The sequence below is a fragment of the Chenopodium quinoa genome, unplaced genomic scaffold (assembly GCF_001683475.1).
Source record: "Chenopodium quinoa cultivar QQ74 unplaced genomic scaffold, ASM168347v1, whole genome shotgun sequence".
NCBI classification, from domain to species: domain Eukaryota; kingdom Viridiplantae; phylum Streptophyta; class Magnoliopsida; order Caryophyllales; family Amaranthaceae; genus Chenopodium; species Chenopodium quinoa.
The window spans coordinates 5,645,735-5,717,823 of record NW_018743405.1 but is presented as its reverse complement, the minus strand read 5'-3'; the positions used below and the strand labels follow the sequence as shown (position 1 = coordinate 5,717,823).

General features: G+C 38.5%; 5 protein-coding genes across 6 annotated transcripts; all 5 read left to right on the top strand.

The window, feature by feature from the left end:
* The first annotated feature begins 14,384 nt into the window (after positions 1-14,384).
* LOC110739013 lies at positions 14,385-23,675 on the top strand. 2 transcript variants are annotated; one of them, XM_021919466.1, is made up of 5 exons: positions 14,385-14,514; positions 14,945-15,274; positions 17,816-17,849; positions 23,288-23,324; positions 23,549-23,675. In XM_021919466.1, exons 2-5 carry the CDS (start codon positions 14,970-14,972, stop codon positions 23,611-23,613), a joined length of 441 nt encoding a protein of 146 aa, XP_021775158.1. In that variant the 5' UTR covers positions 14,385-14,514; positions 14,945-14,969; the 3' UTR covers positions 23,614-23,675. The 2 variants fall into 2 exon arrangements, with proteins under 2 accessions (XP_021775158.1, XP_021775159.1); XM_021919467.1 differs by lacking the exons at positions 23,288-23,324; positions 23,549-23,675 and adding an exon at positions 20,107-20,470.
* Positions 23,676-23,693: 18 nt separating this feature from the next.
* Positions 23,694-30,190, top strand: LOC110739012. Its single transcript, XM_021919465.1, has 7 exons — positions 23,694-23,909; positions 23,994-24,042; positions 24,151-24,276; positions 26,055-26,156; positions 26,295-26,386; positions 26,460-26,613; positions 29,610-30,190. The coding sequence occupies exons 1-7, from the start codon at positions 23,740-23,742 to the stop codon at positions 29,874-29,876; spliced, it is 960 nt and encodes a 319-aa protein (XP_021775157.1). The 5' UTR covers positions 23,694-23,739; the 3' UTR covers positions 29,877-30,190.
* Positions 30,191-48,014: 17,824 nt separating this feature from the next.
* Positions 48,015-51,630, top strand: LOC110739010 (zinc finger MYM-type protein 1-like). The gene is made up of 2 exons (XM_021919464.1): positions 48,015-48,642; positions 48,991-51,630. The coding sequence occupies exon 2, from the start codon at positions 49,774-49,776 to the stop codon at positions 50,968-50,970; it is 1,197 nt and encodes a 398-aa protein (XP_021775156.1). The 5' UTR covers positions 48,015-48,642; positions 48,991-49,773; the 3' UTR covers positions 50,971-51,630.
* On the top strand, positions 51,041-51,505 carry LOC110738954. Its single transcript, XM_021919399.1, has one exon. It carries the CDS (start codon positions 51,041-51,043, stop codon positions 51,503-51,505), a length of 465 nt encoding a protein of 154 aa, XP_021775091.1.
* Positions 51,631-52,339: 709 nt separating the features above from the next.
* LOC110738952 lies at positions 52,340-52,840 on the top strand. Its single transcript, XM_021919398.1, has one exon. It carries the CDS (start codon positions 52,340-52,342, stop codon positions 52,838-52,840), a length of 501 nt encoding a protein of 166 aa, XP_021775090.1.
* Positions 52,841-72,089: the final 19,249 nt, after the last annotated feature.

Sequence of the window (72,089 nt, the reverse complement as noted above, 5' to 3'; positions counted from 1 at the left end):
TTCCTTCCCTTTGGACGCCACCGTACTTTAGTGTATGATCACAGTGGGGTTCAAGTTTGGGGTAATGCTTGAAATATTCCCTACAAGAAGCAATTGCTCGCTTGTGCTTGCTAGTTCGTGTGTGGTTAGTAGTCTTCTGATACAACATGCACCGGTCTAAAAGTGACTTTCCAATATCTTGATCATGAGCCTGTATATTGTTAACTTCAATTGCATAAATAGGCAAGATATGTGTTACTATAACCAAAATACCATGCTTCTTAAATTTAGCACTAAAAATATGCAGAATTCAAGACAACAAACAATAGGCAGGATTGAAAATTTAGAGTGCAATAAAAGTATTAGCTTATATTGCTATAGTTTTTCTAGTCATATTGTTTATACAAGATACATAAATCATGCTTACTATTATTTTTTCCAACTGACTCGCTAAGCACTTGATTGTCAGCATTCCCTTTACTGATAAGTCCTGGCCGAATGTTTACAGGATCTTGTTGTGAATTTCTAGCCAAATCTGTGTCATGAGGCTCTCTGTGTGATAAAAATGAATAGCCAAATGAAAAACAGCATCAACAAAATAATTGAATAAATAAGCAATGTGCATCTGTGATCACAACAACAAATAAGCACCTTATTGAAACAAGTGTCTGAGAAAAAGCTTGTAAACCTTGTAAACGCTTGCTCGTTCTAGTTTTTGGAGGATCTTTCTTAGCAGTTAAGAAGCGATCTGAAATACAATGTAAAGACTTTCTACTTTAAAAAAAAAAACTTTGTTCTTTGTGGTGTTGCTTAATTGCTAAGTTGTTGTAAGTATGTAACTAACAATTAGTAGTAGAAATAGATAGCGAATTTACTCATGGTAGCAATATAAATTCAGTGAACCCCAACAAATGAGATCTGTTGTTTAGTTGGCAGGTAAGATGAATCTAATGGCAGCGATGAACCTAATTACACCTATGATTGGGAAAAAAAAACACATTGATCAAAGTATCCATTTATTTGGACTAAAACCAGTAGCTGCGTAAAGCAGTTTAGGTATGCATAAAATCTACTGGCAAAGAAACATTAAATTAAAACATTGTGGTTATCCCAAAAACAAACATTCTGCTAATGTAAAACACGGGAAGAGAAGTGTATTTCATTAATCAAGTACCAAAAGATGGAATACATCATAGTTCGGAAAAGCAGTACATCACTTCTTGCTAATTACATGTTCACATAGTGTAGTTTTAGCTAACTTAGAACATAAGTACAGATAAGTGGCGATACACCATAACTCTAAAACCTCAAACAAACAAAGCAAACAAAACACTTAAAACTGCAAAGCTAGGGCTCTATGTGAAATGCGCATGAACACATTGGAAAGACCATCCGTAATGAGTCAAAAACATAGGATTTTTTTCACGTAGGAAATTTGAGGAATATCCTTCACAACTAGAACCGAAATAATGCTGCAAAAAACTAGAAAATTTTTACGAACACAGAAATCTGTTGAGGCATGTAGGAACTGGCGTCTAGAAAACAGAGCATGTCGCCGAAGATATGGCTCTGTCGCCAAGCGATAATTCTATCACCAGGCGACAGTCCTTGTTGGCTGGCGCTGCGTTCTTCCAATATCGAGCCAGAAATATGAGTTCTAATTTCGATCAGTTCTAGCACTATTGGCTCGATTCTACTTCCTGATTGAGTTTTTCTCACTTTTCTGAAACCCATATGTGTTCTACATATGGACATAACCCTCTGGGAATTCATGCTCTATCTACCTGATTGAACGCTCTGAGAAACAAAGGGTACATCCGAGAATGTTGAATTCACCAAACCATGGAAGTCGAGTTTAACTCGCGGGGTCCCATCTACTCGCGCCAACCCTTCCAAAGGTAAGGCTTCCGCGCGGTGCATCCGGAATCATAACCATGGACCCTATTTGACTATCTCATCATATCCTGAACTTTAGAGAACTAGAGCCATGGTTAGGTTGCAAACTCATTGCATCATTTGTGACTACTTGACTACTTGTACATCTCTTACTTTTACGTACTTATTATGTGACTAAACTAACCGTTTGGTTTGACTTGTGTTTGTAAATAAGTCTTAATAAACTAACCAATGACTAAAGGGCTTTTCTTAATTAATTTATTAATTAATTTGAGCTAAAAAATATACCTTAAATCGAGTCATAGTTCCTTTAAGTCAACCCGGATTTTTATTCCCGTATGCTGCACAAGTGTCAACTTGTTTTGGTCATAGCCGGAGTTATAGGAAGAACTACGAGTCTTATAAATTATGGATCTGTATCCCCGAGTTTGATCTTTAATTTGGCGTTGGTTTCTTCCCAATCAAAGTCACAGATAAAAAGTTATGACTAAAATACCACAGCCTGTCCAGTTTAATGCATATACATGAATTCTTAACTTAGTCTTTGCTTGAGTGTAGTCACATAGTCTAGACACGTGGTCATGACACGAGTCTTAACATGTCACCTACACTCACTAGTGTTAGCACACACTTTGTATATGTCACCATGGCCATGTCTTAGGTTTATGCATGAGTCGGTTTTTTCCGTCATTTGAGTTGGGGGTACTTTCTATTCGTATATTTTTCATATCTCTCCATCTACATCATCTTTCCATTCTCTACATGCTTTCTCCATATCACAATATTCATTCCTCCAACCTCCTTCCATCTATGGCATGTTTAATAGAGTTTGAACCAAATAATTAACAGTGAATATCCCTAATTTCCCTTTCAACAGTACTTGGTCAAGGAGAGAATGGCGATTAATCAAGGACAACACCTTCGTTCAAGTTCAACTTTTTGATAATCCGATTCGTAAAAAGAGAAAATCTAAGAAGACAATGGCAAGTCAAGAAGAAGTCAATGAGCTTAAGAAGCAAATGGCAGACGTGGCTGAGGTGTTGAGGACTTTAACCCTCCAAATCAATGACCCTGTGAAGCAACAACAAATTGCTCACAAGGGGGTCTCAGTGGATAAGGAGCTTCTTTTGCAGAAATTCAATGCCACTGACATCCCTAAGTTTAAGCCAACTGACAATCCTTACATTCATTTAAGGTTCTTTGAAACTGTAATGAACATTAAAGGGATTGATAAGAATATTTTTCACTCTTTATTCTCGCTATCTCTTGAAACCATTTGTCAACATTAGTTCTTCTCCCTTGATAAAGAGAAGACCTCTACCTGTGATGGAATAAACAATGCTTTCATTGATAGATATAAGTATAATATTCAATTGAAACTGACCATAGACAACTTGAGATGCTAAAACAAAAAGAAAATGAAGGGTTCACCTTCTTCTTCAACAAGTGGAGGGAAACTTCCACTAACATGATCGAAGTCCCTACTGAAAAAGAATCCGTGAGGACGTTCAACAAAAATTTGCAAGAAAAGTATTCAAAGCACTTAAAATATCAACACAACTTGAATACTTTCAAGGTCGTCTATGACATAGGCATCGAGATCGAAGATGACCTCTCAAAGCAAAAAGCTACTAACAATAGTAACCACAATGGCTGGAAAGGAAAGAAGAACGACAATCCTTCTTCTTCCGAAAACACCCACTCTAGTAACAATGTTAGTACCTTTGATCTCAGTGAAGTTTTACCCATGGATAACCAAGGATCTAAGAAGAAACTAAGGAAAGACTTCACCCCCATTGGGATGAGCTATGATATTGCCTTCGATCGACTCCATACTAAGGGACTCATTACTTCCATTGGACCTATTCAAGATCCCGCACCTGAAAAGAGATTGCCTAGTTGGAATTCAGATGCACATTGCAAATACCATCAAGACAGGGATCATACTACTGAGAGCTATTGGAAGCTAAAAAAGGCTATCCAACATTTGATCGATAATAACAAGCTTCCCATACCTCCAACTAGCAAGAAGAGCGAGTGATGATAAAGCAAATGACACAAGACAAGAGGCAAGCTTCAACGACGAGATTTCATGACCTCCTTTTTTCTATTTCTTTTATTTATCCCTTCCTCAATAAGTCTAGAATAGACACCTTTTTTATTCCCCTAGATTTATTTTGTAGGATCATTCTTTCTTTTCCTATAATAAAATGAGCATTTATTTTCTTGCATATGATCATTTCATTACATCGCATTAAAAAAATAAAAATAAAATAAAAATAAAAAAATCATTGTCGAACTAAGCACAAGGTATACCAATGATTTGAGGCACCCCTTGTAGCCACATCATATCACCTTTCACCCTTCAAATATGCAATCCTCTTTTGATAAACCACTTTGAGCCTTGTGTAACGATAGACCTTTCTTTCTTCAACCCACAACTACCTAACCTTGGGATGGGATAGTGTGCAACTTATGCAATTTTTGTAAAAAAAAAAAAGCTTAAGTGATTTCAAAAGATCAAAATAAATAAAAAAAAAGCAATAATAAAAGTGTACAAAAGGGCAAGTGTTCCAATGTCTTTGATACGAAAATATCTTTGATATGAACACGTCTCAGATTGCGTCTCTTATCGAGTGCTCGGTACCGTGCCTGAGAAACATGATTGCCCACACTTATAAAAAAAATGCAAAAGCAAAAAAAAAAAAAAAAAAAAAGAGCAAAAAAAAAAAAAAAAAAAAAGAGCTCAAAAGTGAGAAAACTCAAGCATAAAAATATAAAGATTCAAAATCAAGGTTGCACACCTTGGGGGATAATCTAGGGTCTTGAACCTTTATCTCTTTCTTCTTCAACCTTTAGCCTAACCACGTTACAACCCTTCAAAAGACCTTTTTGAGGTATACACACTTGTGCGAGGCTCAGCTAGAGCTACGTTCGGCCTGATTCCTAACGGATAGTAGGCAACCTCACATCGAGGTGCGGCCGTAATTAAAATGCATTCAAGTTTACGTTCATAATTGATCATATCTAGGAATTTCCAATGCTCATCCCTTTTCATTTAGAGCTAGACTTGGGGGCTTGATCCCTACATCATTAGCCTACCCAGCCTAAGAGTCACTACCATTTGACTCTTTTCAATATAATTTTTTCCACACACTTAGCCCTTGCGACTTAACTTTAGTATCACTATCACACACATCACAGATACATGACCAAATATACTTCCCTTAGGAACCCTTTGACATGAAATCTTAACACAACGCTGAAGCATGACTTGTCATATCATCAACAACCATCATTGCATTTTCATCAAAGATAGCCTAGGATGAATTAATCCTTGCATCTTGAGAGATAGTATCAAATGACATTTGACTAAGCTCATTCGACATGCATCCTCAAACACTTTGATTCTTTTTTCGTGTCCTTCTTTTTTGGTAGAAAGTCGGTACCCTCCATAAAATGACGAAAATTTTTTGCTTTTTCGCATTTTGAGTCTAGCACATCACAAACAACGCACACACGGGTCATGAGTCACACGTGTCAATTCACCTTGGGTTAACCTCAAGTCAGTAAGTCACAATGAGTCAACCTCAAGTTAGTCAATCACCTTAGGTCAACCTTAAGAGTAAAAACACTAAGCCATAGGTCAACCCTAAGATAATTAAAGAGATGAGAAAAGTCCTATAGTAAAAAATATAAATGCAGGTGCATCCCAAAAAGGAAGAACATTCTCGGATTTTTTCAAAAAAACCGCGAATATGACCGTATGAGACTCTTCCAAGATGAGAAGAGTTACATAGATCAGTAAGTTAGAGATTAAGAGCTTTAATTTACAAAAGATTTGAGCGGATTTGGTTGAAAGGAAACGACCAAGTTCAAATTTTGGAGCGAAACTGAGCAACGAACAGCAGCAGCAAGAGCAAAATAAGGAAGACCCGACTCCAGCGCCAAACGACAAGGGTGTCGCCTGGCGACAACATCTGTTGCCTGGCGACAGAAGAAAAGCGCGGCGCCAGATAGTTCCAGCAAGCGTTGGTGCGGCGACACAATGCGTGGCCCCATATTAGATTATGCGAACCTAGTGCAGCAATTTCCGGGTTCCTTGGTACGCTAGTTAGCCCCTATAAGCAATTTGACATGATTAAGTAGTCGACTTGATTACAATCGCAATAAGTGATCGACCTGACAAAAGATCGTCTCATAGAGCTTAAAGCGCCTAAGCGTTGGCTCATCGCAGGCACCGACGTAATGGTTCACAAAAAGCAAAAGCACTAACGTACTGGCACAGCAGCAATTTCAGCAAGTATCTACAACAGCAAAATTCAAGCAGCATTAAGGATCAACAAGCGTTGGTCTTCGGTAGTTTCCTTTGGAATATTATCGTAGCAATTGAGGATGACTTCAAGTGAAGTTATCTTCGACAGCATTCGCTAAGATTGTGGAGGTTGTCACTAAGATTTGAGAAGATAGCACGAGATGGGCGGTCTTTGACAGCATTCGCTAAGATTGTTGAGGTTGTCACCAAAGATTTGAGAAGATAGCACGAGATGGACGGTCTTCGACAACAGTCGCTAAGATTGTGGAGGTTGTCACCAAGATTTGAGAAGATAGCACGAGATGGGTGGTCTTCTAAAACATTCTCTAAGATTGTGGAGGTTGTCACCAAGATTTAAGAAGATAGCACAAGATGGGCGGTCTTCGACAACATTCACTAGGATTGTAGAGGTTGTCACCGAGATTTGAGAAGATAGCAAGAAATGTGCGGTCTTCGACGACGTTCGCTAAGATTGTGGAGGTTGTCGCCAAGATTTGAGAAGAGTTGTTCGTGATGAGGCGGTCTTCGACGACTTTTGCTATGATTGGGAAGGTTGTCACTATGATTCAAGAAAAAGGCTCGAGATGTAGCAGCATTGATCGACGGCGTTCCCTAGCTTGTGGAGGGTTGTCACAAACAACTGGAGGAGATTTTAAGAGAAGTTATCTTCGATAGCATTCCCTAGCTTATGGAAGGTTGTCACAACAGCAAATGCAACACAATCGGTTACCCTTAGAGACGTGTGCTCGACGGTGCAAGTTACGCATTTCTAACTCTTTTATCTGTTCTAACTAACGCTATTTTGCAGGTATCGGTATTACAAGAATGATTTACGATCGTAGACGTTCTGGATCATTCTCCGTCCCTATCGCTACTTTGACTTTTGTTTTCAAAACTTGCGTTTCTCCAAACTTAGTCAAAGTGGGGGATTCTGTAGACACCCAAATGTGTCTCCCCAAAACCAAACCCAGTGATAAATACCTTTCATGTCATTTGATTATCAAACATAGAGAAAGTGTGAAAATTCTAGTAATGAGGATGTTTTTATTAAAATATCTTTTCTTTCTGTTTTTGAAAATATTTCTTTTCTTATCCTATTTATGAAAAACGTGCATTCCAGTTTAGTTAGGTCCATGATATAGGTCCAATAATAATGTAGTTGGATAGGGCTTGAAAAGACCTTTCCAACAATATATTATAAGCCCAATTCCGGTGAATAATGAGGAAGTTATGGCCAAAATACTAAACTGGGTCCGGTTTGGTTCTTGCATACGGCCCAAAGATCTAGAGGAGGGCCTATTATTAATTATCATTCCTAAAGCTATTAGGATTGATTATAGTTTTCTAGAATACTCTAGAAGGTTCTTTTGAATCCTAATGGAGTTAGGATTGATAATTATGTTTCAAATAGTATGAAATTGAATAAAACTACTCCTTTTGAGAATCCTTGTTTTGTACGAGATGGAATATATTCAGATTTTATTTTTGTGCCTCATAATCTTTATCCAATCTTATATGGTTGGATAGATCTTGAAATTATCTTTCCAAAGATATATTATAGTATTAAATCTGAGCTACAACGAAAAGATATGAATGGAATATGAAACTCTATCCAAAATTGACACCTTTCCACTATTTTGGTCATATCTTTTTATCTACAAAAGATTTCAATCTAATTCTAAGTTTGTTGGAAATTAGACTTCAAGATCTTTCCAACCACATATTATATGCTTTATTTGGACTTTTGGATAAAAAGATATGATAAATACAAAATCCGCAAAAACTGTCTTGCAGCGCCGGACGACTAGCCTGTCGCGCGGCGACAAACACTGTCGCTCAGGGGCAATTGCGGCGACATCGTCGTGTTTTATTCTTCTTAAAAATCTGATTCTTTTTTATCATGTTCCGGCTTATTTTCGTTATAAATAGCCTCCTTAACATATGTTTTGAATTACAAACTCTCATCAAGAAATTCTTGATACTCTCTCTCTCTCTTTTTTCTAAACCAACTTTTCAGAAACAAAATTCCGCATTCACAAGATCTAGATACACCTAGCATAATTCGAAGTTGCCTTCGCCCTAGACGTGAAAGGTTTGATATTTCTGAGGGTTTGGTCCCAAATCTCTATTTCAATAATTTAATTTAATTCTTTAATTTTATATTTTCCTTGAAGTTACTAACGCTTGTATTTTGTTATTAGAAAGAGGTACGAGTCATCCAAGTAAGTAATTTAATTGTTTAATTGATATTATGATATAGAAATCATGTTTAGGTTGTTATTTTGATTCCTAGTATCATGATAGGATGTTTTTCTTAGTATGATGTTTAGGATGACAACAATAAGTTCCTTATATCAATTATGATTTCTATAATGTTTCTTATTTTTTTTCCTAATATTCATCTTAGTATCATGTTAGGGACAAAGCTTTGATCTTTATTGTTTAGTGACATGAAAGGATTTGTTAATAATCTTGTTAGTATCATGCCTAGGATCTTACTAGTAATATTATTATGCTTTAACATGATTATGATAATTATTATTTTATTAGTATTATTATGTTGCTTGATATTTATATTGTTATTGCTTGATCACACCTTTTATGCATGTTTAAAGGGAATTGGTATTTGTAATCACGCTTAATAAGATAATTTATAATCTTTTTTAGGGTTAATATGATTATAATTCAAGTGATCGCCAATAATAGATTTGTTTGTGCATTAATATTCAACCAACATAAATTAAACAGGGTTAGAGTTGACCTATTGATTGCATGTTAGTCAGAAAGTGCACATGAATACGAGAAGAATAAAGTAGAGGCCTATTATTAGGGCAGGTTCTTTCTGTTTTAGATTGTATTTGTACCTTCATCCCCGAACTTCCAGTTTTGGTTCCAGACCTATTGGAGTTAACAATATCATGGATCGTTAAGGGGTGTAACCTTCACCCTATGAACGGTTTACACGTTCCTAAAACTTATTGGAAACTCTTTTGCTCTAGCTTCCTTCCCTTTGGACGCCACCGTACTTTAGTGTATGATCACAGTGGGGTTCAAGTTTGGGGTAATGCTTGAAATATTCCCTACAAGAAGCAATTGCTCGCTTGCGCTTGCTAGTTCGTGTGTGGTTAGTAGTCTTCTGATACAACATGCACCGGTCTAAAAGTGACTTTCCAATATCTTGATCATGAGCCTGTATATTGTTAACTTCAATTGCATAAATAGGCAAGATATGTGTTACTATAACCAAAATACCATGCTTCTTAAATTTAGCACTAAAAATATGCAGAATTCAAGACAACAAACAATAGGCAGGATTGAAAATTTAGAGTGCAATAAAAGTATTAGCTTATATTGCTATAGTTTTTCTAGTCATATTGTTTATACAAGATACATAAATCATGCTTACTATTATTTTTTCCAACTGACTCGCTAAGCACTTGATTGTCAGCATTCCCTTTACTGATAAGTCCTGGCCGAATGTTTACAGGATCTTGTTGTGAATTTCTAGCCAAATCTGTGTCATGAGGCTCTCTGTGTGATAAAAATGAATAGCCAAATGAAAAACAGCATCAACAAAATAATTGAATAAATAAGCAATGTGCATCTGTGATCACAACAACAAATAAGCACCTTATTGAAACAAGTGTCTGAGAAAAAGCTTGTAAACCTTGTAAACGCTTGCTCGTTCTAGTTTTTGGAGGATCTTTCTTAGCAGTTAAGAAGCGATCTGAAATACAATGTAAAGACTTTCTACTTTAAAAAAAAAAAACTTTGTTCTTTGTGGTGTTGCTTAATTGCTAAGTTGTTGTAAGTATGTAACTAACAATTAGTAGTAGAAATAGATAGCGAATTTACTCATGGTAGCAATATAAATTCAGTGAACCCCAACAAATGAGATCTGTTGTTTAGTTGGCAGGTAAGATGAATCTAATGGCAGCGATGAACCTAATTACACCTATGATTGGGAAAAAAAACACATTGATCAAAGTATCCATTTATTTGGACTAAAACCAGTAGCTGCGTAAAGCAGTTTAGGTATGCATAAAATCTACTGGCAAAGAAACATTAAATTAAAACATTGTGGTTATCCCAAAAACAAACATTCTGCTAATGTAAAACACGGGAAGAGAAGTGTATTTCATTAATCAAGTACCAAAAGATGGAATACATCATAGTTCGGAAAAGCAGTACATCACTTCTTGCTAATTACATGTTCACATAGTGTAGTTTTAGCTAACTTAGAACATAAGTACAGATAAGTGGCGATACACCATAACTCTAAAACCTCAAACAAACAAAGCAAACAAAACACTTAAAACTGCAAAGCTAGGGCTCTATGTGAAATGCGCATGCACACAATTCAAACTTCCTATATTTGAAAAAGCTGTCCAGCTCACCTGAGACTGCTGAGGGCTGACCACTATAGCGAGCACTGAAAGATAGCCTAGCTCTTGGCTTGTGAGGTGGAGGTGAAGGAAGAGTAGGTGTTGGGATCCTATGGACAACAGACTTAGGCGTAACACAGCCTTCCTCAACTAAAAAAGGAGCTAAGTGAAAAGCACCCTGAATCCCGAGCACACGCTCCTCAGCAGCTAAGTAGCTCTCTCTAGCCAAAGAACACTTTATGCCAACATAATTCCCATTCCCATAGTTCAGATCAACTATGTCAAGATTGTATGCAGTGCGTAGGAAATCAACATCCTTCCTAACTGCATCTTGTTTAGTTGCTTTAGAGTCAGCACGCACAATACTTAATAAGCACTCCACTCCAGTAGCAATTAAAGATTTGTAAATTGTCACCCATGATACAAATTTTCCAGGGCCAACATTAAAGGTATCAACTTCTGAAATACGCACTTTGGTCTCCGAAGATAGAGTGTGCAAAACATCCATGTAATCAATGCAAACATATTTCTTGCGACGCTTGTGATCAGGCACAGTTGGCCACTTAACTGGGACTTGCCTTGCTCCTCTTTCCATTTCTTCTAGCTTAATATGCTTCATCTGATACAGAAACTCAGAGCGCTCAAGTCTTTTGATTTTCTTAGAAGTGAACTCTTCAGCTTGAATACTGAATTCCATTCGAAGAGAACGAACAGCGTTCTCAGCAGCCTTTTCACGAGATTCCGTAACTGTTGCAGCTGGACCACCCTCATACACAGAAGGACCCAAGCCTGGATCAGTTTCCATGACAACCTTCACTGTATTCTTTCTCACATCCACCAAATAGTAAGTTGGCACAGGAAGTTTCAGGTATTCAGCAACCTGCTGGAGGAGACGGGAAAAAGAAATAGAAACTTTACGAGTTTTATGCCCACCCACTTGTGTGCACATCCATGACATGAGAAAGGTATGGATGCAATAAATTTTGAACCTAGACATCTAACAACCTTAGCTACGTGTATGAAAATCCTAACATATTTCACAAAGAGGGAATACTTCTAAACACAAACCATAATCACATAAACAAATAAGCGATTCATAAAGGCATCTAAGAACATAATATTATATTAATATAGTAGCATGTATTTCATTTTAAAAACAAAATCAGCTATCTTATATATATTAACCTAATAATAATCTATTAAAGACATACAACATAATCCAGCAAAGAAGAACAACAAACAATTTTGGCAGAACATAGAATGACTCTACCTAGCTAGCTACACATGTGGCATACAATTATAAAATTATGACAGATGTAACAAGCAACTACTGCAACAACCAAATCCACACAAGAAATTTAGCTAGCTTATTTAAACAGGGAAAACTGTGTGCAATGAACATAGCAAATAGCATGAAAAATCAACTAAACCAACACATGAGCCAAACCAAATGAACATAGCGAGCCTTCAGATACACTTACATCTGGAACTTCATCTGCAACCATTGCAAGCTCATAACTCTGCACGATAGAAGGTGAAACCCCCAAAAAAAAAATCAGCATTTGACCAGACAAACAAGCATTCCATTACTTTGACACTGCTATGCTCTAAGAACCTAAAACAACTAATTTAAACATAAGCACAACCAATGTAACCAAACATAGAATTAACAATATTGCTTAACAAACCCATGTTAGCTTATCAAAGGTCGGATATCAAATTTTGAGTCCACAAACTTATTATTAGTAAAGCAAAGCAAAGTTAATTAGGCAATAAATATCCCAATATGATCATTACAAAGGCAGTACATTTGTAAGTCAGGAATTGCAAGTCCAGCAATTGTAACCACAAAGCTAGGGCAGCATAGCAAGTCAATGAACTGTTCTTCAATATACATAATTTAAGACCAGTATTCCCAAGCAAGTTATTAAATGTTTTGGTTTGCATAGTGAGAAATTTCATATTGTTATGTTATTGACTAATACCAGTGAAATCTACATTACAATCTGCTTTACCTCTAATGTAACCTCCACGGACTTTGATTTGTATGTTGCATATGAAAAAACCCAAATAAACACCCTTGTATTTATTAGGCTACAAAGCAGTAGAAGACAAAACCAGCAAAAGTAAGCTAAACTAAAACACAGCAGGCAATTGAGTACACCAAGTAAATCTTACAAAACAGTAAGCATGCGCCGGCTATAATGACAACCTTACAGAGTTCATTATCACTAAACAAGCAGCCAAGCCCACTTCACAAAAACACACAATATTTTAAAAAAAGAGTAATCGTCTTACCCATTTGAAACAAAGACAGACCGGTGTGTAATGCATTGTCTCAGCATCAAAACCCAAGTCATTTGCCCATCCAAGATCCATCGGTCCAAAGAATGATCTGTTGAAAAAAGACTAAAACTTGAATCAAAGCTATTCATACAAAGTAATTAGCTGAACAAATACATAATGTTATAACAAAAGGCACAACTTTCCAAGATCAAAAAATAATCAATCATCACTTGGAATCTCCATCCCTTTTAAAACTAATGACCTTGCTAAACAGTGAACAATCATATTATTACTTGCTACTTTACTAACTGACACATGCAAAGTAACACCTACTAACGCTATTAATGAATGCTATGGTAATTAGGCGGTAATTAAGTTTAAAATTGATGATTAATAAAAAATTAAACAAAATTAACAATTAATTAAATTGAAAATGAACGGCTAAGAAGCTGCTCAAGTACCAATTAGCCCGGACTCCATGTATCCGCGAGTGCTAGAATCGCGCTCACAATAAGCTCCCAATTATACTCAGCAAGTCAGCTACAAATTAATCAAGGAATAAGTTCCAAATCAGTTCAGCAATTTCTGAGCAAACATCAATCGCCAATACGCAGATCTACGTCGTGTATCTGGAAAGAGCAGAATTGCGGTCAGAAGGAAGCTCCAAATAAAATTTAGGTATTTCGCAAAATAATTAATCGAAGATTGACTCCAACTCATCTCAGCAATCACGCCTAAAATAAAATCAAGCTTGATCTCCATTGCCAAACTCAGCAAGAAGAGAAGTGACTCCAACACGTGGTAAATCAAAGCTACGTGGAAAATACCGAGGGACCACATAAGCCCCCACATGCACAATTGTATAAGGGTATTTCGGAAATCACATTATTGATAAAGAAAAGCTAGATAAAATCCAGGAACAATTTGGGTAGTGCAATAAAAAAACCACATGGCATTGCACATGCACAATTTTTGAGGGCAATTCGGGAAGCACACTATTTATAAGGAAATGCAAGTTCAAATATAGGGGCAATATGGACAACACACTGTTCATAAGGAGTTATAGAAAAATGTTACTTGGTGCTTTTATAGGTTTAGGGATAAGGTGGTCTAAATTGACTTTAAGGTGATTGAAATTGAGTCAGGTCAATAGCCAGGTTGAGTTTGAAATGAATTAGGAACTGGTCAAGTTAAATTCGGGTCAGTTTAGCAATAAATCAGGTTGAATTTAGGTCGGGTCAGTAACATGTCGGGTTAAATTAGGATTTTGACGGGTTAAAACAGGTTTGGGTCAATCTCAATTCAGGTCGAGTTCGGTTCAGGTAAACAATTTACAGGTTATATTCCGGTTGGATCATCTCCAGGCCTGATCATGTTCAGGTTCGAGTCTCACTTACTCGGGTTAACATGAGTCTAGGGTTGATTTTCATGTCATATCGGATTTGAATCACCATTTTTCTGGGTTCAAACGGGTCGGTTTATAATCAGGTTCGGGGAAACTTTTCGTGTCCGGTCAACTTTTGATAGCTCAGTGCTCCGCTTTCTCCCGCTCTTTCTCTTTCTCTTTCCCAGTTTCTTATTGAAGCACACTCCACGTTCTCCATTGAGTCGCGACTTCTGATATTTCTATCCTCCATAGAAGTTGCTTCTCAGGTAAGGTGTTTCTTTTTGTAATAATCGAATATTATTTTTTCACAATTTTGGGTTCGTCGTTTAATTTAGTTCTCATTATACTCCATTTAGGGTTCTTCTTAAGTCGATTATTGAACTGTTAGTTATAATAACAAGGTTATGAAAGTTCATAACGAGTGATTTTGTTGCTAGATAAGAAAATTATTTGATTTTTCGAGCCTAATTCGATAATTGAATCAAATTTGCCTTAAATATTAGGATACAAATTATGAAATTGGACCTATTATCCTAAAAATTATGTGATTTTTCCAGCTTAATTTGATGATTGAATCAAACTTGTCTTCAATTTTATGATGGAATTATAAAATTCGACCTTTTTCTCCCTAAATATATGTGATTTTTTGAGCTTAATTTGATAATTAAATCAGATTTGGTTGCTAATGTGTTGCAGAATCCTTTAGTATTAGACTGAAATTATGAAGTTGGATCATTTCTCTCTGGTCCAGGGCGATCGCCCCTCCTGCCCTGGCTGGGACGGAACTGTTAGTGCATTTCGACATCGAACAACATCGGATGTGCCTGGTGATATTTTACAAGATCCCTTGATGGGCTCTAGCAGTGCAAATGTGCAAGCCACTGAAGTTAAGCATGAGGTGTTTAACGAGTTTGATGATGCTCTTGATAATGTTATGTTGAAAGGACGGCGAAAGATGTTCTATGAGTTTGATGATGCTCTTGACAATGTTACGTTGAAAGAACGACGCAAACTGCTACGATCAAGGTACTACTTTCGTTCTACTATTATCTTGTGTTGATTAATGAGTTTGTTTTGCTGGGAGTTTGTGATGTTTTCCAATCCTTGGGACCTTACAATGCTCTATTGCTTAGTTAAACCATTACCATTTTATTCGTGGTTTGTCAAATCACTAGGTATTACTTGACCAATGCTTTGTTAATGAATAAATGAATCGACATTATATAGTTAAACTCTTCAAAAATCATTCATCAGATGTTTGTGACCATTATACATGCATTGAAAAGTGGCCTCTAAGAAAATGAGTGATTTTTTATCTAACCAGTTATAAAATTGTTAGTAAGTAAGGAAGTGCACCACAGTTAGTTCTTCTCTTTGATCACTGTAAATCTTACAAAATTTATTGCCGCAACTTTTTAATGGGGATAGTAAAAATAGATTTTAAAAGACTGGTCTGCCAACATCCTTCTAAACATCGGTAGCCTGACCATTTTTATCTTTAAAGTTGATCTACTAGAAAATAACGCAGCCACTTGAAAGGTAAAATTACATGGATATCCAAGTGCTGAAGGTATAGCCTAATTGCCATCCTAATCATTGTTTAGCACATTGCTCTTGATAATGTGGTGCCAAAGGAATACAACTATCCTATGCTCATTTGTAGTATCTGAAAATTTGAAAATGTCTTAAAATTCATTATTCAGGTTGTGCATGATTATGTGGAAAGGGGAAACAAATTGTGCGCATTGTTTTTATGATTTATGCAATAAATTACATCTTGTAAAATGTAAATGACCGAATAATAATCTTTTGTCACTCAAACCAGGATAATAGGCTTAAAAGACGGGATACTCAACGGAGATTTTGCATCTCTTTCTTTTTGTCTTGTGGCTAGGATCAACGGATCTTATATTTTTTTTATTTGTATTTTTAATTTTTGGAAGTGCCTTAACATGGTTTGAATATATCTCATCATATAAAGTCTTATCAACTTACTATTTTGCGCTGTTAATTGTGTGTTATCCTAAAAAAAACGCCTGCTATATATCATTCTGTTAGGATAACAGCACTAATTTTCCATCATTCAAGTTGTTATGCATAGTGATAATCATAATTTCACATGTTATTGCCATTTCAACATACTGATGTTAGGAATGTATTTATACTTGGTATACAACTTTAGCTTAACCGTTAGTTCGTTACTACGCTCACAGCCACAATCATGATTTATATGTGCTGTTATTTAACGACTATTACTCAGGATCATTTTAGATCTTAGAATGTGAATGCAAGAAAAGAAATGGGGTGAAGGAATGGTAGCCCCTAGTTTTTGCAACCTAGTTTGATAATTACAGAAATTCAAAAAATGATCTTGTATTAGTGGTGGTTGTGTTATATGTCATTAAAGAAGCTTTTTCTTAAATTTTTGCTTAAAAAACTTAATTAACTATAGATTGATCCAAAATTGGCTTTCGTTTTTGTTCGAATAGCTAAATTATTATTCTATATATTGTATTCGTGTTGAATTTAAACAATTGTGAATGATTTCACTCAAAAATCTAAGCCAAAATATTTACCTATATTGATTTATTTGATGAATAATTTTGATACCTTAAAAGAAGTTTAATTTGATTGAAATTATGCACCCAAAAATCGATTTTGTAAAATTCGAGCTAGTAATTTTTCCCAAATATATTCGAAACTGTTCAAAAAAAAAAAAAAAAAAACTGGTTTTAAGACCGCAATTTTTGACAAGTGGCGTTGCAAGCGTGGTGCGTCTGCTGTGTTGGGATAGAGAAAGAGGGGCTGTTATTGTTAGTTGAAGGGGAAGAGAGTTGATGATGATCGAGGCGTTTAAGGTTAGCTTAACCATGGTTGATAAAAAATAGACCCAATTAGGCATCTTAATGCCATTAAACTAATTATACAGTGGCTTGGTCTAGTCTGAGCCTTTTGTGATAAAGTCTCAAATAATATGTCAAGCTTGGTCTCTGGTGTGTAATGACTTTTGAGTCTTTTAATTAGCTTTGAATATGAAAAAATAGCCTAAATATGATTCCTCATCACCTGACCATGGGTCGTTAGCCTTCTAGATTCTTCATTGCTAATGTTAAAACATTTTGTTTCTTCTTTTCACTGCTCCATTTATTTTTTTGTGTTTCTCATTTGTTATACATTGAATGCTTTAAACTGCTAGATGTAAATGACAAATTTTTTACCTGCTGACATTTCAAATGAAAAGTGCAAGAGTGTGGCATTTATATTGCTTGGCCACCATGGTGGAGGATAGTCTTAGGTGACATCTTTGATGCTGATCACAGATTGAAATGATTAGGCTTTTTGAAGTATACATTCTAACAAGTACTGCTAATATAATAAACAATCAATTAGGCTATACACCATTTAAATTCCCTACAAAAACCTAGCTCTGAATCACTAGTCCATGGAAGTTCATATTCCTAAGGCTATAACCAAAGTCTGTAAGTGCTTATTTCATTGTCTTTGCTTTACATGGTCAATGTGTATGCTAAATTGCTAAAAAATCCAATTTCTGTAAATTTATGACAGGAAAGTCATGCAGTCTTCCACATCAAATATGGAGGTAATTGTTTTATGATTCTTGATTCACGGCATTTTGTTCCTTGTTTAAAACTCTTTTTAAAGTATGGTGTCTCAAACTTTGTTAGTTGGTATTGAAAACTGCTATTGAAGAAAGCCTTTTAGCTTGCTATTGAAAAATGCTAAATGGTGTTGTCTCTGTGCTATTCTGTGAATGATATACAATATTTGTACTCTGCTATTCTTGTATAATATGTTATATTTATACTTTGCTATGTTTGATTGGTGTGTAATATCTGTAGATATGTACTCTATAGCTGTTAGATATTTGCCTTCTTTTGTAGAAGTAACACTAATTTTGGCACATGACAATTTATGGTGATACTCTAGAAAAGCATTGATCTTATGTAGATGTAAATAGTTGTGACTATTTTCGGACCTTGATGTCCTGTGAAGATCATCGTAATATAGCTTATACATCCTCCGTTTCTCAATTGATGCATCATAAAGAAATGACTCAAACCAATAAGGAGAGAGAGTGGAGTAATTTACATGTTTACCTATGGTATGTAAAGTAAAAGTGGAGAGTTTACTCCCCACTTATTTGGATTACAAGCCGAGGACAAGATTGTCATTTCACATATAAAACCTTATTAAAAAGAGAAGTGATGCATCTATTGCAAAACATCCCAAAAAGGAAGATATATCAATTGAGAAACGGAGGAAGTATTTAAATTAATGAAAGATGGCTTTATAAGTTTCTTGATATTAGTGTATTAAGCAAGTCATTATAGAGCCAAATGACACAATTGTTTAGGATTAAAAATGTAGTACGGTTGAAAGCCTAAGATTAACAATTTCTCAGCAAAACACATATTGTGCAGTTCATACGCATTGTATTTACTGTCAGATTTATGAGATTTTTGTCATTATGCGAACATTATATGGATTATAATCTTCATCGTTGGATGCTATTTAGATCCTTCACCCGTGAGTGCCCGAAAGCACATACTATTTGGAGTAAAAGAACATACAATACATACTGCATAGTAAATAGTCATGCTTTTATTAAATAACTCCTTTTAATGATTTATTCTCTTCGATCGTTCAAAAGGATGAATTATGTTGGTCTTATGTTGCCAACCTAGTTTCTCTTTACTTTTAACAAATAAAAATAAATAAACATGTCTCATCCCCATTCAATTATTCATAAAAACAATGGATTTATTAAGGATACAATATTCAATAAAAGAACAGTTTGGAAAAAAAGAACATATAGGCATAATAAAAAAAAGACAGGAGTGCATAACAAACATTATGCGCTTGGGACATGTAATCTAACATTTGATCATTGGACGTCCACTCTTTATGTCTTGTGAAAGTATTTAGTCATTCAAGTTTAATTGTTGTTGCCCTTGATATGTTTGTGACAATTTATTTTCAAGCCAAATTAGTTACTTTAGAGTTGGTTATGTGCCTAAGAGTGAAATATTCATGTAGCACTTGTTAATTATCCTTAAATGAAATCAATTATGCCTATAGCTTCATTTTAAGGTTTGTACAAAGCTTGGTTATATGAAATTGTGCAATACCGAGTTCTGTATACTTTCCTAAATTAAGTTTTATGGCTTCTGTATCTATATGATTGTTACACTTATTATAACAACAAAGACTAAGTAAGGAGATATAGTTTTTGAAAGTAGGTTGTGGTATAGTATGTCTAATCATAAGTAAGAGTGTGTTGTTAGGTGAGTTTTTGTAAGAAAAAGTAACAAAGAGAGTTAATTGAGAGTCCCACCACCCGACAACTTAGATGAAAGAATATCCGAACTCATATGTTATGCGCTAAGAAAAATTAATATCATAACTGATCTTTCAAGAAACAATTGCAGGTTTTTTTTTTTTTTTTTTTTTTTTTTTTTTTTTTTTTTTTTGTAAAAAAAAATTTAAATAGTGTTACTTTGTGACTCCAAATCTAAATAGAAAAAAAATTAGCATCGTTCTTAGCAATAAAAAAACCAAAAATGAATTTGTTGCTAAGTGGGTTGTTGTGGAGTTTGTATTGGGTTGTTGTGTAATGCTAGCCTAACTCTTAAATTTAACTCAAGCTCCCACGTTGGATACTTAATACTCATGCATGAGGCCTATTTGTGTGAGAGGAATGTTGTCATTTCTATTTTTTTTTTTAATTGTTTTTTTATTTAGTCAAATTAACCGAATCTTTGATTCATGTCTATAAGGTGTGACTAAGTTTTACTTTGACTGTTGTAGACTTATTGAAACTTTTCTTTTTCATCCAGGGCGGAAGCCATACTTCTTTTATTCAATCAATTGTCTTGTAATGCTATATTTTCTCTTTGTGGATTGTTCTTTATGACGATTCATGTTAGTTGACCTTGTTGTTGTTGTGATGATCATACATCCTTTTAAGGCTAAAAATTTATCTATATTAAGGTAAAATATGAAAAAAATGATTTCCAATCATGTATGTATCGCCAAAAATTGATTAGGTATAATCTCTTGTTTGAGACAACAAAGGAAAGAATACTAGGGGTAAGCTTGTGGAAATCTTATCATAGTATTGAGCCTTGCTAAGCAAGCCTTTCATATTGGAGGCTTCACCTTTGAGATCTCACTTTTCGTTCTCGACTAATGCGTTATTTGGGAAAGATATTTTTTAAAGAACTTTTTGTTGAGGCCTATAAAAGGTTTGACCAAATAAGAAGCTAATTTGAGTGGTTGGTAAAAAACATTGGTCTCAAAAAGCTCTGTTTTGAAAAGGCTCAAATCAATTAGCTTATTGAACATTTAACAATTTAGCTATAACATACATACATTGAAACAATTAATTAGTAATAATTATTTACCAAACACTTTTACACAACCAACCATTTAAAACCAATTAGTCAAAACCAAGTAATATAATCAACTATTCAAATCATTAATACAACACAACCACACCAACTAATTACCAAACATGGCCTAAGATTGGATTAAAGTAAGAACCTGTATATACTAAAATGTTATGAGGAAGGACTAGAAGAATTTTGAAATTCAGCGAAAGGGCATGCTTTTTACATGTTACATTACCAATAACATTTATCACATCCTTACCCTTTAATCTTGGTGTCTCCTTAAATGGAAGCTCCATCACAAGTTATTTTAATCTTTAGTACAATTTTGAGTTTTCTATGTGTAATTAAAAGATGAATGAGACAAAAAAATTTAGGGGTGGTTGAGTGGTTCCCTATCTAGATCCCAGAAGTGAATCTTGTTCCTATTTCCTAATGTATGATGTTTATCCCCGACCAAGGCAAAGCTAAACTAGGTGTGAACCACCATGGAGCATCCAACAGTTCTTTCAAATACTGTAGATCTTTAAACTCAGTGACAAATGGAATTATGTTTGGAAGTATATATAAGTTCACGTCCCATAACAGAAAAAAAAAAAAGGATTTCGGACACTAAATTGTCAAATCTAGGCTTTTTTCTTAGCCATGTCAACTACAGCAGTCAAAAGCTTACAAGACCCAAAAAAATATCTTATTTCCTACAGCAAGAACAAGAAAATCAAATAACCTATTTATATAAAAAGACAATGCCTAAAGATTCAACTAATGAACTAAAGTAGCCCAATATTTAAACCTTACAATTTGGAACCTATGTATAGACCCAACCCGAAACACCTAAAATGAACCAAATGAAAATAAAATAATAAAATTTTATTTGTAAAGCTGCTACTTGAAGAGTACGGGTAAAACCAAGAGAGTTGCTAAATAAAGCTGATATAAGTCATATAGAGTTTCATAATACATAGCTGTGAAAATTGTCGTAAGGAGTTCAAATTCTTATCATTACAACACTTTTACTAATGATTAGGTAAGAAATTATCCTAATTAATTGAATGATTGAAATGAATTCACATTTTTTTCACTTAGCAGTTAGTTCAACTACCAAATCTTTCTAATTAGGGCGTGTTGGCATCACCTTAATTGTAATGTCTGATATACTTTAATTATTTCCAGCAGCTAGTTGCACTTTTATATAAACAAAGATTTCATATTATATATATTTGACCATCAATATGATGATTGTGTAGAGAATGTATTAAATGTTCAGAAAGCTCATAAATAGAACAATTAGCCACCTGCCCACCATACCATATCATCTTCAATAATCCAGAGAGATAAGTATACATATTAGTCTCCCGCAAAGCATGCTTCAGTTTAACCTTGACCCTGATAGTTAGCTGCAATACAATCCAGAGAACTTATGTCTCGTGTCCACATCTTGTACTAACGTAATCTAATAGGCTCCTTTTATTTGCTTTTTAATTTAACTAAGTGCATCTGTTGAATTAGGAAAAAATGTGTTTCTTCCCTTTTGAACAAAATCATGAACAACAAACATTTCCTTGAATAATCTTGCTGGGACTTGCATCTATTGTGCAGAGGGCAATGTCATGGCCCAAGATATAGAACAGTGTTATCAAGTATATGAGGGTGGCTCTCATGTTCTTTTTGTATAACTGGTCAATTATAACTTCCCACTCTCACCATGTTCCCTACGTTTTCGGAGGCATGTACTAGTTGTGCAACTATTGATGGGTATGGATGCATAGTTGGCTACTTGGCTTCACGCAAGTGTCCATTCTCTTGCATAACCACCCACTAAGGCACTAACCCTCCTACTTTCTAGTAAGCACATCTCATTGGTGTAACTGCTTGGGATGCAGCGTTAACCTTAGGTTAATAAACCAGAGGTCACACCACTATGTACCATGCTTCTATTTTATAGGAGCCATGATCCCCTTGTGCATAACTGCACTTCATATTTAGAGGAGTGGGGAAACATTGGTGGTTATCATAACTGCCCACAATCCCACTACCTGCCCCTCTTAAATTCAAGGAAAAATCGCTTGCACCATATCCACTAAGGGCCTTGTGGTTATTGTTACTTGGCAACTACCGCCCTTCCTGAGGCTATGGTAACTGTCTAAACTACCCCATGATCCCCATAATGAGGTATTCGAGGTAACTGCCCATGTAGCCCACGACCTTGGGTACCATGTCAACCACTAGGCAGTTACTTATCAAGGTAACTACCTCCCATGATCTCCACTAAAACGGTTATCATGGATATTGCTGCTCACAAGCCTTGCACATGCACCCTCACCATGTTTAGCATTATCGGATTTTACTAAGTTATGCCGTGAGGCCTGGGGCTCACTTGAGTCCTAGCCGATGTCCACCCAAGACATTCCCTTATGTGCCAAGGTCCCCTGGCCATCCTTACTTCCAAGACTATGCCACCCATGGTTGGTCGTCGACTTTTGAGCACTCGCCCCCTATAATGATTTATTCAGATCGTTGTTTAATTGTTAAGATTTGCAGTGCATGTCGTTACTATATGCAATTTGAAGTCATTTTTAGATCTGCTGACATTGTATATTTTCTGGACTCTATACACTTTTTTTTTCAGGAGAAGAATTATCAAGGGCTGTCCAACTTATCCAAAGGTGTGTTGCAAATTGCACAAAGTGATTCTGCTTGGGATGCACCGATTGGTAGAGATGTATCTCTTGGAGTAAATGATAGTGATAATTTGTCATCAGAATATGCAACTGATGGAACATCCTATACAGCTAAAATCTGTTCACTAACTTCATCTGGATCTGCTGCAGTATCAATAAATTCCAGATCATTCCCTTTATTTACAGAATGTAAATTTTTTGGTACCCAGGAAACTGCTATGATGGATGCTTGTGCCTTCGCAGTTGTACCACCGCTTGCAAAAGTCAAGGATGAGCCTCTTGATATAAACGGGTTATGCTATGAAGGAGGAATATCACAAAGAACTCTTGCATCGGTCAGACTTTAACTGTGAAAAATGAGCCAGGGTTTTCTGACATTCTTGTGGATGAGTTACACCACATGCCGCTTGTAGATCGTGTCAAGTTGCTTTCATGTGGAATACCGAGCACGAGTATGCCTGGAAACCCTAAGGAAGATGAGGTCTCAGCTATGGATTTTGGTAATGATGTCTTAGAATCTGTCAAACCAGTTAGTATCAGTCGGCCTAGGAAGAAGAGAAGAACTGTAACGTAATATTTTGATGCAGCCTAGTTTCTGTTGTACATAGTATCTTATGTATAGTTGGTTTCTTATATACTTAAATTGCTGTTCAGTGATTCAGTTGAAACTGCATTGGAAGAAGATGCTCCTGGTCTTTTGAAGGTAGTAAATGCAATTATCCAATTACCAGATTTCTCTGCATCACAGAGCTACACATGAACCATGGACAAAGGTTAAGAATAAATTTTAATACTACTTTTAAATTGCTAGGTTTTGCTTGACAAAGGAGTATCAGCTGAAGAAATTAAGCTGTATGGGGAAGAAGATACTGATGATATTCTTGATGATTCTCTCAATTTAGATGGCTTTGCTGAGCTTGAAGCTGTAATATCACAGGTTATTAATTTTATTTATCAATGCATTGATATCTATGTGCTTTCTCTTAAAGCTATTGCATACAGATGCTCCCTTTTGTGAGGGTATAGCTCATAGTGTGCAATATATTCAGCACACTGCTGCCAAGTTATTGATTAAGTAGAACTCTCTCTCTCTCTCTCTCTCATTTTTGTTTATGCTTATATGGTTGAGTCTTGGAGAAGCTTGGAGTTGAATTGCGCTCTCTCTCTCTCTCTCTATTTATTTATTTATTTATTTATTTATTTATTTGTGTTTATGCTTATATATTTAGGTCTTGAAGCAGCTTGTAATTGAAATTAAAGTGACTAGCAGTTTAAGGCTGATTTGGTATAATTGTGATAGTGCAGCTGCTAGTATTACATTGTATTACTTTTACCAGTACTCCAATTGTTTATGACCTGCCTGTTAATTTTTTTTTTTATTTTTTTTATTTTTTTTATTTTTTTTAACAAATAAACGTGTCTAAGTTTTGTTCCAGTCTGCATAATGGTCGTTATCCTGCTATTTGTGGTTGGTATGCCACACATTTGCTTAGAAAGTATGATATGATACATGGATGCAACTTCACATGGGTGTATGCTTTTATTTTGGCCCAATCTAAAATAGGATACAGAAGGGTTAACAGACCCAATGTTGGACATTCTTCTCAGCAGTAAAGTGTTCATTTTTAGAAGCAACATAACCTGGCCATATTTTTAAGTCACTGTAGCCTATAGAGAGAGAGAGAGAGAGAGAGAGAGAGAGAGAGGTTTATTTCAAAAATACTTTCATTCTGTAAATATTCAGTATTTGAGTTTATTAGACTTTGAGTTTATTGGACTTTGAAGTTGTTTCCATTTATTGGAAATATGAACTATTTCCTTGTTACCAAAGTTCAGATATGAGCATAGTGTCCAAAATTGTATAACGTGCTATTGCTGTGATTCTGTATATTCCCTTCTGATCTTTGTGTTGGTTTGTTTACCCACTTTCTTTTAGAATTTAACTACTAAGCCGGTTTGTTTCATGCCTTTCATGTTAATCTAGCTCCTTTTATTTTAAAGTATTCTCCCTCTACATTTTGTCCAATTGAGGACTATCTATGCTGTCTGCAATTGAGCTTTTCTTGAATTATTTTTTACTTAATAATATCTGTAAGCTGCTGCTTTTCTGTGATATGGTGTATACCATTAAAGTTACCTTCAATATTCATGCTCCATGCAACTAGTTTTGAATACATGTGGCTAATGGTGTGACTGTCAATTTCCTTGTGATCATAATCCTTAGATTTTGATTGTGGCTGCTACATAATATGAAGTAAAAGATAACTGGATAAGGTTTTAATTTGTTGACCATGTCTCAGTATCCCTGACTTGAAATTTATCGATGTGATGCTCGTATCTTTGTCTCTGTATCCCTGAAAGGCAATTTTTAAGGGCGGCCTGAAAAGGCAAATAGGGCAATTTTTAAGGGACAGAGGAGGGAGTAATGGAGTATTATTCTGTTGGTCATTTTTCTTGAAAAACCTCTGACTTTTAAATCCTATTAAAAAATTGGGAATATTAAGAAAAAATATCTTGCCTTTAATTGGACATGCCTCCTGCGTCAATATCCTAAATTTGTTGACCATGTTTCAGTATCCCTGACTTGAATTTTTTATTTATAAGACTCTTGTGTCTTAGCTCGAGTCTGATATTTGTATTTTAGACTGAGCTTCATATGATGAAGGCCCTAAGGTATTGATATTCTTTTGTTTCTGTTTGGTATCTTTAATGCAGCTGTTTTCACATCGTCAAACTTTTCTCAAGTATCCTCTTTTACGCACAAAGGGTGAGAAAATTAGCTACTGTTTGTCTTGTCTCCTCTCACTTGTGGAGCAGGTAAGTTACTAGTACTGTAATGACTTGGAAAATGTTGAAATTCTATAATTCAAATCTTGATTGTTTAAATGGTTTGAGCTGATACTTGTAACTTACTACTCACCTGTTATTGTTCTTGGTTATTGAGCTGCATTGCAGACAAAATATATGCGAAATAGGAAGTGGCCTGTTGAATGGGGTTGGTGTCGAGACCTTCAGTCTTTTTTATTTGTCTTCCAAAGACATAACAGGTGTAAATTGCTGGCAGTTAATTGTTTCAGTATCTTGTGTATTATGTTTATTTAAAGAAGTTGTTGAATGCAGAATTGTACTGGAGCGTCCTGAATATGGCTATGCGACATACTTCTTTGAGCTGCTGAATTCTGTTCCTGTGGCATGGCAGGTCAAGCGTTTGGTGACTGCGATGAGGCTTACAGGCTGTGGCCGGATCACCCTAATAGAGGATAGACCATTAGTGGTAATCTACTTTGACTATAACTTGGCGCTAAGTAGAATATGGTCATCCTGTATAAATGTAGTTATGTAGGCATGAAAGGTGCATCACTGCATCTCCTTGTGAATAACGTTAAACAGGGAACATTTTTTGTTTGTTTGTACATTTTGGGTAATTATTGAATAGTACCATAAATATGCTAGGATAGATCATCATTACTGAAATGATGGAGTCAAGAGTGCATCCTTTCCTTTGCCTTTGTTGCTTATATGATGTGTAAATGGGTTATCATGAATCATAGTACATTGGTAGCACCACTTTTATAACAAAAAGATGCTCGTACTTTGACCATAAACAATGTGGGAAGGACCAAATTTTAGTGTCAAGTATCTATATATGGAGTCCTATGTCTTGGATATATCCTTGGGTGATGCTTTGTCCATGATTTACCTTGCTTGGACTTAATTTAAGGAATGATCTTGACTTCTTGAGAGGAATAGCTATATTGGTTAAGTTGTTCAAATGTCTCTAGGAAATTGGGTGGCAGAAGAAGGGCTATCTTCCAAAAGGAAGGTGTTTTACAATATGACACATATTTGGACTTGTGATTGCACAGTGCTTTGTATCCCCTTTAAGTTTCTAGTGGTACTTGAAAGGTCAGATTATAAGAGACTTTTTGTGGTCAAGAGTAAGGGGGTTTACAGAGGTTACCTTGTGTTGAGCATGTGTGTGCTAGTTGAAGGAAAGAGTAAGATTAAGTTTTGGTGTGGTCTGATCTGACATAATATGATTTGAACATACAGGAGCACATAAGCTATTCCGAGGAATGGTTCGGGGGGAGGTCACTAGGGACTGTTTTATAATTTTGTGTCAATTGGTTAGAGGGAGCCATTATTAAAATAAATTGCATTAATTCTAAAATGCAGGTTCCAAAGTTTCATATGCATAGAATCTAACACAGGCACTTGATGTACGATGAAGAGTTGGATTAACATAGAATAAAAGGTACAAATGGTGATTTTTTTTAGGTGGAGTATTCTTGGCTAAAGGAATGGTTCGGAGGAATGTCCCCTTGGGACTTTTTACTGCCCTTTTGTTGCACTCTATCTCATGTTACACACCGAATTCCTTTCTCTTGCTGGGAATGGGGCATATTTGACCTGGGAATATACATAGGTGGAATTTTCATGGATGGGAGCTGGGGCAGGATGAATTCTTTTTACTGCCACCTACACAATTTTCTTGGCCTTTATTTTGGTTTTTATGTGAAAGGCTAAAGTGGATTAAAGACTTAAAGCATTTTGTGAATACTTAGGAGAATCTCTATGTTTCATAGCCAAACTAGTTTTATCTCCTCACATGTTACTTGTGTTAGATTGACTTGTACTTTCCTTTTTTGTTCTTTGGGATTAGATGGCTGCCCAATTTGTTGTCATCCTTGTTTATGAGTTGGGAAAAAAAAAAAAAAAGCTTATTGAACACTTTGTTTTAAACGAGTAAATGGGGAGACAGGGAGGGAAGGAAAGGGATGGGAATGAACTCCCTTGTTTGGTAAGGATGGTTTTAATAAACATCATGCCTCCAATATTAGAGAGATTTTTAGAGGGAATTTTCTTCCCCTTCCTTACTTTTCTACGTTGATATCCAAACAAAGTGTAAAGGGATTGCTATTTTTAGACTAAAAAACAAGTTAATTTGGTTTTTATAATTCTCTTTTTTTTTAGTCAATTAATCAATTCAGGTAAGGAAATTTGTAGGGCTACTTGCACATAAATGTCTTAAAGAAATGTTGTTTACGAACTATATTTGGTAAGGCAGCTCTTATCAAAAAGTTGATATATAAAAGGTACTCCCTCCGTCCTTTAATGATCTTCCCGTTTTCCTTTGTAGGCGTCCCAAATTGTTGTTCCCATTTCATAGTTTCTCATTTTCGGACACTTAAATACCAAATTATCCTCATTTTGTTTTTCTTCACTCATGTACCTATAGTACCCTTACATTTCCTCTAAATTGCCTCCACCCATATGCATGTACTTTATTCTTTTTTCATGTACTTATTATGTGACCCACTCACATTTCTTGTACTTTTTAATCTTTTTAATGTATTTTATGTATTATCTCCTCCTATACTCCTATTTCTTGATTCCCGTAAAATTTAGCAAACGGGAACAAAGATCATTTAGGGATGGAAGGAGTAGGTGATAAAATTTTCTTTCAGTAATGCTAATTCTTGTATTGCATATTCTGTCCATGGATTCCTTTTACCATAGCCGTACTAGACTTTCTTCAGCCTCTGCCCGAGCTGGACCTTATTTTTTTGCTTCGACTTGTTGTTCCTACTTTACTTCTTTTTGCCTTTTGATTCTCGTAAATATATGCTTAGGTTGCCTATGATTATTTTTTATTTTTGTCTTTTTGTCTGATTATTTTTGTTTTTGATATCCTATTTTTTTTTTTTTTTCAATGTGAGTCTGAAGATACCTAATTTGGAATTAGTGTTTGTGTTTGCTCTTACACAAACACATCTTTGTGACAATTTGAATACATGTTGCTAGAGCTCATCAGGTCCAGCTCTGCTCAATAGGTCTGACCATGTTTTTTGGGGTGACTTGGTATCAATTGGTCTTTTAGAACATTTTAAACTCAGGTTCATTATGGCATAGTCTAATGTCCTTAGTCTGATGTTATAGGCCTTTTTGAGTGCAACCCAGCCCATGATAACTATAGTTGCTTGTTGCATTTTGTTTACTGGTCTTCTTGACTCTGCTTTCTCCTGGTTTGTGTTTGTTAAATATCAGTTCTCTTCATTCAATCTCATATTTAGTTTAGGTGAAAGCATGATCTCTAGTAAAGGTGACAAGCGACAAGTGTCCAGGGTCGTACATACTAGTTTTCTTCAATTGTCTAATAAATTTTGGGGTTCTTTAATTACCTATTTGCCTTAGTGTTTAGGATGTCTTAATAAGTTCTGATGCTTTTAAAATATTGTCACTTTTCTCCTGTGCATGATCTGGTCAAAGGTTGGAGAAGACTTGAGCGAAGGGGAAGCACAAGTATTGGCTGAATATGGGTGGACTCCAAATACCGGTTTGGGAACAATGCTGAATTATTGTGATAGAGTGGTTCATGATCGGAAGCAAGAGTTGGATAGCTCAGAGTGGAGGATGAAGATAGGAAGGCAGCTTATGAATGGATATAATGGCGGGAATATCGTGGCCAAGAATCTTCCGAAAAGGCTTATGGAATATCAAGATTTACAGGACGTGCAAGTGAAGCTGGAAGAGTGAACTGTTTGGATTTGTACTAGTTCTCACCACCAATACTCCTTTCCCAGCTTTGTATTTTGGACTGATGAAGTTTGGGCTGGACCGATATTGGCTTTTGTTGTAATATATAAGGCTTTAAGCCAGTAATATAAGTTAGTGTTCTGTGTTAAAAAACATATTCTTGTACAGGTAGTATTAAGCTTGAGGAGAAAAGCCTCTATAGAAATAGGGGATAATGAATACATAAAGAGGGGTCATAATGCCCTATAGTTCTACTTTAGGGTGTGTTCTATTCACTTGATTTTTAGAACTTATCTGATCTTATCTGAACTTATTAGCCCTTATTAGAACTTATTTTAATTATAAATTAAATTTGATAGCCCTAATTAACCCTTATCACGACTTATCTGAAGTTATTTTTCTTGAACTTATCTTATCTGAAGTTATTAATTTTTATCTGAACTTATTAACCTTGAAATAAGTGGAAATAAGGTGAACAGAACAGGGCTTTAGGGCCTGTTCTCATTCGCTGAACTGAGCTGAACTGAATTAAACTTATTAGAGCTGAATTGAACTGACGTAAACTAATTAGAGTTCAGCTGAATATTTTATAAGAGAAGGAAATTAGAAAATGAACTGAACTGAATTTATTAGAAGTGAATTGAAAATAATCGTATCAGAACAGGGCCTTAGGTAAGAATAATGTACAATGATGTTGTAGCTGTGAATAACATGTTTAGATTATAATTTTATCTAAATTATTTTTCGGATGAAGTCTTTTTGTTTTTTTGAAAAATTTGTCCAATTAAGTTAACCTTCGCGCAGTTTGAACAAAATAAGTCAACTTTTTTTTGGTATAATCTTTAATCAGGTCTAATGACAGGTAACTTGTCCAATAAGTTACCTTTTTTTGTGTAAAAAAAAATGTTACGTTTTTATTTTATTTAATTTTTTATTATTTTTTGATAAGATTCTATTAACAAAAAATTACATAATTATAAACATAAAAATTTTCTAGAAAACTATGAAGTATAATAGCAAAACACTGATATTAACACAACATACAAAACCACAACACAAATAATTATTATTGTAGTTTATAAAAATAAAATAACAAGACAACTTACACAACAATATAATCACAAATTAAATAAGATAAAAAAAAACCTTAATAAAAATATTCTACTCACATGCATTATCTTCTTCAATAAAGTCATAGAGCAATAAAAAGTTCATTTTCATTCTGTTGTGCACTTGTGCTTAGCGTTAGATCACAAACCAGAAATTTAAAAGTTAAAACTTAAAATGCAAAAATCATCAAACACCTCTTAAATTGATTGAATCACAAAATAAGATAAACCACGTCAATAAATTATATAACATTTCATAAAATCAACCAAAATAACAACACATTAACATATAAAAAATTAAAAAATAACAATCAACAAAAGAAATAGAAAAGAAGCAGAGGACAGATGAGAAAAGTAAAATAAAAAATGGGTTTTTTTTTTATATATATATATATTATAACCCTCTAACTTTCTGTTTTTACTATGTTCAACTAGGCAAACAAAAGGAAGGGTTCGATGAATTCACTATACAAGTAGATGGGGTCTGGGACAAAAATACCATGAGGGCTGGTATTGGGTGGGCGAATGTTGGTAGGGAGCTTTTAAATTTTTTTGTGGGGGGTGGAAAGTATGGAGCTGCTTCTTCAACTCTCCATTGTGAAGCATGGGCGTGCATCGAAGCTCTTCTATGGGCCAAGGCAAAGGAAAAGCAAGGGGTTCTCATTCTAACTGTCTCGATAATGCTCTTGAATAATCTCCAAGATGAAAATGGGAAAGAAGTTTCGATTGCGTGGACGATAAAGGAGATTAAGGAGATAGGAGCTACCTTAGACAAGTGCACAATAATTAAGGCCCATAAAGATCAAGTTCAAAAGGCACACGACATTGCTAGACAATGTCGTATGACTCTTTCTAATTTCTTGGTAGATTAGTTGTTTTTGTTTTTTTATTTTTTTATTTTTTTATTTTTTTGTGTGTGTGTGTTTGCCTTTGCTATTGTTCAAAAAAAAAAAAAAACCTTCCGTTTTCTACGATATGCCCCCTTCTTTTTAACAAATCCACACTATAACCCCATAATACATTTAATTTTTATATGGTAACCTTGTTGTTATCCCGCCGTTAACAAATTCCGTTACTGGGGCCCACTCTCCAAATAATAATATTTTTGTATCGATTTGCGTGTGAAAAATCAATCTGTTAAAGATTTTGGGGTCATTAAGGATCCATTTCTAAAGACCAACCACTACAGACACAATAATTTTGCAAAAGTAATATGTTACAACGTTGCAACTAATTTATCAAATTTCAAACATAACCACATGTAAGTAATAAATAGGCATATAAGCTTATGCAATTTTTACCAAACATAATAAATACATTATACATTGCCCTTGCAAGAAGCATATCATGAAAACACTAGAAAAACAAGGATTATAATAAATTTCAATTCTAGTGTAGGTTTTATTTAAATGCACCATCAGAATGTTGAATGGTATAAGAAAAATCTTGAAGATGGAACTTACATCTAAAAGCTTCAAGGGTATTGAAACCGGTACACCAAAAAATCGGATTTTTAACTTTTTATTATTTGACCGTCTTGACTTTGACCGAGTAAAAAGGGTCTCAGAATTAGAAAAAGGTTTTTAGGCTGAACTAGTCGAGATATAAAAGGAATTGCTAATATCACTTAGAGGCCCAATAAACAAATGCTGGTTTAGGAGGCAAGTGGATGTTTTTTAATTTTTGAAGAAGTGTTGGAGCTAAGAGACGTAATTGCACAACAGTTATGGGAGTCAGCCATAACCGCTCCATTTCATCTGTAAATAGAAGTTCAAGGATCAAAGGAAGACATCAGCAAATCAATCAATAACAAGCATGTCGTTTCTTTTAAGCTTTCTTCTTAGCTTTTGTAGTTTCCCTTGGCGTAGTAGCCAAGCGACAGAATTAACCTCAAATTAGAGCAAAAATTAGGGATTTGGTGAGCAAAAATTGAGTAGACGAGAGATAGAGAGAGCCAAAGGGAGTTTTTGGCAGTAGTCCATCTTCATCAACCACAGACACTAATTCCATCAACCGAAGATAGCAACTTCATCACAAACGTCATAGCCGAACTATACTTGAGGAAAAATCAATTTGGGCGAGTGTTGGTGAAAACGGAGATGACGATTTTGAAGAGTGACTTATTCGACGGTGAAAAAGGCTAGTACATTTCGAAGAGTGACTGATTCAACGTTGGCCGATGATGGTTGGGCCGGGTGAGAGTATTTTTGAACCTGATGAAGTTGGAAAAGGGAGGGAGAGTGAAATGAATTAGGCGGGTAAGGAATTGAGGGTTTAGGGTAGGGAGGATATTATTCATTTGCAACGAATTTATTGAAAAACCCCTACAAATCACTATTTTTTATTTATATATGTACACTTAAAACTCGTTTTAATTTGCACCGATTTGTCCAAAACGTAGCAAAAAAAAAAGCACCAAATAAATATTTTTCTAGTAGTGTATAATTCTTTCATATATCAACTAGTATATAGCTTCTATTAGGATTAGTACTAGATTTTTTTATTATAAGCTTTCTCTTGCATATTCACTTCATCTTCATATACTGGTTCACTCACACTTTTGATCTTATATCCAATTACCTTTATTTTTTCAATAATATGATTATTTGGATCTCCATTTATTTCTCAATTAGAACATGAAGCTCTTCGATATTTATATTCTTTTAAATTTTTATTGCCTTATATTTTCATTCTCATTATGCTAGAATTTTGTCTAGCTACTCGGACTTGGTGATCTAAGACTTAGGATTTTCTACATCATAGGGTTTTTTTGTTATCCCATGATAATGTAATTCGGATTCATCAATTAATAACTTACTTTTCCTATTACTAATTTAACTGCAGGGTTCATGATGAATTCCTCAAGTTTTCTCAATTTCAGTTTCATTAGGATTTACTTTTATGGAGGTATTTTTAGGGGTGAACATGGGACGGGTACCTGTACCGTTAGTACTAATGGTTTGGGTACCCGATAACCAAAATCCCTAAAAGTGGTATCCATAACCCAAATCGATAAGTTCGGGTACCCGGACTTTGGCTAGCCAGATTTTCGGGTCGGTTATCGGGTACCCAGTAAGATATCCTTAATATAATGATAATTAAACTTAATTATGTAGTTATTATGATATAATTTACCACTAATTAACAATAATATCATATGACTTTGACAAAATTATTAATAATATTACTAATCATTGATATTATAAAGTAAAGTAAGAGTTTAGATTAAAAAAAAAAGATTTTAGTAGGGAAAAAAAGCAAAAAAATATGCTTATCTAAACGGATCAGGTAACCATTAATTTTAAAATGATACCCAATAACCATACCCGATAACAAATTATTAGAACGGGTACCCAAACCGTTATGGTTATCAGATCGGATACCCTAATTTTTGGAACGGTTACGGATCGGTTTTTTAGGTAGTTTTGCTTAGCCCTAGGTATTTTCTTCTTAGGGCCTCCTCCTTGCTTATAATTTTGAGTACCAACTATTTGTTTCTTAAAAGATGAATCCTACAACATTAACCAACTTATAGAATACTTTCCATCTTAACTGCATGGGCTGAGTTCCTTTATGCATTTTTACGCCATCAGTTAAAAATTTAATTGCCAAAAACTTTGGAGAATATGAATCTTCTTAGCTCACATAATATCTAGGTTCACATATATAGCTTACAATTTCTTGACTTAAATTACATGTGATACTTGAAAGGAATGGTGTCCTTCGAACAAGTGTACTATTCCGTTAGTGGGTTCAGAATTATTAGAAAGCTAATATATTCAGTGAGGTCAAGTGATCGGAATGCCTGGGTGGAGGCCGCTTCCGATCAGTAATATTAATGAATAATTAATATTACAGCTTAATCTTAACTGAACCCTTCGGGTCACACCCAAGCATTCAACAAACCGAACCGACGAATTAATTCGGAAGGAATTAATGAGTCGACCGAGTAATATTTATTTAGACGTCGGAAATTCGAGCTTAGAGCGTCGAAACCGAGTGTCGGAAGTCGAGTCGAAAAATAGTGAAAGATGAGACGAGAAATAGTAATAAATCAACAAAAGACCAAAATTCCCCTAGCATTGGAATGCCCAAGCAATTCGAGTGCTAAAGGCGTATGGCCTAGCATGGTGGCTAGCATGTGCACCAAGCCGAGCCTAGGCTGGCTGGTGCGTGCTAGCGCACCCATGCTAGCATCGCAAGGCTAGGCGCTGCCTAGTGCGTGCTAGCATGCTAGGCACAGCCTTGTGCGCGCAATGGCTAGCAAGCCATGCCGCAACAAGCTGCAGCAGCTAGCACGCTAGGCGCGCCAGCTCGCCACAGCTAGCACGCTAGGCGCGCCAGCTCGCCACAGCTAGCACGCTAGGCGCGCCAGCTCGCCACAGCTAGCAGCAACATGGCTGGGCCATTGCTTGCTGCCTAGCAGCGCTGGCCAAGGCAAAAGGCCAACAGCGCCTGGCAGCCCGCATGCGAGTGCTGGGCCTGCAGGGCTTGCTGGGCGTGGCTGCCACGGACAGCAGCACATGGCAGCCCACCTTGGCTGCCTTGGTGCCCAAGGGTGGGTGCCATGTGGCTTGTGGTCCTTGAGTGTGTGTGGAGTGAGGTGGCCGGTTATGGGAGAGGGAGTAGGGAGCAAGTTTGGTCCCCCCCTTCTCCAAGTGGTCCTCACCTAACCACTCACATGAGCTTGTCACTTGTTGATTTATTACTAGCTTGATTATTAATTTTATTTTAGCTTTAAAATAAAATGGAAAAATCATACTATCCCACATTGATGGGAAAGTAAATGATACTCCCATCATTTCCTATAAATACCCAAGTATGGGCATTGGGAATGATGCTTGAGTAAGAGTTGAAAAAGGCATCACAATTAGTGAAAACCTTTGAACTCAATATAATTACTCGGGTTTTATTGGTCGGGTCTTGCTAACCCCAAGACATTGGACCTAGTCGGTTTTGTTGGTGCGGGTGGACTTTGTTGGAGGTCTCCGTGTGAGCGGGACTTGAAGCTTTCAAGTAAGAGCTCATTTTGAATTAGCTTATCTTAACCTTGTGATTAATTTAATTATGTTTATGGTTTTATTTATTGCGAGTGCGGTCTTGTTTTTGGGTTTGTTTCCGCGGTGAGTAGGACTCACCAAACCCCAACAGCGGTATCGGAGCCTCGCTCGTTTATTTTTAAAATCATCATATTTTCAAGGTGTTTTTATGGCTTAATTTTTCTGGTTTTAAGTTGCTAATTAGATTAGTAACTCGTTTTTCCAATTTTTACCTCGTATTAGAGCTGTCTTCAGCTCCCGAACCCAGATTTCGACCCAAAAATAGTGAATTTTGGGTGGAAAAGGCATTTTGGAAATGGTTTTACCCTTTCAAGACTCTGTTTTTAGCCAAAAAAAACGACCAGAAATGCATTTTTCGAGGGATTTTTTGTTTTGACGAAAAATTTTAAGTCTTTCTAACCTTGAAAATTGATTGCATATTTATGGTGGTTATGAATTTGGTTCTATCCTTTATTTATATGCAATTTTAGACCACTTTAAGTATGATTACTTGGTAGTAATTGGTGCTTGAAAGTTTGGTTTTATTTTTTCACATAATTGCAAATTAATTGCATTAAGTGTGAAATAGTTGTTCTTTGTTGCTTCCAAGTACTAAAGATTCAATCTTTATTTATGATAAGTGATTGAAACTTTGAGTTACTAAATTCTATGAATTTTGGTTAAACTTTGTTGATTTAATCATTTTTTAGTTGATTGGAATCATAAAGTTTAAAACTTGTGATTGAAATTGGTTTATCTTCATATTGGAAGATATAATTTTTTCATGGAGTCACAAGTATTAAAGTTGGAGTCTTTATTGAACTTATGTTCATTTTTCCAACTCCCTTTTATTTTGTCAAAATCTCAAGATTAATTTAAAGTGATTAAATTAATAGTGAGAATTGCCCTAATTTATTTTATTACACCAAGTTAAACCAATTTTATTAAAGAATGGTTCTTGGAAATAAATTTGGTTAATTGCTTTTGGATGAATTATTTAAGTTGGACTTGTAATTTTTCATTTTTCCTCAAAATTGATTCTAAAATTAATTTAGAATTGATTTATAATGTCACACACAAAATCGATAATTTTCGAAACATTAGCACGCAACACGAGGCCTAAGAGCCCCGAGCTAGCTCTCGGCCAGCTGGGCTGCTCACGCAACCCATATGTGGCTGACGAGGCTGCTGGGCGCTTCGTTCTTAGGTGCGTGGTGTTGTGCGTCTGTGTGTGCGAGGAAGGGCGTGGGTTGCTGCTCGCTGCCAGTAGCTTAGCGCGCTAGCCAGCAGCAAGCAGCAGCATAAGGCTGTGCGCGCTGTGCGTTCTGCTACGCTTGCCTGGGCTGGGCGTAGCGCATGCGAGCACAAGCAGCCCACATGCATGCTTGGTGTTGCGGGGGTGCGCATGGGCATACTACGTGCTTGTTGTACGGTACGTACAATCCCATAATTGGCACAATAACCCCGGGTTATTAAGGCGATGCTATTTTAAATTTAATTTTAGCGTTGCTTAATATGTAAATAAGGGTATTTTTTTGGACTCCAAGTCTTAGTGCTAGGCACTTAGACATTTTGGAATTCGTAATTTTGCTTAAATTGTCGTTTTAATTATTTTAATTATTTTGTTTGTTTAATTAAAATTTTTGGAGGCTAGGCCTCGGGTTTTGAGCGACATTTGCAAAATTAATTTTGGCAAATATTTGGGTTCACCGACTTAATTAATTGGATTAGTTAAGTTGGATGCGGAATTTAGTGGAAGCGTCTCTAAGTTATTACCATAACCGGTTAAAACAACTTTGACTAGTTTAATTAGGCGTGTTAATTGGATTAACCACCTAGATTAGTTACTAGTTCTTGCGCGTTTTATGCATTGTTACTTGTTTATCGTTGTAAAATGCATGGGCCATTCACAGATAGTGAATGGATGAATGGAATGTAAGTTCTCTCACAGGTTTTATGAAATGGCAACTAGTGGGGCCCGATTAGGATAAAAAATACGGACTGTGATCCGTGATGTATTTTTGTAAATCTAAATACGGTCTGCGAACCGTTGAGTATTTTTGTACCTTAATATTTAGATTAGTCCTAATCGTAGATACTAGCAATTGTAATATTTTGGTCAAGTCTTGAAGATGGGGTTCTTAGAAGACAAAGCCATGAAGTTGCAAATGAAGACCTTTTGAAGACTTGAAGATCTCAAGGGGTCATGCTAGTTGCCAAATGCATCTCTATTTATGTTTTCGATATATATTTATGTTTATATATATATGAATTATATCTTAGATGCATGTTTAGGATTTCGAATGTTGAGATGATTAATTAAGTTCACTTAAATCAACCAACATAGAAACCCTAGGTCCCTAAAATATTGAGTAAAACTTGACATTCCAAAACACACTTACCAACCAAACGAGGGTAGTGGTAGGCTACGCCAAAGCGAGGCATCACTACTTCTCCAATGAACATAAGGCATACCGGGTATGCAAGGTGGTTTTGGTTATACTCAACGATATGAGTGATGGAGTCCTAACATGTCGTGGCAAAGTGAATAAATTGTTTAGAGAGCATTGGATGCGACGATTTATTCAACCAAGAGTGGCTTGGAGCCATTAGCAAAGCGTTGCTTACCTTAGGAGATTGAGTGTTAAGACAAGCCAAAGCATGCTTAACCACTCTTTGTTTCTTTGGATCTTGGAATTGACTTATTCTCACCTAAAATGGGGACAATCTTTAATGTGTGAATAAGACGTTTTAAATAAGTTTGATTAAAATGCATGAATTCAATCTTATTTAAGTATAATGAATGGTTTTTTATTTCAAATTCTTTCAATTGTAGAGTCATGTGTTCAACTAATGTCAACGACCTTATGCTCCCGGAATTGCTCGAAAAGTTGCCAATTTCTCTAAACTTGGTAAACTTTAAGGAATGGGAAGAGGAACTCCGAAAGACCCTCCAAAATTGCTACATAGAGCACATTCTGGACACTCAAATCCCGAGTTTCTACTCAAAGGGGATTATGAGTGATGAGGCACATGAGGTATGGAGTGTGGATTGTAAAAGAGTTTCCAAACTCATGGCAAACTCCATCCCGGTACAATGGAAGGGGAAGTTCTCCAACTATTTTCCGGACATGATGCTCAAAGCTCTAGAAGATGTAGTCAATTTGAGAGTCACCAAAAGTACCAGAGGCAACTATGATGGACTTGTGGAAGATGTGACTAGGTCACTCTTGAACATGAGGATCAAGCCACCGCAAGATGGGTGTCTCACGAAAGAGAGACAAGAAGTATGTAAGGTCTATAATGCAAGACTTAGACCCGGGATGCCACTTCAAGCTCATGTGCTCAACATGACAAGGTTATTCACCCATCTGGAGCTAATTGGAAAACCAGTGGACGATGAGCAAGCGGCTCTCATGCTACTAAGCTCACTTCATTCGGCGTATGTTGCATTAAAGATGAAACTTACGGCCAAGCGGAACAAACTGTCCTTGATGGAATTTGTTCAAGAGCTCCAGAAAACCTATTCTTGCAAGAAGGCTAAGGTTGCTCTGAGACCAAAGAAGAATGAGTTCAAGAACAAAGCTAAGATGCGCTGCTTCTATTGTAGTAGACCCGGACACTACAAAAGAGAATGTAGCATGTATCTAGAAGATGAGGCGAAAAGAAAAGTAACCTCAATCTCAGGTATCATCTTTACACTTGAACATAAGCCATTTATAAGGTATTAGATACCGGAAAATTGGCTCACTATATGCTCCTGTTTCAGGAACAAAGTGAGCGGTGCTTTTCAAGTGGATATGAGTACACAAGTGGAAGAAGAAGATAATCTTTCAAAGAAAGCTTGTAATCTCATATTTTGTCTAGATTTAAAACTTGTTTAGTTTTATCTACCATATTTTGATCTTGTGGCGTTGGACGTCATTTTGAACTTGATCACAAGACATATCATCTTGTTTATATTTATGGAATGACATGTTTGTGTCTTTGGACAAATTGTTTATAATGATACCAAAAGAGCTAAGACCATAGAGTCAAATCAGACTTACTTGTGGCATTGTCGTCTTGGCCACATCAACATCAAACGCATCAAGAAACTTCTACAAGAAGGTGTTCTTGACTCTTTCGATTTAGAATCGTTTGAGAATTGCGAGGGATGTCTATTAGGAAAGATGATTAAACGGCCATTCTCCAAGTTGGGAGAAAGGGCAAGTGACTTATTGGGTCTTATACATACCGATGTATGTGGACCAATGAGCTCAACCACAAGAAATGGACATCGATATTTCATCACTTTCACAGACGACTATAGTAGATATGGCTATGTCTACCTCATGTCGCATAAATCTGAATCATTTGAAAAATTCAAAGAATTTTAGAGTGAAGTTGAAAATCAGCTTGGCAAGAAAATCAAAGCCCTTCGATCGGATCGAGGTGGTGAATACTTGAGCCAAAAATTCGATGACCATCTGAAAGAAAAGGGTATACTTTCAGAATTGACACCTCCAGGAACTCCACAATGGAACGGAGTATCCGAAAGGAGAAATCGAACTTTGTTAGACATGGTACGATCAACAATGGGTCTTAGTAATCTTCCTATCTCTTTCTGGGGACACGCACTTCTAACTGCGGCACTAACACTGAACCGTGCTCCATCAAAAGCTGTAGAAAAGACTCCATATGAATTATGGACGAAGAAACCTCCTAGGTTATCTTTTCTAAAGATATGGGGATGCGAAGCATATGTCATGAAATTGATTTCTGACAAACTTCATCCCAAATCTGACAAGGTTTACTTTGTGGGCTACCCAAAAGAAACCAAAGGGTATTACTTCTACAACAAATCGGAGAATAAAGTGTTTGTTGCTCGCGATGGTGTCTTTTTGGGGAAGGAGCACCTTTCCAAAATGATAAGTGGGAGGAAAATCGAACTCGACGAAGTTCGTGAGGATGAGCAACAAAATCATAATGACAGTCAAAGTGCTCAAACAGCATCTGTTGACGCATGTCAAAATGATCAAAATGTGCAAAGTCGAACCGACAATGCAAATGCTCAATCCATTACCCTACGTAGGTCTCAGAGGCCGAGATCTCAACCTGATAGATATCTTGGTTTAGTATTAACCGAGAATCAGGACATCCTGATTATGGATGGAGATGAACCGGCAACCTACAAGCAAGCGATGGCAAGCACCGACTCTGCTAAATGGCAAGAGGCCATGAGATCTGAAATGGATTCCATGTTTGAAAATCAAGTCTGGGACTTGGTTGACTTACCCGAAGGTTATACACCTATTGGATGTAAGTGGATTTTCAAGTTGAAAACCGACAAAGATGGAAATGTATTCATTTACAAAGCTAGATTGGTGGCAAAAGGTTACAGACAAGTTCATGGTATTGATTACGATGAAACCTTTTCATCCGTCGCAATGCTTAAATCCGTTCGGATCCTCCTAGCGATTGCTGCATATTACAATTATGAAATATGGCAGATGGACGTCAAAACCGCCTTCCTTAATGGTTATTTGGAAGAAATTGTGTATATGACACAACCTGAAGGTTTTTTTCGACCAAAACAATGCTAGGAAAGTTTGTAAGCTTAAGAAGTCCATTTATGGATTAAAGCAAGCAAGCAGAAGTTGGAATCTGCGATTCGATGAAGCCATCAGTAAGTTTGGTTTTATCAAGAATCCAGATGAATCTTGTGTTTACAAGAAGGTTAGTGGGAGTGACATCGCCTTCCAAGTCTTATATGTCGATGACATATTGCTCATTGGAAACAGCATTCCGTTGTTAGAGTCTGTAAAGGCCTGGCTTGGAAAGTGCTTCTCAATGAAAGACTTGGGAGAGGCTCATTACATACTAGGCATCAAGATCTATAGGGATAGATCGAAAAGGATAATTGGATTGAGTCAGAGTACTTATATTGATAAGGTACTTGCTCGATTTGGCATGGAGGAGGCCAAGAGAGGTCACCTGCCAATGTCACATGGCATAACCCTAAGCAAGAAGCAGTGTCCACAGACACCTGATGAGCGGGTAAGAATGAATCAGATTCCATATGCTTCGCTTATTGAATCGATCATGTATGCCATGATATGTACTAGGCCAGATGTATCGTATGCCTTGAGTGCTACGAGCCGTTACCAATCAGACCCAGGAGAGGCGCATTGGACTGCGGCCATAAATATCCTAAAGTACTTGAAAAGGAACAAGGATAAATTCCTGGTGTATGGTGGTGTAGAGGATTTAGTTGTGGAAGGTTATACTGACGCAAGCTTCCAGACAGACAGAGACGATTTCAAATCGCAATCTGGATATGTGTTATGTCTAAATGGAAGGGCGTTTAGTTGGAAGAGCGCAAAGCAGAGTACAACTGCAGATTCTACAACTGAAGCCGAATACTTAGCAGCTGCTGAAGTAGCTAAGGAGGCTGTTTGGACTCGTAAGTTCGTTGGTGAACTTGATGTTGTACCCTCAATAAAGGGTCCAATAGCCCTCTATTATGACAACAATGGAGCTATTGCTCAGGCCAGAGAGCCTAGGGAACATCAGAAGGTCAAACATGTCAAGCGGCGATTTCACATGATTCGAGAATGGAAATCAAAGGGTGAAATCAGAATTTGCAAAGTTGGAACGGATGACAATGTAGCCGATCCACTTACTAAACCTTTGCCTCAAGTGAAGCACAACAAGCACATTGAGGCAATGGGAATCAAGCATGTAGGAGACTGGCTTTGATTTCCTTGTTTAGTGTTTTAGTTAATTTTGAGAAAAATTAATGTAAGACGCTAAGGAAAACCATTCAAGTTTTGGAGTAATATAAAATTTCATGCAATATTTTATTACTCCGTTATGCTATTTAATTGTGGTTTAGGATTAAATAATGAGTCCATTCAATTATGAGAATATTCAAAATAGGGTATCAAGACCAGTCTTGGTAAGGAAACACCTATTAAGTGAACATTGAATATTATAATCGAAAATTATCCCTAATCAAGGTCATTTAAACGATGGACGATTAATGACCGATTGAGATTAGTGTGTAGTTTGATTTATAGCACCGTTTCATGTGCTACAAGGACATGATTGTCATAAATCATTTGCACAGGTATTGGTTTAGAACCATACTGGATCGACGTATGAGAATACTTTAAGAAATTAAGAAATTTTTTTTTGTCATAAGTATACTTCTCATTATGGCTATCAGAACCTATTTACTCGACCATGAGTATTGTGAGTTCTCTTGTTTGAGTACTAGTTCGCTTTGATGTTGTCAAACGTCTGCCGTAATAGGGGATTATAACAGCAACACTCGGGCAACTAGGTCCTCTCAGTATGAGGAGCTATATTACAAGACTGGGAATGTCCCCCTACTAAAATAGGGAAGATGTCTTTGTTGTATACAAGGCCTCTCGTAGAGCGAGACTGTAAAATGCATGGCCGTGCTCGGATGGATTTTAGAAATCATCTGTTTATTGACAGTCGGACTCGAAATCGGGAAACACTTCTGGAAGTAATAAGGATGACAAAATAAATCTTACCTTATAGTTCATGAAGAGACATTAAGCGACATAGGAAAAAGGTTGTACACAAAATGCGCACTTGTCCGGAAGGACAAGTGGGAGATTGAAAGGAATGGTGTCCTTTGAACAAGTGTACTATTCCGTTAGTGGGTTCAAAATTATTAGAAAGCTAATATATTCAGTGAGGTCAAGTGATCGGAATGCCTGGGTGGAGGCCGCTTCCGATCAGTAATATTAGTGAATAATTAATATTACAGCTTAATCTTGACTGAACCCTTCGGGTCACACCCAAGCATTCAACAAACCCGACCGACGAATTAATTCGGAAGGAATTAATGAGTCGACCGAGTAATATTTATTTAGACGTCGGAAATTCGAGCTTAGAGCGTCGAAACCGAGCGTCGGAAGTCGAGTCGAAAAATAGTGAAAGACGAGACGAGAAATAGTAATAAATCAACAAAAGACCAAAATACCCCTAGCATCGGAATGCCCAAGAAAACCAAATGCTAAGGGCGTACGGCCTAGCATGGTGGCTTGCATGCGCACCAAGCCGAGCCTAGGCTGGCTGGTGCGTGCTTGCGCACCCAGGCTAGCATCGCAAGGCTAGGCGCTGCCTAGTGCGTGCTAGCATGCTAGGCACAGCCTTGTGCGCGCAATGGCTAGCAAGCCATGCCGCAACAAGCTGCAGCAGCTAGCACGCTATGTACGCTAGCTCGCCATAGCTAGCAGCAGCATGGCTGGGCCATTGCTTGCTGCCTAGCAGCGCTGGCCAAGGCACAAGGCCAGCAGCAGCCCGCACAAGCATGCTGGGCTTGCTGGCCAACAGCGCCTGGCAGCCCGCATGCGAGTGCTGGGCCTGCTGGGCTTGCTGGGCGTGGCTGCCACGGACAACAGCACATGGCAGCCCACCTTGGTTGCCTTGGTGCCCAAGGGAGGGTGCCATGTGGCTTGTGGTCCTTGAGTGTGTGTGGAGTGAGGTGGCCGGTTATGGGAGAGGGAGCGGGGATCAAGTTTGGTCCCCCCCTTCTCCAAGTGGTCCTCACCTAACCACTCACATGAGCTTGCCACTTGTTGATTTAATACTAGCTTGATTATTAATTTTATTTTAGCTTTAAAATAAAATGGCAAAATCATACTATCCCACATTGATGGGAGAGTAAATGATACTCCCATCATTTCCTATAAATACCCAAGTATGGGCATTGGGAATGATGCTTGAGTAAGAGTTGAAAAAGGCATCACAATTAGTGAAAACCTTTGAACTCAATATAATTACTCGCGTTTTATTGGTCGGGTCTTGCTAACCCCAAGACATTGGACCTATTCGGTTTCGTTGGTGCGGGTGGACTTCGTTGGAGGTCTCCGTGTGAGCGGGACTTGAAGCTTTCAAGTAAGAGCTCATTTTGGAGCGAAGCACGCGTCAAAGGTAATTAGCTTATCTTAACCTTGTGATTAATTTAATTATGTTTATGGTTTTATTTATTGCGAGTGCGGTCTTGTTTTTGGGTTTGTTTCCGCGGAGAGTCGGACTCACCAAACCCCAACAATACCACTACCATCTAATCATTGAGCACTATTGATGAGTGTCATTTATGGCACTCATTTGGTTCTTTTTAGGGTGAATTTCATGCTATTCTATAGCTCTTTTACTTAACTTTTCCTTAATTTTACTCTTTTTTTAGTTGGATTTCTTTTTTTTTTTTATGCATTTCTTGGTTTATTTTGTTATTTTCTCTTTTATCTTCTTGTTTTCCTTTATTTTTCAAGTTAAGGTTGTTATCCAAGTTTCTCGAGGCCTCTTCTCAAGTTTGGCATTGATTAGGATGTCTAACGTTCTCCATTTGAAGCTCAAGCATGGAGAAGTGCAAGTTCCTAAAGTCCTTAAGTTGTGCATTCAAGCTGTGGGGGCATGATTTCTCGCGTTGAACCCATAAACATGGAGTTTAGAAACTGCAATGTCTCGTGTTTATCAAGAGAATTAAGTGGAACACACGAGGAGCATCGGCATGATAGTGAAGAGGGCTGCCCTGTTCCCAGGCGTGGGCGCGCGCGGCTATGGCGCGGCTTGGTGGCGCAGGCGCGCCTGTCTGGGTCTCTGTTCCGTACCCAGATTTGCGCGGCCGCGCTCTCACTTATAGTTGGCCGCGCCTGTACGGGTTTATTTGGGGACGATCTAACTAATTTCTCTTAGTTAGTTATACTATTTATAGATTTTCTTTCTATTTTTAGAGGGAGAAGAATTTTTCAGAAATTAGAGAAGAATTAGAATTAGAATTGTAGAGGGAGAAATTCTAGATTGTAGAGAGAGAAGTTCTTGATTGATGATTGAAGATTGGTAATTCTAGCATTTTGTCCATTGAATTGAAGCAAGTTTGTAAGGATTTCTTTTACTTTAATGCAATGTTTAGCTTATCATTTCAATTGTTTTGTTGATTGTTCAAGTTTGAATTGAATTTGTGATTGAATTAGTTTTACTGATATAATGATGATGAAATTGTTGATTAGCTTAGTTTCGATCTTGGTTTCAATGGATTGTGAGTAGTTCTCTTTTTAGGGGAATGGTTAAGCATATATGAGTAATGGATTGATGCTAATTGGGGGAAATTGATGGAGTTGATGTTGTGATTAAATAGGTTGATTGATTAAGTCCATGTGTGTGATTAATTGAAGAGTAGCTTACTTTGATTGTTACACTAGAATGCATTGTAAGCTCGCATTGATACGGAAAATTGATTTGTGGCTTGCTTTTGTCGATTGAGTAGGTTTGCAAGGTTCCTAGTTAGAGTCTCTCGTAGTTGACGCCAGCTTGAACTCTAGGAGATTAGCCTACCTTACTCTCTTGATTGCTTAATTAATTTTCCTTCGCAACACTTGACTTAGTCATCTCCAATTCCGATTAGCTATATCCATTCCGAGTATATGTGGATCCTAACCCTAGGGCTTGATAAATTTGGTTTCATTTTGATTGTTTAGAATATACACACCTCACTTCATTGCTTAGAAATAGCTTAGCTTTAGCATTAGCATTCATCTCCCATTCCTAGTGGTTTAACCCTCGACTTACTCTATGCTTGGTATAAGGGTGTGTTGAGAGATTACAAATTTTGTTTTGACCGAGGGTAGATTAGTTTTCAACGACCTAGTCTCCGTCCTAGATAAAAAATGGTGCCGTTTCCGGGGAATGGAGTAGTTGTTTGCTATTGTTGTTGAGTCTTTTTCACTTATTCTCAAAAATACAAAAAGATTTTTCTCTTTAGGCTACATTTGTAGCCGTGCTATTGATATTTTCTTTGAGTTTTTGTATGCGTAGGATAAGAGGAAGGACTTTAGTGCCATTTGATTCGGAAATCGAGAAAACAATAAAAAGGATAAGGGTTGCTAATCGTTCTTTGAGTCCAAGCTCTCCAAGAGAGGAAATTCACCAAGAAAGAGAAGAGGAGGATCAAGTAAGCATGGGAGATAATCCAAGAGTTGCTTTGAAGGAGTTGGGAACTCCCGACGCATATAGGTTTGAGAGTGGCATAGCTCCACCAACAACTCCTGCCAATGACTTTGAGATAAGGCCGACAATGATAACAATGATTGAACGAAGGCAATTTAGTGGATCTAAGCATGAAAGCCCACTAAACCATCTCAAAGAGTTCGAGAAGTATTGTAATACCATCAAGGTCAATGGGGTTTCTCAAGATTTCATAGGGCTTAAGCTATTTCTGTTTTCTCTAATCGGAAGGGCTTTGGAATGGTCGGACAAGGAAGTGAAACCTAATTACTTGAGAACTTGGGATGAGGTTACTAAGGATTTTCTTTCTCGCTTCTATCCTCAAAAGAAGACCGCCGAGGCAAGAGCTCTAATCCAAAGTTTCAAGCAAAAGCCTAGTGAGAGTTTGTATGAGGCTTGGGAAAGATACAAGGAGTATCAACGTGAATATCCTCATCAGGGAATTCTAACCTATCAAATCATACAAATTTTCTATGGAGGATTGAGCCCCCAAGGGAAGTCGTGTCTTGATGTTGGAGCCGGAGGCCCGATTATGAACAAGACCGAAGAAGAGGTTGTAGATATAATTGAGGATGTAGTTCGTCAGTACATGGATTGGCAAGAGGGAGAGAGAGAGTCCGTAAGCAAGAGTGGCTCAACGGTTTATTCGGTTGATCATCTTAATGCAATCAATAGCTTGTCTTCCCAAATCTCAAACTTGGGAAAGGAGATGACATTGATTAAACCCAAGCTAGAGAGTGCCTCTTCGATTGCACCAAGTCTTCCCTCCCACATAAAAGGGAGAGGTACACTTTCTAACTCTACTTTTCTTTCTACTTCGAGTAATATGCCAAGTGGTTGTGTTTTTTGTGATGTTTCTGGGTCTTATGACCATGATTCTTCAAATAGTCCAAATGATTTTGAGAATTGTGATGATGTTGAAAACAATGATTGTGAGCAAGTAAATTTTGTTTCTAATAATAACAATGGACAAAGATTTGATGGTCCAAGGAATTTTGGGATAAGAATTCTCACCAACAAGGTAATTTTGATAACTACAACAATGGTGGTTATAGGAACCAAGGAAATCAAGGTTTCCAAGGTAACTATAATCAGGGGTGGACCTATTAAGCCCTTATGGTGAGCAATTGCAGCCCCATTTTGTTAAAAAAAAAAAAATCAGGTACAAAGCCCAAGATAGTTAAAAAAAAAGGCCCAAAAAAATTGAACCCCCATTCTAAATGTGTCACAAGCTAAGTAGTGGCTCCTTATTTCTCCAATTCTCCTAAGTGTTTCACGTGATAGGGGTACATAAAAAGAAATATTTATTTATTTTAATTTTTTTTTAAAAGTTCTTGTTCAGTCACTCACCCTTTTCAACCCTTACCCAACTTTCTCTCTCTAACTCAAATGCCTCAATAGCTCAAATGCCCAGATCTGCTTAGTACTACTGCCCAACTGCTGCCTAACCCAACCTCACTGACTCACCGAGTCACCGCTAGTTTTGTCGACCTGAGTTCGCTGCCGGAAAAGTTCGTCGCCGCTGACCGCTTCTGAGTTCCGACTTCTCCAAGCAGCATTGTCTACACTTGAATTAATATACAAGAATACAAGGTATTAAGGTTAATTAATTTTTCCTTATTGTACAAATTTATATACTTCTTGCCTTTACTTTGAAATGTTTGATCAAAATTCAAGAATTAATTTGTACTTTATAGAATTAATTTGTGTATTTGATTGATTTAGATTGTAGATTTCAACTTTAGAGTACTAATTAGACTATTAAAGTGACTGTGTGTGAGTGATTAACTTAGGTAATTGATTAAATTTACATGAAATTGAATGATTGTCTTATTCTAAATTCTAATACTGTGCAATTGCTAATTGTGCAAATGTGACTGATTTTTTTATTAGTTTGTTTATGACTATTTACTTATTTAGAGTATTCTATTTTTCTATCAGTGAAAGATGGTTGATGATAGGAGTAGTCCTCCCCGTAAGAAAAAGAAAGGAACTTTGGATTGGTTTATTCAAAAATCCAAAAGAAGTGAGGCAAGTTCTTCATCACCAACTCAACCTCCAACAACTCAAACAGAGCAAGAGTGTTCATCCCCATCAAATAACACACCGGAAACTCAGGAAACCGGAACGGGATCAATACCTACTACAAATGGGAGTACAACATTTGCATCAAGGGAGAGAAAAAGTGAGCTTGATGTTACTTCATTGCCACATGATCCAGCTAAAAGGAGAAAAATTATGGAGTATCATCCGATGGACCAAGATGCAGTGAGGAGAGTATATATACAGAGAGGTCCTTGTCAGCCACTTACTCACAAATTTCTTCAATCAAACTTCGGAGGAGGTACATTACGTCGCTTTAATCGTTCTTGGTTTAAGAAATATACTTGGCTTGAGTATAATGAGTCAAAAGATGCTGCATTTTGCCTTGTGTGCTATTTGTTTAAGAATGAAACTTCTAAAGCTGCAGGGGGGATGCTTTTGTTGTTAATGGATTTAGAAGTTGGAATAGGCCAGTTAGATTTAGGAAACATATTGGTGGGGTTAATAGTGATCATAATCAAGCTTTACAAAAGTTTGAAGATATAAAAAATCCAAAAACATCCATCCAAACTTCCTTGACTCAAGCTTCAGATCAAGCAAAATATGATTATAGAGTCCATTTGACTACTTCACTTCAATGTTTGAGATTTCTTTTGCGCCAAGGATTGGCATTTCGTGGCCATGATGAAAGTGAAGATTCAAATAATAAAGGAAATTTTCTTGAACTTTTCAATGGGTTGCCGAAAAAATGAAGATGTAGGAAATGTAGTCTTAAAAATTTCTCCAGGGAATAATCAAATGACTGCTCCTTCAATTCAGAAAGATCTTATCAATTCTTGTGCTACAGAAACTACTAAAGCAATTGTGAATGATATTGGTGACGATTATTTTGGCATTTTATTCGACGAGTCTAGTGATGCATCTCAAAAGGAACAAATGGCTTTGTGTGTGCGTTATGTTGATAAGAAAGGAATGATAGTGGAACGGTTTCTTGGGATTGTTCATGTTCGGGACACCACTGCCTTGTCTCTTAAAGAAGCTATCCTTTCTTTGCTTAATGAACATTCTTTGAGTTTGTCCAGAGTTCGGGGGCAAGGATATGATGGGGCTAGTAATGTGAAGGGTGAAATTAATGGGCTCAAAACTTTAATCAAGAATGAAACATCTTCTGCATACTACATTCATTGTTTTGCTCACCAACTTCAATTGACTCTTGTTGCCGTTTCTAAGAAAAGCAAAGATTGTGGTTGGATTTTTGACACACTTGGTGATTTATTAAATGTTGTCAGAGTATCTTGTAAGAGAAAAGATGTTCTTAGGGGAAAACAAGCTGAAAAATTTACTAAAGCTATTGAAAATGGTGAACGTGAAAGTGGAAAAGGTAAGAATCAAGAACTTGCCTTAGCTAGGCCATGTGACACATGTTGGGGATCTTATTATAAATTGATGGTAAATGTGATTTCTTTGTATCCTGCAATTTGTGAGGTGCTTGATTTAATTGGGGATGATGCTAGAAATTCAGATGATGCTCGAAAAGTGGATAATGTGAGTTTTGCAATTGAGTCATTTGATTTTATTTTCATGATCCACTTGATGAAAACAATATTTGGGATTGTAAATGAATTAAATAAGGCTTTGAAAAAAGGAGATCAAGATATTGTTAATGCCATGTCACTTGTTTCTTTGACTAAAGAAAGATTACAAGACATGAGAGAAAGTGGGTGGGATAATTTCCTTACCACAACCACTACATTCTGTGAGAAAAATGGCATTAGTGTTCTTGATATGAATGGTGTGTATACTCCTCCGGGAAGGAAAAAACGTGGTTGTTTGGATACTACTAATATGCATCATTTTCGATTTGAAGTATTTTTTTAGTGTAATTGATCTTCAACTACAAGAGCTTAATAATCGATTCGATGAGGTTAGTATGGAATTACTTGTTAAAATGGCTTCTTTAAGTCCCGTTGATGTTTTCTCTTCCTTTGATAAACAAAAGATACTAAAACTTGACGAGTATTATGAAGATGAGTTCTCAAGTGCTGATTTGTTAAGCCTTGATGATCAACTAGGGAACTATATTACTAATATGAGAAGAGATGATAGATTTTGGGGATTAAATGATCTTAGTGAACTCTCCATGAAGTTAGTTGAAACAAAAAAGTGTCAAGTGTTCCAACAGGTTTATTTGCTCATAAAGTTGGTGATGATTCTTCCCGTGGAAACCGCAAGTGTGGAAAGAGCATTTTCATCAATGAATTATGTGAAGAATAAGTTACGAAATAGCATGGGTGATCAATTTTTAAACGATTGTTTGGTTACTTTCATAGAGAGAAACATCTTCCTTGAAATTAGTGATGATGATATCATGAAGCGATTTCAAGAAATAAAAACTCGACGAGAACAATTATAATTTTTTTTTATTTTGTTTTCCCCCTTATGAATGTATTTGGTTTGTATTATTGAAAACAATTTGTAATTTTCGGTGATGTATCTTGACATTTCTTTACTTTGTTGTTCGTACATTGGTATGATTAAGTTGAAAGTTTATTTTAGACCCCCATTTATAAATTCCTGGATCCGCCACTGACTATAATAACCAAGGTTATAGTAATCAAAACCAAAGCCAATGGTATGTAAATCAAGGCCAATCTCATGGTTTTGGTGGCCAACACCAAAATTTTGGTAACAATCAAGGCCGAGGTAATTGGAACAATCAAAATAGGGGAAATTTTCAAAACAACAGCCAAAGGGGACCCTCACCCGGACTTTCTCCAAGACCTCAAGGAAATGGTGATAATTCTTATGCTCAACCCCCATCTTCCAATTAAGACTACCTTAGAGGAGATCATTGAGAACCAAACCAAGATTTTGAACACCTACATGTCGGTGAGTGATAAGAAGTTCAATGAGATAATGACACACAACAAGATGCTTGAAACCCAAATCACTCAACTAGCCAACACTTTGAAAGATTGTGCTAGCCCTTCTTCACTACCCTCTCAAGGAGTTGATCCTAAGAAACCCGTTTATTCTATCACCACAAGGAGTGGAAAAGTTCTTGAAGAGAGAGTTTCTAGGAATAGTGAGGAGGATGAGAGGAAGAGTGATTTGTGACTCAAGTGAGGAAAAAGAGAAAGATGTTTCGAAGAGTGTGAGCAAGGAGGAAGTCCTTGAGAAAAAAAAGAGTGTTGAGAGAGTGCAAGAGGAAGTGAGAAAACCCGACCTTCCATATCCCCAAAAGTTTATGAGGAACAAGTTAGATGAACAATTTGGGAGATTTCTTGTCATGTTGAAGGAGGTCCATATTTCTATCCCTCTTACCGAAGCTATGACCCCAATGCCTAGATATTCCAAATTCCTTAAGGATATTTTGAGTGGCAAGAGAGAGTTCAATGAGGTAGATTTGGTAGAGCTTGGTGAGTGTTGTAGTGCTTTGATTCACAATGACCTACCGAAGAAGATGGAATATCCAGGCAATTTCTCTATTCCTTGCAAGATCAAGAGTAAGTTGTTTGAAAATGCTTTGAGTGACTTAGGTGCTAGTGTTAGCATTATGTATTACTCGGTGTTCAAGAAGCTTAAGCTAGGAGAACTTCTTCCTACGAACATAACCTTGCAATTGGCTGATAGATCTATTAAGTTTCCAAAAGGAAGAGTTGAAGATGTTCCCCTTAGGATTGGTGGTTTCACAATTCCCGTAGATTTTATTGTGCTAGAAATCGAGGAGGATGACTATTTAGGGTAAAAATACCCTAGACACGTGGACTAATGAGAGGAGGCCACGTGTTGAGTTTAGGATGGCCCACGTGACCTAATATCCTCTTGACACATGGCCCCCTTGGATAAACCTCTGAAATGGCGGCCTTTAAGGGCCCAAATCCCAAGAAGCGCCGTAAAACGGCGCAACCCACTAGAATCTAGGTCAAGTGACCTAGACAGGGGCACATTCTCCAACGACCCTATAAATAAGGAGATATTTCCCGACTTTGGGGACACGTTCAATCATTTATTACACCCACATTCTCTCTCATCAGAAAAACACCTGAGCTTGGAATGTAAGCAGATCCCCACCTAAATTTTCGTACTCTTTATTCCCTTTCAAGTTACTAACTTGATCTTCGGAGGCGGAGCTCCAACCACCCGGAGTCTCCGTTGTTTTGCATGTACAACTCAGCCGGACCAGTCTTTGTGACGTAACTCTCCCGAGGGACAAAAACACCCAAAACATTTGGCGCCGTCTGTGGGGAGAGTACCTCGAAGATGGTTAAAGAGTCTGTACCACCCCCTAAGCGTCTGGGCGATGACCCAGAAGTTTTCACAGACCAAGAGGATGAAGATCCTCAGGTTGAAACTTATACAGCCGATGATGGCTCTCTGATAACCAAGCGCATCCGACCCAGAGACACTCTAGAGCGGGGTGCCACCCATGCGGGTACAAATCGACCTCCTGGGCAGCCGGAAGGGGAAACCCACACGGCAGCTGGATCAGCACCTATCACCCGAGATGAACTCATGAGATTCATGACAAGTTTCAAGGGTGAAATCAAACATCTAATCACTAAGAGTCGGGCTAGCCCAAGTAGGGGCCAGTCGGCAAAAATACTCCTTTGGAAAAGGGGAAGTCAGTCAGAGGTCGGCAGCAAACTCCTCATCGAAAGGAGAAGGCAGCCGGGACCATTGATTGGTCCAAAATTCTTCTGCCTTAGAGGAATACCAACAATCCCTGCCAGACTCAACAGCCGGTGGGAAGCAAAAAAATCAACTCTTGATGCCCGGGAGATCATCACCCGCAAGAGGAATCAACAATTGTCTGAGTCAGCTTCTACGTCAAACTTTCCAGACAGCTTCAACAACACCTCTGCAGGGAATGCACTTTCCCTACATGAGAGCCAGACAGGCGGTAACACCGTCAATTCTGGCCCTTAGATGATTGGGACTGCACCGTATGTACCTTCTCAGGTCTACGGTCAGTATCCTTCTTATTTCATGCATCCGGCCTTCTTCGGAGGTCAGGCGGCATACAACAATGCCCAGCCACTGGACTGGCAGCTCCGTATGCTCCGCCTGGGTGAACAACCTTCTGCGTTCACCCGGGAGATAACCGAGGCGGCACAGCCGGCCAAGGTTAAAAATGTGTTGGTAGGTACCTATGATGGTACCACCAACCCGGAAGATCACCTCATGGCATACACAAACCTCATGTACTTACAAGGGTTGGATGATGCCACTTGGTGTCGGTGCTTCCCGGCACCGTTGAAGGGCATTGCCCAACAATGGTTTGGCAACTTGCCAGCTGGGTCCATCGATAGTTTTAGGAAGCTTGCCTTCCTGTTTGCTTCCAACTTCTCAATGAACATCCCTGCAAAGAAAACAAGTCTTGACTTGAGCACCATTAAGCAGGGGGAGAGAGAAGGGCTGCGCTCCTATGTCAGGCGGTTCAATCTGATTAGAATTCAGATCCAAGGACTGTCTGATGAGGTAGCCTTTACAGAATTTTTTAAGGGTCTGAGAGACGGGTCGACTTTTAAGTTCGACCTAATCAGAAAAAGGGCCCTGAGGGAGGCGGAAAGCTACATTCAAGCAACCGACCTCTGCTCGCCTGGTAATCAGTCGAACTCCAAGAAGTCTGACAAGCAGAAAGACAGCCGGCTAAAAAGAAAGAAGAGAGCAAGAAAAGAAAAGAAATCTGGACGGTTAGTGACTCTGACCATCCATCTTAGAAGAAGAAGAAGAAAGAATTTAAAACGTACGTTCCTAAGTACGAGTTTAACAAGGACTGCAACTCCATCCTCATGGAAATTAAGGACCGGCTGTCCCTAGAGAAGCCGAATCCAATGAAAAGTTCCAATCAATCAAGGAACAAAAACAAATTCTGCCAATACTATGAGGAAGTTGGCCATGACACCAACGACTGCTTCAGCCTTCAACGGGCGTTGGACCGTCTAGCTGACAAGGGGATGTTAAAGTCCTACATTTCTAAGTCCAAAGGGACTAATAATAAGAACCAGGGGCAGGCGTCTAAGACACCCCAGCCTGCTAGTAGTTCGGACACTGATAAGGAGCTGGTCTACACAATAGCAGGCGGGTTCTCATGCGGTGGCCCTACCATCCGGGGCACCAAGAGCCATCTTCGAAAGATGGACAAAGATGATGATGAGCAGGCCTATGCTAGTTCCTCCTTCCCAGACGTCCTGATCACTGAGAAGGACATGGACATGGGCAGCGTCCGCCGTCCGCATGATGACCCGGTTGTCATTGAATGTAAGGTTGCCAACCAGCTATATGGACGGATCCTTATTGACATCGGCAGCTCATCAGACATCATCAGCCTCCGGTGCCTGCAAAAGTTGAAATACAATGTCAGCAGCATGCATCCGGTTACCCACCCCTTGGTTGGTTTTGGGGGTGGAATGGTTTACCAATTTGGAAGGGTTAATTTGCAAATCCGGTTGGGTGAGAAAGGAAAAGGACGACACATGGTTGTCAAGTTCTTGGTCGTTGAGGAGCTGACCGCCTAAACATTATTCTGGGCAGGCCAACCGTTAATGAAGCTAAGGCTGTAATCATCCCTTCCCTCATGCTCATCAAGTATGAGAGGGATGACGGCTATGTTGGTTCCTTGAATAGGGATCAAAAGACGGCCCGGGAGTGCTATCTCTCAGCCGTCAAAGATACTGTGGCCCTAGACAGCAAGGAGCCAATAGACCTTGATAATCTCAAGGATGCCGACCCAGCCCCAGCCCCACCAGCAACCGGAAAGAAAAGAAAGGCACCTCTGCTGGTGGAGATGAAGAAAGAGAAAAAATAGCAATCACTGACCGGGGAACGATCAGATGAGCTCCGTCCCCAACCGGCTGGAGAACATGTTGATATACCTTTGGACGACAACCGTCCAGAGCGTACGGTAAAGGTTTGGACGGTTGCTTATGCTATGTTGGGTGCAGACTTGCACCTCCTGCTGAATGAATTCAAAGACATTTTTTCCTTTGAAGTGGAAGAGATTCCAGGCGTACAGTAAAGGTTGGGACGGTTGCTTATGCAAAGTTGTTGGACGCTGGGTTCATTCGGCCATGTAATTTTCCCGACTGGGTGGTGAATGTTGTGTTTGTAAAGAAGCCGAATGGTACCTGGAGTATGTGTGTTGATTACACAGACCTCAACAAGGCATGTCCTAAGGACAGTTATCCGCTTTCTAAGATCGATAGTCTGGTCGATTGGACAGCCGGGCATGCCTTGATGAGTTTCATGGATGCCTACTCCGGCTTCCATCAGATACCCCTGTGGAAGAAAGATTAAGAGAAGACGACCTTCGTCACTGATTAGGGGTTATTCTGTTACACTGTGATGCCGTTTGGCTTGAAAAATGCATCGGCTACATTCCAACAGATGATTAATACGATCTTCATTAATCAAATTGGGGGGAATGTGGAGTCGTACATTGATGACATGATAGTCAAATCCAAGCAGCAGGCGGATCACCTTGCTGATCTTCGAGAAACCTTCACCAACTTAGGCGGCATAAGGTTATGTTAAATTCTAAGAAATGCGTCTGTGGTGTTGAGTCTAGGAAGTTTCTCGAATTCCTGATTGATCAAAGGGGGATAGAGGCTAACCCCGAGAAGATACATGTGGTAATTGACATGAAGTCACCCCGCACTGTCAAGGAAGCTCAAGACTAACCGGTTGCATGGCGGCCTTAGGGAGGTTCCTCAGCCGGTCAGGTGACAAATGCCTTTACTTCTTCCAAGCAATCAGGAAGAAGACCAGATTTGAATGGGGGGATGATGCTGAGGCGGCTTTTCAACGGCTGAAAGAACACTTGCACCCTTTGCCAAGGCTTGTTAGTCCACTGCCTAAAGAGGTGTTATACATGTACCTAGCTGTTTTCCTTGCTGAGAGAGACGACAATCAGCTCCCGGTCTATTTCATTAGCCATGTTCTAAAAAATGCTGAGCTCCGGTATCCCATGGTTGAAAAATTTGGCCTTGCCTTGTATATGGCTTTCAAGAAATTGAAGCCGTATTTTCTGGCCCTTCCGATGGTAATTTACACCGACCAGCCCCTCAAGCGGCCAATGTCTACCTTGGAATCATCCGAAAGAATGTTGAAATGGTCTATTGAAATGCAAAGTCTTGACATCACTTTTGAACCTAGAAAGGCAGTGAATGGTCAGGCGTTTGTCGACTTCATTGTTGAAATGACACGACCGGTGCAACCAGATAACATTGACCAGGTTTGGAAAGTGTATGTAGACGGGAGCTCGATGAAGAACGGCTGCGGTGCAGGAATTATATATGAGTCCCCTGAAGGGGACACATTTGAATATGCACTGCGGTGTTTCAAGCCTCAAATAACGAGGCGAAGTATGAAGCCCTGCTAGCCGGAATTCGCATGTGTAAGGCAGCAGGGGCAACTAAAATTGACGCCTACTTTGATTCACAATTGGTCGTTAGCCAGCATGAGGGAAAATATGAGGTAACTCATCCGGCTATGATCAAATACCTTCAGGCAGTCAAAGAAGAGGCTGGGGCACTTAAGGAATTCTGTCTAAATAAAGTGCCTAAGTCGGATAACAATTAGGCGGATGCGTTGTCCAAATTGGCTTCATCCGCCTGCTGTGATACGCCTCGGTCGGTCTTTTGGGAAGTTCTTGAAAAGAGAAGCATATATAAAGAGCCCATTGGAATTTTGGACCGAAGCTCTACCTGGATGGATGGCATCCGGGCATATTTAGCAGACGACATACTTCGTGATTCACCACAGGAAGCAGCCGTCATGAAGAAGCGAGCAGCAAACTTCAAGTTGAGAAACGGAGAGCTCTTCAAGGCGGGTTTCCTTAAACCTCTATTGAAGTGTGTTACCCCAGAAAAGGGAAAAGAAGTTCTTGAAGAATTGCATGCTGGGTACTATGCCCCACATATAGGCGGCAGGTCCCTAGCCGTTAGAGCCAAGCGACATTACTTTTGGGCTACTCTTGAAGAAGACGCTAAAGAGTTGGTGAAGAGATGTGACAAATGCCATAGGTTTGACAAACTTATTCACCGCCCGGCTACTGACCTGACGGCAATCCACATCCTAGTCCCATTTGCTAAACGGGGCATGGATATCTTGGGTCCTTATACGCCTGCTCCAGGCGGAAAGCGCTACATTTTGGTGGCTGTGGATTATTTCACCATATAGGTAGAAGCTGAGCCGGTTAAGAACATCAAGACAAAGGATGTCATCTCTTTCATTTGGAAGAACATCATCACCCGGTTTGGGGTACCTATGTCTATGGTGTTTGATAATGGCCCTCAGTTTGAAACCCCTCATCTTAAGACTTGGTTGGGAGATCATGGTATCTCACATTGTTTTGCATCAGTCGGCCGACCCCAAGCAAATGGCCAAGTTGAAGCCTTCAACAAACTCATCTCAGACGGCATAAAAAAGAAAGTTGAAAGAGCCGGTGGCTTATGGGAAGAAGAGCTAATCCATGTCCTATGGGCCATCCGGACTACTGCCAAAAGGGCAACTGGTGAAACCCCATTTCTTATGGTATACGATGCTGAAGTCGTCTTGCCCATTGAACATTACGAGCCGACTCTACGAGTCATGCTTTATGATGAAGAGGCAAATTGGGAGGACATGCGGCTAGCATTGGACTCCCTCCCGGAACGCAGGGGCAATGCTGCCCTGCGCCATGAGATATACCGTCTGAGAATGACCAGAGCCTACAACAAGCAAGTGCACAAGCGTCCTTTGAAAGTTGACGACTTTGTGTTACGAAAAATGGAGGCAACCGTTAGGGCCAATGAGGCTGGAAAGCTAACCCCTAATTGGGAAGGCCCCTACCGGATTTATGAAGAAGTCAGGGACGACACCTACCGTCTGGAAACCCCAGACGGCCGGCGTCTTCCTAGAACTTGGAATGTAGATAACCTAAAAAAGTACTACTTCTGAGAAATGTAAATCTTTGTAAACAGTAAGTCAATTAATGAGAATTCAGACTTTGTTTACAAATTTGTTTTGCTATTTTTATTACTTATCTGACTGGGTTATCCTAAGATGGAACTCATGATGGACTGCCTAAGTTTGACACTTGGCGTAAGCTCAACTATATAATTGTCTATCCGCATAGGTAATACTCCGACGGACTCTTTGTTTAACTAACTAAGTTTGATACTTAGTGTAATTTAATGTTATAATTACTTGTCCGCCTGGGTAATACTCAGAGGGACTCTTTGTTTAACTAACTAAGTGTGATACTTGGTGTAATTTAATAATTGCTTGTCCGCCTGGGTAATACTCCGACGAAATATGTTTAACCAACTAAGTTCGACATTTAGTGTAAATTCAATGTTGTAATAACGCTTGGCCAATGATCCGATTAAAAAACTAAGCACAAAAATGCTTAGTGGCTACATAATCGGTCTCAAACAAGACTAAAGACCAAAATCGGATGGTTGCTTATTTTATAAAACCGTCTGTCCCAACATGGACAAAGGCGTCCGGCGACACCCCTCCGGGTGCAATCGTCGTAGAGAACAGACTATTTGTCAGTTTTACGTACCTATGCAGACGACGAAAATCGAACGACCGAATTGGTCAACTCATAGCCGTTTGACCAGAATAATATATGAAGAACAATTAAGTTACCGAATACCGGATGCCCCGAGGCATCAGTCGGTTACCGGTTGAAGTTCCCACTTAGGTTATTTATTCCAAAGTTGCACTCTTTCTCCCAATTGGGGAAAAAGATTTTGTGCAATGGCTGTGATAACCCCAGACGGAATATAACCGCTTGGGTAAGAAGCTAAAAGCACCCGCTCTAATGGCCGACTGTGCACTTGGTTTGGGGCAATCACCATTGTGATTGATTGGCCTAAAAACACTCCATACTTCTCCTAATATCAAGTGTTTTCAAGCCAATCAATCAATTTGAAATAAAACCAACCACACAGCCGTCCAGGGGCAAGAGCACCCATATTGCAAATTGCCGCATGCTTTTTTAAGTAAGGCAAAATATTAAAGAATTGCAAACATACGAAAAATTCAAATTGAAAAATTCATTCAAACACAAACATATATAAACACCGACTGAGTCGGAATACTTCGTTAATATTAATAATGGCACAAAGGCCAGAATAAGTGTTAACCGGAGTCACATCCGGCGAAGAGAGAAAGAAATAAAATATTAATCCAACTCCATAGTTGGTAAAGATACAACACTACACGGCATACAAGTCGGTAAAGAAAAAAGTTGGCATACTGCCGCAGAATGCAGGGAGGCCCGCCTAGGGCTGAGGTGGATGCTGCTGCTCTGGCTGATTTTGACCAGTTGGGCCTTCATTTTTCTCATCCGCCGCCGGCTCCTCATTATCAGAGACTTCATATCCCTGCTCGGCAGCCCAATCTTTGAAGCGAGGCGGAGGAGCCTCACCCAGCACTTGGGCATCATACACCTCAGTGGCGTAATCATACCTGAGCTTATAGACCTCAAAGTCTATATCTGGGTAGAGGAGGCTCCAAGTGATCTTCAGGCAGGCCAAATTATCTCACTCATTCTCCTCCATCAGCCTCTTTTGCTCTTGGGCGAGCTCGTCCGACTGCTTGTTTCGCAGAGTGACGAGCTCAACCCCCAGGCGGGAAACTTCTGCTCAAAGTTGGGTGTTTTCCTGATCAGCATCCTCTAATGCCTTGAGCTCAAATTTGGCATCCTTCAACTTTTGCTCAAGGTCATCAGCCCGGCTGTTGGCTTCATCGTTTGCAGCCGTCAAGCTCCAGATCAGCTCCTCCTGTTTCAACTCTACTGCTTTAATCTTTAAATCACACATATAATTAGCATATTCAGCAGAGTTGAGGTTTTCAAGGGCCCTCCGCTTGGCGTCATTTACCTCTTCTTGCTTCCGCCTAAAGGGGCCTCGGAGTCTGTCCACCCTCAGCATTACCTGAGAAAAAGAGCAGCTGGATTATGATTTACTTAGTAAAATTAAAAGAAAAGATATCAGGGTTGTGGGATTCTTTACCTATGCCAACTGGCCCAGGCCATTATCCAGTCGAAGTCCACTACCTGCAGATCAGGTATGGAGTTCTTCTCTGACCGGGTGAGGGTCCTCACCATCCGTTTTGCGAAACCTACAAGATTCGGCTCGTCGGATGTCAGATCTGCACCAAAAGTAGTACTCTGTTAGTAAGAGGCAGCATAGTTGGCACTCATCCGTTGCCGGCTGCTGACTGAACCCCAGAGGGGTCAACCTTAGTCTTGACTCTCATAAAGTCAAGTGGCCAAGGTATATCAATCCTTCCCTGACCTTGGGTGTCCGGATGGGGCGTAGGCGTCTGCTCCTCCTAGGTTGTTGCCGCACCGTCTGCAACATTAGGTGGCAAGCCACCCTTCGATGTCTTTGAGGCATCCGGCGCTTTCTGTTGCGAATGTTCCGAGCTTTCGCTCAGAATCTTCATAACAGAAAGAGATTTGCCTCCGTTTGTTGGACGATCGGATTTGGCAACAGAGCTTGTTCGAGGAGGGGGGTCCTTTCTGGCGGCCTTCGCAACCGGAGTTTTTTCTAGATCATCTCCTTGCCTTTTGAGAAGCTTGGAGAAGGATCGTGGCACTCGCTTTGCAGAGTCCTGCAAAATGAAAGTTGTTAAGTATACCCAGCCGGCAAACTGCCAAAAAAAAAATAAAATAATAATAATATATACTCAGGCGGTCTTACCCCGCCTTTTTTGGACTCTTTGGCGTCAACGGCTGCCTTCTTGGCAAGAGCCGCCTCCTTGCGCAGCTGCGCCGCTGACTTAGCCGGTGTCTTTGCCGAATCGACCATTTTCAAGGCGTCGGCTGCATGAATAGAATTCAAGGTTAGAAGAAATTGTGGCAAGTTTATAATAAAATAACAAACACTCTAGATGTAAGGTGATCTACCCTTGGGAAACATGGGACTTAACCCGCAGGCGGACAAGAAGCATTCGTCCTTGAAGAAGTCCGGATGGGGGATCCAGTTTTTAGGAACTATAATGTGAGTCCCATCCCCTATGGGCTCGGTTGTGGTCTCAAAGAATCCCGGCTCCATTATTTGTTCCCGGGCCATAGTAGATAGCTCTGGGAGTGGGCATTTCCTGCCCAGAAGAGCCGGCTCGGTGTTGTACCGGCGCAGTGTCCGGTTATGTCTCAGAGTTGGGGTAGAAACCAAATAAAACTTGTCCTTCCACCCGGACCACTTGGACACTTTGTCCAAACTCATCAGATACTGGGGCAAGGTAGTAAGAGTATTGTAGACACCCATTTGTGTCTCCCCAAAACCAAACCCGGTGATGAGTACCTTTCACGTCGAATCATAATCGAATGAAACGAAAGTGTGGAAAGTTTAGTGTTGCGGATAGTTTTAATTTCTTTTCTCTTCTCTTTGTTTTTGAAAACTTATTTTAAGAAAACAGCCAATCAGGTTTGGTTGGTCCACGATATGGGTCCAATAATAGTGTAGTTGGATAGGGCTTGACAAGATTTTACCAACGATATATTATAAGCCCAATTCCGATGAATATTGAGGAAGTTATGGCCTATTTACCAAACTGGGCCCGGTTTGAGCCTTATATGCGGCCCAATTATCTAGGGGAGGGCCTAACATGATTTATCATTCCTAATGCAATTAGGAATGGTTTTAGTCTTCTAGATTCTTCTTGAAGGTTCTTTTCATCCCTAATTTAATTAGCATTGATAAATTGACTTTTGTTGACTTTTCAGAGTTTTAATTAAAATCAAAGAACATTTTTGAGGGAAAGATACGATTTTATCCTCTTGTACGGAAAAATTTATCTGATTTTAGAAAACACGTCAAAAACAGGACTAGCGCCAAACGCCAGACATTGGCGCCTGACGCTAGGCCTGGCGCCTGGCGCTAATGTTGGCGCCTGACGCCAATAAGCTGGCATTGGCGCCAGCTCTGTTTCAGTTGCGCCAATGCTCTGTTTTGATATTTTATCTTTTTGGCTGATTTTCTCTATAAATAACGTATTAAAAACTCCGTTTTCATTCATCAACAACCAGCTTTTCAATTTTTATTCACCTACAACCAATTTTCATTCGCAATCATCTATTCTCGCATTCTCTAATCCATCTCTCTCCATCTCTCTCTCTTTCTCTCTTTTTTTCTAAATTGCTTTTTACATACAAAATTCCGCATTCACAAGATCTAGAAACACCTAGCCATATTCGAAGTTGCCTTCGCCGTAGACGTGAAAGGTTTAATTTCTGAGGGTTTGGTCCCAAATCTCTCTTTCCATTATTTAATTTAATTGTCTTTGATTATTATTTTCTTGAAGTTACTAACGTGTGTATTTTGTTATTAGAAAGAGGTACGAGACATCAAAGTAAGTATTTTAATGATTTTTATTGATGTTATGATGTAGAAATCATGTTTAAATTGTTATTATGATATTCCTAGTATCATGTCTAGGGTAATTTTAATATTAAATATGATTGTTACAATGCTCCCTATTTTCTTCCTAATATTTATTCATGTTAGTATCATGTTAGGGTTAAAGATTTGATTTTTATTGCTTAGTGACATGCTAGGGTTTGTTATTAATCTTGTTAGTATCATGCCTAGGATCTTGCTATTTTTATTATGCTTTAACATGATTATTATTATGGTTAATATGATTATTATTTTGATGATTATAATTTATGATGATTATAATTATTATTTATTTATTATTATTTATTATGTTGCTTGATGCTTATTTATTGTTATTGCTTGATCACACCCTTTTATGAATGTTTAAAGGGAATTTGTATTTGTAATCACGCTTAATAAGATAATTAATAATCTTGTTATGGTTAATATGATTATAATTCAAGTGATCGCCAATAATAGTTTTATTTGTGCATTAATATTCAACTAACATTGATAAACAGGTTTAGGGTTAATCCTATTGATTGCATGTTAGTCAGAAAGCGCACATGAATACGATCAGAATAAAGTAGAGGCCTATTATTAGGGCAGGTTCAATCTCTTTTAGGTTGGATTTTACCTTCAACCCCGAACCCTTATTTGGTTTTAGACCTTATGGAGTTGATGATCTCTTGGATCGTTAAAGGGTGTAACCTTCACCCTGTGAACGGTTTACAAGTTCCTAAAACTTGTTGACGACTCTTTTGCTCTATCTTCTTCCCTTTTGGACGCCACCGTACTTTAGTATATGATCACAGTGGGGTTCAAGCTAGGGGTTAACGCTTGAAATTATTCCCTACAGTTTTTGGCGACTCCACTGGGGAGGATTTCTATTTTATTTCCTGAATTTGTTTCGGCAATGATTTAGAATGAGTGGATGAGACTCGAAACGTTCTAAGTATTTCATGTGCGTAATTTTGATTAACATTATTGTCATATGCATAGAAAAGATCTCATTGGAAAGACCATCCGTAATGAGTTAAAAACATAGGATTTTACACGTAGGAAATTTGAGAAATATCTTTCACAACTAGGACCGAAATAACACCGCGCGAAAGTGGAAAATTTTATCGAGCACAGAAAGCTGCTGAGGCATGTGGGAAGTAGCGCCAAGGGCCAGAGCATTGGCGCCAACATTTTAACCGTAGCGCCAGACGCCAGCATTGGCGCCAGGCGCTACAGCTAAAAGCTGGCGCCAGTCTCTATTTGCTGGCGCTAACTTCCCCTAATACCGAGCCAGAAATATGCGCTCTAATTTCGAACGGTTTTTCGTATTGTTTGCTCGATCCTACTTCTTGACTGAATTTTTTCTCACTTTTCTGAAACCCATATGTGTTCTACATATGGACATAACCCTCTGGGAATTCATGCTCTATCTACCTGATTGAACGCTCTGTGCAGCAAAGGGTACATCCGAGAATGTTGAATTCACCAAACCATGGTAATGAGTTTTTTTCTAAAGCTCGCGGTGTCCCATCCACTCGCGCCAACCCTTCACGGTTAGGCTTCCGCGCGTTGCATTCGGACAATTAACAATGAACCCTCTATTGTCTAAACTGTATCCCGGACTTTAGAGAACTAGAGTCATGGTTAGGTTTCAAACTCAATGCATCATATTGTGTTTGAGACCTAGACAAGGGCACATTCTCCAACGACCCTATAAATAGGGATATATTTCCCCACTTTGGGGACACGTTCAATCATTTATTACACCCACATTCTCTCTCATCAGAGAAACACCTAAGCTTAGAATCCAAGCAGATCCCCACCTAAATTTCCGTACTCTTTATTCCCTTTCAAGTTACTAACTTGATCTTCGGAGGCGGAGCTCCAACCACCCGGAGTCTCCGTTGTTTTGCAGGTACAACTTAGCCGGACCAATCTTTGTGACGTAACTCTCCTGAGGGACAAAAACACCCAAAACAATGACCACATTCCTATTATTCTAGGGAGATCATTCTTAGCTACTTCGGGTGCTCTAATTGATGTTAAGGGCGGCCGTATCACTTTGAGAGTTGGTAATGAAAAAGAGTGTTTTAAGCTAAAACAATTGCATGAATCCTTGTCTTTTATGAAAGGAGTCATGAATGATAATTCCCTTCGTTCATTGGATAATGTGTGTGTGATTAACTCTTAATCTAACCATATTCATGAGATTTTTGATGATGTGCTTATGAAGTTTGATAGAATGAAAGTTAGTGAAGAAGAAAAGCTTTCAAAGACCAAGGACGAAGAGGTAATAGACATTTCACATTGGTTTGAGCTTGGTCCTCAAGAGGAGGAGGATGGTTCCAAGGAAGTAGATGGTGTTACATCGTCTACAAGAAGGAACAAGGCTAAGAAAAAGGCAAGGGCTTCTAGGAAGAAGCGGATGAGATTGAAGTTGAAGGATGAAAAAGTTGTTTTTGAAGTTCAAGCAAACGAGGTTTCATCAAGCAACAACGAGGAGTTGCTACAAGTTGAAGAGAAGTTCATACTTTCCGCCACTTTGAGTAAGGTGGTGTCCTTTGACCCTCCATGATTTGGAGGAAGGGTCGAGCTTAGGACCTTAAGCAAGCGCTTCCCGGGAGGCAACCCGGAGATTTCTAACCTTTCCTTTTGATTTGTATTTTCTTAATTTTCTTTCTTTTATTTTATTTTCTTTCACTTGTTTTTCTTTTGGAATTATAGGGTAATTCATGGAGATGGATTAATTCAAATATGGACGAGCATTGGATAGGAGTTTTTGCAGTTTTCGTTGTGATGTATGTTTTGGGTAAAAATACCCTAGACACGTGGACCAATGAGAGGCGGCCACGTGTCGAGTTCAGGATGGCCCACGTGGCCTAATATCCTCTTGACACATGGCCCCCTTGGATAAACCTCTGAAATGGAGGCCTTCAAGGGCCCAAATCCCAAGAAGCGCCGTAAAACGGCGCAGCCCACTAGAATCTAGGTCAAGTGACCTAGACAAGGGCACATTCTCCAACGACCCTATAAATAGGGAGATATTTCCGCACTTTGGGGACACGTTCAATTATTTATTACACCCACATTCTCTCTCATCAGAGAAACACCTGAGCGTGGAATCCAAGCAGATCCCCACCTAAATTTCCGTACTCTTTATTCCCTTTCAAGTTACTAACTTGATTTTCGGAGGCGGAGCTCCAACCACCCGGAGTCTCCGTTGTTTTGCAGGTACAACTCAGCTGGACCAGTCATTGTGACGTAACTCCCCCGAGGGACAAAAACACCCAAAATATTTGGCGTCGTCTGTTGGGAGAGTACCTTGAAGATGGTTCAAGAGTCTGTACCACCCCCAAAGCGTCTGGGCGATGACCCGAAAGTTTTCACAGACCAAGAGGATGAAGATCCTCAGGTTGAAACATATAAAACCAATGATGGCTCTCTGATAACCAAGCGCATTCGGCCCAGAGACACTTTGGAGCGGGGTGCCACCCAGGCGGGTACAAGTCGATTTCCTAGACAGCCGGAAGGGGAAACCCACACGACATTTGGATCAGCACCTGTCACCGGAGACGAACTCATGAGGTTCATGACAAGTTTCAAGGGTGAAATCAAGGATCTGATCACTAAGAGCCAGGCTGGCCCAAGTAGGGGTCAGTCGGAAAAAAAGACACCTCTGGAAAAGGGAAAGTCAGTCAGAGATCGGCAGCTAACTCCTCATCCAAAGGAGAAGGCAGCCGGGACCATTGATTGGTCCAAAATTCTTCTGCCTAAGAGGAATACCAACAATCCCCGCCAGACTCAACAGCCGGTGAGAAGCAAAAAATCAACTCTTGATGCTCGGGAGATCATCACCCGCAAGAGGAATCAACAGTTGTCTGAGTCGGCTTCTACGTCGAACTTTCCAGACAGCTTCAACAACACCTCTGCAGGGAATGCACTTTCCCTACATGAGAGCCAGACAGGCGGTAACACCGTCAATTCTGGCCCTTAGATGATTGGGACTGCACCGTATGTACCTTCTCAGGTCTACGGTCAGTATCCTTCTTATTTCATGCATCCGGCCTTCTTCGGAGGTCAGGCGGCATACAACAATGCCCAGCCATTGGACTGGCAGCTCCGTATGCTCCGCCTGGGTGAACAACCTTCTGCGTTCACCCGGGAGATAACCGAGGCGGCACAGCCGGCCAAGGTTAAAAATGTGTTGGTAGGTACCTATGATGGTACCACCAACCCGGAAGATCACCTCATGGCATACACAAACCTCATGTACTTACAAGGGTTGGATGATGCCACTTGGTGTCGGTGCTTCCCGGCTACATTGAAGGGCATTGCCGAACAATGGTTTGGCAACTTGCCAGCTGGGTCTATCGATAGTTTCAGGAAGCTTGCCTTCCTGTTTGCTTCCAACTTCTCAATGAACATCCCTGTAAAGAAAACAAGTCTTGACTTGAGCACCATTAAGCAGGGGGAGAGAGAAGGGCTGCGCTCCTATGTCAGGCGGTTCAATCTGATTAGAATTCAGATCCAAGGACTGTCTGATGAGGTAGCCTTTACAGAATTTTTTAAGGGTCTGAGAGACGGGTCGACTTTTAAGTTCGACCTAATCAGAAAAAGGGCCCTGAGGGAGGCGGAAAGCTACATTCAAGCAACCGACCTCTGCTCGCCTGGTAATCAGTCGAACTCCAAGAAGTCTGACAAGCAGAAAGACAGCCGGCTAAAAAGAAAGAAGAGAGCAAGAAAAGAAAAGAAATCTGGACGGTTAGTGACTCTGACCATCCATCTTAGAAGAAGAAGAAGAAAGAATTTAAACCGTACGTTCCTAAGTACGAGTTTAATAAGGACTGCAACTCCATCCTCATGGAAATTAAGGACCGGCTGTCCCTAGAGAAGTCGAATCTAATGAAAAGTTCCATTCAATCAAGGAACAAAAACAAATTCTGCCAATACCATGAGGAAGTTGGCCATGACACCAACGACTACTTCAGCCTTCAACGGGCGTTGGACCGTCTAGCTGACAAGGGGATGTTAAAGTCCTACATTTCTAAGTCCAAAGGGACTAATAAGAAGAACCAGGGGCAGGCGTCTAAGACACCCCAGCCTGCTAGTAGTTCGGACACTGATAAGGAGCCGGTCTACACAATATCAGGTGGGTTCTCATGCGGTGGCCCTACCATCCGGGGCACCAAGAGCCATCTTTGAAAGATGGACAAAGATGATGATGAGCAGGCCTATGCTAGCTCCTCCTTCCCAGACGTCCTGATCATTGAGAAGGATAGGGGCAGCGTCCGCCGTCCGCATGATGACCCGGTTGTCATTGAATGTAAGGTTGCCAACCAGCTGGTTGGACGAATCCTTATTGACATCGGCAGCTCATCAGACATCATTAGCCTCCGGTGACTGCAAAAGCTGAAATACAATGTCAGCAGCATGTATCCGGTTACTGTAGGCGTCGCTCGAAGTGCGCCTACATTAAAAAACATGTGGTGAATATGATTGGCACTCATAGGAAGTAGGAATTGACATAATACGATTAGGGACAAGGAAAGTAGGGAGCCGCCAACAAGTTTTTAAGGAACTTGTAAACCGTTCACGAATCATAAAAAGGAAACCACGATAAGAGACAACGATAGGCAACAACGATTGACCCGTGAAGGTTACACCCAATTCATAAACCGTTCACGAATCATAAAGTCCCACCGTCAGACGGGAAGGATTCACGTGACACGGTAGGTACCTGCCGTGGCGCGGGAAATTCCAGCCTGTTTTTCCGTCTAAATACATTTTAAACCCTAATTTCCTTCGGCATTTTAAGTGCCGATTGATAATTTCGGGTCTTTTCTGACTTTTTAATATTCGGGCTAAAATAAGAAAATAATTAAATAAAAATAAATAAAGGGTTTGGGCCAAAAATAAATAATAAAACAATAAAATAAAAAAAGTTTGGGCTAAAAATTAATTAATAAGTTTGGGCTGAAATTAAAACTATGCTTTTATCAAACATCAAGACTAATCCATGGACTGTTCAAAAATATGAATTTAATAAAATACGATTTTTTAAGCACTCTCGGGATTAAATACTAAACCCGACCAATAGTGGCGGTGAAAGGTTGTTCATCATCGGGTTTGGTTTTGGGGAGACATTTTTAGGTGTCTACAGAAGCCCCCACTTTGACTGAGTTTGTAGAAACGTTAGTTTCGAAAACGATAGTCAAAGTAGTCGATATGGACGGAGAATGATTAAAGACGTTCTGCGATCCTAAATCATTTTGTATACGCCGATACCTGCAGAAAAATGTTAGTTCTACAGATAAAAGGAGTAAAGGGATAGAATACGTATCTGACACTAGTGTATCGGTGACAAATGAGTTCGGTATTATCCTATGCTTGAAGGAATCCATCGGATGACGTTTGTTGAAATGCTTTCCATGCTTGAGGAAAGCCGACTGAAGAGTTTGGTAGCTTTCTAAGCCTGAAGAAAGCTACCGGATAATACTTTCCATGCCTGAGGAAAGTCGATGAACGAATTTGGTGTCATTCTATGCTTGAAGAATTTCACTAATAATGCCTTCCATGCTTGAGGAAAGCCGACAAAGGAATTTGGTGGTTCTCTATACTTGAAGAAAAATCCACCGATAACGCTTTCCAAGCCCGAGGAAAGCCGACTTAGCGGTTTTCTATACTTGAAGAAAAATCCACCGATAACCCTTTCGAAGCCTGAGGAAAGTCGACTGATGAATATGGTGTCATTCTATGCTTGAAGAATTCCACCGATAGTGCCTTCCATGCTTGAGGAAAGCCGATTTGGCGGTTTTCTATACTTGAAGAAAAATCCACCGGATAATACTTTCCATGCTTGAGGAAAGTCAAAAGATGATGAGATTGCAAGTCTCTTTGTATCGAGAACCTTGCGTCATGAAATGATGGTGGTCCGCTTGTCCCCGGACGTGGGCTGTAGATGGTCAGCTTGTCCCCGGACGTGGGCTGTAGATAAGACCTGCAAAAATAAATTTGCCAATGGACTCGTATATACTGTGATTGACTTGACCACTAACTTGACCAAGTTTGACTTGATGTGACATGAAATGTGTATGACTTGTGAGTGTGTGTGTGTGTGTATATGTGTGTGTACAGACACAAGCAAACGAAGATGCAAAAGCAAAAATTTTCCGTCAACTTTTGTCATGAGTGGAGGGTACCGACTTTCTCCCGAAAAAGAAAGATGCGAAAACTGAACTTTTATTTTCGAACTTCCTTCGATGAAAACTTGGAAAAAGTTTTTTGAACTTCCCCAAAATAAAATAATGAAAAGGGAGAGAAGTTGTGAACTTCCTCCTTGAGCAAGACGAAATGATTCGTATGGATTGAATTGTTTGTCGTGAAAATAATGTATGCATGATGCATGTTCTTTGGCCAGGAGGCTAAGGACAATTACATCATGTGACACGATAGATGAATGAACTTAAGTCATGGAGTTAAGCATCATATATGGTGTAAAGAAGCGATTTTGAACGTCACTTAGGTTTGGAAGCTAAGCACGTATAGTGATTATTGCATAATGAATGTTGCTTAGGTCAAGGAGCTAAGCACGATATGCTTTCTATGATTAAAAATCATTGATATATAAATGTTTCTTAGCACATTATGCGAAACAATGAACATCTAAGCAAGTATACAATGTTTCTTCTGCTGAATGTTGTCTTTAAATATGATGAAACATGCACAGTGTTGAAACAAGATTTCATGATAAAGGGCTCTTAAAGGGAAGGATGATTGATATGGATATGGATGTGTGAGTGAAGTGTGTGAATGTTATACTAAGGCTAGGTTCAAGGGTTATAGCGATGGAAAGAGATGTGAGAAAAGTTAAAGATGATGACTCTTCAGGCTGGGTAAGCTAATGTGATTTGGGTTCAAGCCCCCAAGTCTAGCTCTAAATGGGTAGGGATAAGCATTGGATATTCTTTGACTCGATCATGCATGGATATGAATATGAATGTGGCCGCACCTCGATGTGAGGTTGCCTACGTATCTGTTAGGAATCAGGCCGAACGTAGCTCTAACCAAACTTTGCACAAGTGTATGTACACCTCAAAGAGGTCTTTCAAGGGTTGTAATGTGGTTAAGTTGATGGTTTAAGGAAGAAAGGGATAAAAGGCTCAAGACCCGAGAGAATTCCCAACATGTGTAATTTTGAATTTGAAAATTTTGAATTTTGCAAGTTTATTTTCAACATTTTTTCTTCTTTTTTTTTAATTTTGAATTTCTTTTTTTTTTTTGAATCAATGTAGACAATCTCAGATCATGCGGTCCATCACTCACTTAGCATTCATGTTTCTCAGGCACGGTACCAAGCACTCGATGAGAGACGCAATTTGAGACGTGTTCATATCACATACATTGGAACACTTGCCTTTAGACATTGTTTTATTGTTACTTTGCTGCTTTCTCTTTTTTTTTACTTGCTTTTTGAATGTTATACAATTACACATCTTCCAATCCCAGGGTTAAGTGAATGTGGGTTGAAGAAATGAAGAACAAACGTTAGACGAGGCTCAAAATGGTTGATGAAGAAATGGAATGTGATTGAATGGTTAACAGGGAATGACATGGTTG

Coding starts and splice junctions, on each gene's coding strand:
- LOC110739012 (XM_021919465.1), top strand. CDS start 23,740: ATGCCGCTTGTAGATCGTGTCAAGTTGCTTTCATGTGGAATACCGAGC. Junction 24,043..24,150: donor ATGCTCCTGGTCTTTTGAAG/GTAGTAAATGCA, acceptor TTAAATTGCTAG/GTTTTGCTTGACAAAGGAGT. Junction 24,277..26,054: donor TTGAAGCTGTAATATCACAG/GTTATTAATTTT, acceptor TCTTTAATGCAG/CTGTTTTCACATCGTCAAAC.
- LOC110739013 (XM_021919466.1), top strand. CDS start 14,970: ATGAAGTTGGATCATTTCTCTCTGGTCCAGGGCGATCGCCCCTCCTGC. Junction 15,275..17,815: donor CGCAAACTGCTACGATCAAG/GTACTACTTTCG, acceptor AATTTATGACAG/GAAAGTCATGCAGTCTTCCA. Junction 23,325..23,548: donor GCTGTCCAACTTATCCAAAG/GTGTGTTGCAAA, acceptor TTTGGTACCCAG/GAAACTGCTATGATGGATGC.
- LOC110738954 (XM_021919399.1), top strand. CDS start 51,041: ATGGCTTCTTTAAGTCCCGTTGATGTTTTCTCTTCCTTTGATAAACAA.
- LOC110739010 (XM_021919464.1), top strand. CDS start 49,774: ATGATGAAAGTGAAGATTCAAATAATAAAGGAAATTTTCTTGAACTTT.
- LOC110738952 (XM_021919398.1), top strand. CDS start 52,340: ATGAGGAACAAGTTAGATGAACAATTTGGGAGATTTCTTGTCATGTTG.